The sequence below is a fragment of the Lampetra fluviatilis genome, chromosome 32 (assembly GCF_964198595.1).
Source record: "Lampetra fluviatilis chromosome 32, kcLamFluv1.1, whole genome shotgun sequence".
Classification (NCBI taxonomy): domain Eukaryota; kingdom Metazoa; phylum Chordata; class Hyperoartia; order Petromyzontiformes; family Petromyzontidae; genus Lampetra; species Lampetra fluviatilis.
Genome location: NC_136306.1, coordinates 12357838 through 12429716, shown reverse-complemented (window position 1 = coordinate 12429716; position 71879 = coordinate 12357838). Strand labels below are relative to the sequence as shown.

Here is a 71879-nt window from a genome sequence, read left to right as displayed (position 1 = left end):
ACGAAGCCCGAGCCTGATGATGAAGTGTGTCGACATGCCAGCCACAATCTGCTGCAGCTGTGGACCAATTTGGTTTAACTATAACTATAGATCACAGGGCTTCCGATTGACTTATGCCAGTGATTGGCTGGGTGAGATATGGGGAACCATGTGTGGTACTGGCACATGGGGCACAGTTAAAACTAAACATGAATAATATAAAAAACGGGCACACACACCAACAAAACAATCGACATTCACACCTGTGCATTCGCGTGGGCCCTTAGAGACCACACGGTAGGCATTCCCCCAGTTTAGCATGGACTGGGGAACATTTAGGACAACGCTTAGTGGACCACTCGTGTCGTGGAGGAGGCGTGAAGGTGGCGACGTCGTCAGGGAAGGAACCGTGCTCTCTGGGCGAAAGGTTTCCCTGGAAAAATGGCTGCTGGGTCGAACTTGAAACTGGAACGAGAACAGCAAAACCCACAATCGTTATGAGAATTGTGGCTTACGGTACTTTGGTGGCCTTGTTTTAAGATTGATTTTGACTTATGCCGACGCAATGATCTCTTAATTAATTTAAGACTGGCTGCATTTGAAAACAAAAACACCATAAACGGCCATGTTCTATCCATTGCTAAATGGTCTCCCCTCATCCTTCATAATCCTGCAATGCCAGAATTGCGCTCCTGTGCATGAGATGATCTCAATCGAGCTCCACGGTAATTGCAAAGGAAGTGTTTTCTCCTTTGGGTGCCATTCTATCAATCAGTCTTGTCAAAATGCTATCATCCTATGTCTCCTGGCCAAAGCCCTCTTAGTTTTAAGTCAACAAGATGTCACTAATTTATCCCAAGCCCAGCTAGCTTTATCTTCATCTGTACTGGCTCCATCAACCCAACCAAGACCGGCTCAAAGGCTGTGTGGGAGGCCGACTCCGGTCTGCGGAACGCCGCTCGTCGTTGCGAACTCTCACCCCGGGTCGAGAGCCCCGGGCGAGCGGCAACTGGGGCCGTGGCACGACTGAAGCATGATGAGCCGCTGGTTCATGCGCACGAGCACCGAGGGGTCGACGCTCTTGGCGATGTTGGTCAGCTGATCCGGGTCACTGGTCACGTTGTAGACTTCGACATACTCCTGTGGGGAGGAAGCGAGGAGGTGTAGACTATAGTGCTGGGCGCCGTGTGTGTGTGTGGTGTACGGCGCTTATGAGGAAAAGTTGTGGCTTCACACAGGAAGTGATCACCGAAGAGCCATGACAAAGTGAAAGGGTTTTTTTTTCCTACACGTTTCTCCTGATGTGCAAAACAATCGGTCTATCACAGTCTTTTTATATCTGCCAAGGATAACTGTTTGTTTTGCATCTCAATGTATCCATTCATCGCACCTTGAAGCACCATGTACTTGGTTCATCAATACTCCCCAGGTTTAATCCGTGCCTGGAAAAAAAAAAACTCTTCCTCTTGCTCTGAAATGCAGCTATCCACAGCATACAAAACACTTTCTCCGAAAGATAATTTATTCACTCTGATAACATTGAAGTTACTTTGAAAGTCTAAAAGTGGGCATCCTATGTTGAGCCTGGCCACTGTTATGGAAATGTTTTAATGTCAATTATTTACTCAGGAAAGCATCATCGAGTGTGAAGACTTATCCAAAGGTCCTGCATTGGGATGTTTGCACGGTTCCATTCATGACATTTGGCAAGCGACAGGAAACAAAGCCCAAGTGTAGAACGACACGCAACACTGCCATCTCACCTCGCAGCTCCACCGAGCCCCGGTGGTCACTGACCAGGCCTGACCCTGCACAGCCTCTGAGACGCAATGAGGTCGGGCACATGCAGCGTGACCGTCATAGACCACGGTGTCACAATGGGCCACACATGGAGATGAAGACCGCTCTATTTAGATTCGAGCAGAGACCCCTTGACAAACGTGAACCTATCAGAATAACAGTACAGTCTGTGCAGCTATAACGAGCAACGCAGCCGAACACGAGCACAGCGTCCCGTCACACGGCGGACACGGCTGGCTGTTCGCCTCGTTTGTTAGTCGCTCCAAAGCCTCTCGTGTGATGACAAGGGCCTTGACGAATGCCGAGGCGAGCACTGCAGCACGCTCTTGAGCACCCATCACGTCTGCAATGAGTGGCCAGGTGCTAATTGATCTGTCCGCAGGTGCCGAGTGGCGGTGGAAACAACAGCGGCGTGGTTCAATACGTTCTGCGATGACTCGCAAGAACACAAGCGCACAGAAGCTGAGAAGCAGCCGGAGCTGTGTTTGGGATTACCGCATTGCATTAAGTAGCGAGCTCAAAATCTTTACCCACGAAAGCCTCTTGCTTTATGTACATCTCTGCTTGGGAAGTTGGTGGCAATGTGCCAGCTGTGCCCATGTGGTATTTCATGTCATTGTCAAATACCCACATCATTCAAGTTCCATGTCACCTTCCTCAGACCCAAAGTGTCGTGATGTTATTTTTTAAATAAGGTTCCGCTTACAACATTGGGCCAATTGACATTTTTTATTAATTTGAAAGGAATCCAAAGTGCCTGGAGAAAGATCTAACGTGCAAGGGGAGAATCTTTAATCACTAAACTTGTCAACCTTCCTGCTGTACTGCCTCCAAAGGGCACATCATTTTCCATGTAGTGCATTAGAAACTCGGAGCATAATGACTTTACAAGTTTAATACAATATTTTAATGTATTCAGAGTTGGTGATCTACAATAAAAAGTACTCTTAAAAATCTGTTAAATTACATGGACTGTTAAAAAAGTTGTCATTAATTCCCCATTCAAACCAGCACGGAGCAGCTCTCTGTTTTGGTAAACATTGGAGGTGGAAGTTGCGTATCCTTAAAGAACCAGTCATGCCAGGAAAATTCCACTGCATCATTTTATAACATTGTTTTAATTTCATCAGGCCTGGAAGGGATGATGTTCTAAATCTATTTACAACCTTCTAATTGCGAGTCAAGAGCAAATAACCGCAGCGCTACCCAACAGATGACAGGGGGACATTGCAGACATATTTTGGCAACAGCAATGAAGGCCACTGCCGTGTCACTGTGGCTTTCTCTATTTGCCAATGCCACACAGATCACACTGCCCTTAGACAGCGTGAGGCTGTCTCGTTATGCCTGTGTGTGGGGAGCGGTGGCTCAGCGGTTATCGCACTCTGCTACGAACCCGGCGACCCAAGTTCCATTCCCACTCATGAGCAAAAACCTTGGCGAATATCTGACCGGTCTTGAAGTCTGCCTTAAGTCGACTCAGCCTCAGAGAAGTACCCAGTACAATGTGTAGATATCACCACTGGGGCGTGTTGCTGGCCATCCACCCCCTCATGTGCCATGCCGGCCTTCATTGGGTGCTCGCTAGCACCACTTGCCCCAAACATCTATTATGGCTATATGGGGGATCTTAGTCTTGGATATGTGCCAATGCCTGCCTCAGTTGGGATGGGGGGGGGTGCGTTTCATCACCTCTGTGTCGGCAAACTCGCAGTACTGCAGGTTGGCGGAATTGGAGAGGGTGCGCACGCACGCGTACGTGTTGTTGATCGAGTCCTCGCACACGCAGTCCGGGAAGCAGTGCTGGGAATAGAGCAGTGCAATATTACCGCAAGACAAACGCCTGCACTGGCAAAACATTGCAATACATCTCCCTGCCTTATCGTCTCATCCATTCATTCTCTAAAAAAAGGTTTGATGACCAAATATTTCGAGGTTAAGAGGTACAGCTCCTTACTGTTACTTCCTTGTGCTCGATCTCACAGCTGCTGCACGGTGAGTACATGGTGCACCTCAATAAGGTCGGCCCTTTCCTTGCATTATTTGATTTTGTTCTCAGTTGCCGAGAACAAAGCCTGAAGATCTATAATGCAATTCAAGCAGCAACCGAGACCACTAATGATAGAACACCACACAGGAGCGAACACGTGTGGTGGTGGTGGTGGTGTTTGGAAACGAGACGATGGGGGAGTTCCAAAGTTGGCCAGTACCGTCCTGCGACTACGCTAGTCAAGCACGAGAGTACGGACGAGAACCGTGATGCTGGCGGAGGTAACAAGGCGTGAAGTCCCAGTAAGACGAAATGGTACGCCATCCTATAATCTAACAAAACCAACGCCCGTCTGAATAACCGGCAATTCTCCATCCAGCACATGTTTCCTTCTCATCCCAATCAATGTCCACTTTTTATTGCAATATTTCAGGTTGTTTACCCTTTCCTGCTATATACTCCATTTCCCCACTTCCATCTCATCTTCTTGATGAATGTAATGTTATAAATATTTGATTCATATTTAATATATTTATGAATGATGCACTTTTTTCCCCACCGTTTCAATACAGCATCTGGATAAGCGGTCACACCGAGCGCTCTATAAATCCACATTGTTCTTGGCGTTTATGGTTATTATTACAGGGGTGCGTTTGCTAATGCCTTGGGTGATGAAGTATTTTCAGCCCACGCTTCTCTGTAACACTGCCAATGTTCGCCGGGCACTTACATAGACGCCTGGGCCCAAGTTGGGGCAGTGGGGGTCGCTGTGGGCCCCCTGGCCCTGGTATTCGACGAGCACATCGGTCCTCCACGGTGCCTTGCTCGTCTCGTTCTGTAATCCCACGCAGATTCCCGCAGAGCAGGCAGACGGGGTCGGGTTAGCGCACTCCCATTGACCGCCACCACATTCCACAGCACGTGGCCCATTAGGCCGCATTTGTTGTGCAGCCATCAGGGCTCACGGAGATTTAGGGAGAAACTCGGAAGCACGCTGCTGCTGCTTTACGATCACGTAGTCACTGTGTGTGTGCGCTAATGTATGATGGAAACCATCAACATTCCTTTCTATTCTTCCAAGCGCAGATCCTTCATAGCCACCACTGGTCTCGCACTCCGCCAGTTCGTGACCATGGTGCGCCCCCTCCTGGCTACGATGGGAACGTTATTAATCAGCTTCAACCGTGTGCACAGCCAACACCTGATCATATTTATGAAAATGTAAGCTTATTGCGATCACATTTTCGACAATTTTCTTCCATATCTCTAACAGAACACTGACCGCCGAGTTGTAGCTGGTGAAAGAGCCACTTACAAAGCAAGGTGAACGATATAACATGTAATCCGCGTGAATGTAGATGCATTGCGAGAGGTTCAAATGTAGTTGACGTTCCGTGACGTCTCTGGGCGTCTCACCAGCAGCGGCAGCAGCGACATCCCGTCAATGTCGGTCTTGGACACGTCGAGGCCTGCCAGCTCCAGCAGGGTGGGGGCTATGTCCACGTTCGCCACCAGTTTCTACAACAAGCGACAACGGGCAGTTACTCTCATCCCCTGCGCAGGGGGAAAAGCTGGGAGCAGGAATCAACTGTTGGATGGACGACAACAGGAGGAACAGCCAGAGGTGACAGTCACGTTCCTGATGAGCTGTTGGTAACCGAATGGCACTTGGTTTAGATTTCCCAACCCAAAAAGAATGTTGAGTATTAAAATCCTGCTTGGGGGAGTGGTTGAATCAACTCTTCAGTGGCCTATAGAGTGCTAATATGAGGGAAGTGGACAGTGGTTGTCCAATGGAGAGACCGATCCTCATCAAGGGAATATTGAATTCCCACTGCCAACTCAGATGGGTAGAACATGTTGCGCAGCACTGCATTAGTCACTTTATCTTTTGGAGGCATAACCAGACGTTCAATATCCATAATCTGGCTTCAAATATATAGCGAAGGAAGCAAAAGATGTATAGACAAATGCAATTTACTTCCAATCAGATAGGAGCTCATTGACGGTAGAGGAGTGATGCAGTGGTAAGCACATTGACTCATCAACCAGGTGACCCGAGTTTGATGCCCAGCCAACATCAGTGGAAAGTGGTGTTTTTATGGCCACCCACCTTTGCCAGGCCAAACTTACGAGCAGTGACTTGAAAACAGGCTGTCAACTACCATTTATATTGATAAAGAGCTCATTAAGATCAAAAGTGCTCCGAGGTCAATTCCCACTGAAGCGGTGAAAGTTAAGCGAAAGTCAACGCGTGCCGCGTACGCACTGAGCATTTCTGGTTGGCCGCGACACCGGGCCCTCTGAGCAGCAGCGGAACCCGGATGTCGAACTCGTACAGCTGGGACTTCTCGACGGGTAGCGAGAACTGGCCTGCAAACAACGAGCAGATGTCACGCGCACAAACGTCGTCACAATCCCGCATTAAACTCCGCTGCTCACGTTCACCTCTTGTAGGTCATCTCCCTGGCATGAGGAGCTTTGGGGCAGCGTTTATCTCTGTTTCTGGCCATGAGGAAGTGTTGGAAAATTCCACAAGCTCATCACAGAGACCAGTCTGTCTAAAGGACCACTGTTAACTTCCCATGAAATGACAAGTTCAACTCTGGATTATCCCCATTTTATATCTTTAGGCAGATACAAAGAAAACTTTTAAACTTGCACTCTGGTTAATCATTAGCTACTCCCTCAATTGTGACTCAACGTACACACGTTGGCAAGTAAAACTTACTCCCATTGTACAGGTAAAACAAGAATGATACTGCTTACCTAATTTGTTTGATTTCCTTTACCCTGCTTGTTTTATCCAGGTCACCCCTCCCCACCATTACCCCAGACAATCAGAGTAAACTGTGTTCCATTTATCAACCCTGAAGGGGTGATGGGCCGAGTCAATCCCAGACTAGGATTTGAACCAGGATCCTCGAAATTCAGGACATGAGTGCTGCCCCGTTGCTAGTTTGAACAGGGACACACCGCCTAGACTTTTTGGATTTTTATTCATCAACACCAGGCGGAGAAGCAAAACCACACAAAATGCCCACTTGCGCCACAGAGTGACCTCCGGGAAGCCAAACGGCGGCTAAACATGTGTTCATGAGACCGGATTACCTGCGTGATAACCGTTGTCGGACGTGAACAGAATGTAAGTGTTTTTCAGGTCTCCAGTTTCCTCCAGCTTCTTGACCACTTTCTCCACGAGGTCATCAACAGACAGCAGAGTCTGCCACCTGCCGGCAAGCACAGGCAGGGCACACACCCGAGCAGTGGCGTCATATTAATCATCACCATCCATGACGGATCCATTGCTGGATGGTCTCCCCAAACCGTCGCTATTGCTCACGGTCATGCGATGTAACAATCCATTTTGTTGCCGCACGTGAGCCGCTTTGATCCCTTCGTCTCGGCAGTGGACGACATTTTGGCATCCGCTTCGTCGTTGGTCTTACTCGCTGGGTTCACAGCGGCCATGGAATCGTTCACTCCCACCACAGCACAATGATTCACCAGGATTCAGGGATCGGGACTGGATTCAAGACTATATTATTTAATCAGTCAAATTTTTTATCCTCTAATATATTATTTCTCTATAATTCATCCCATTAGCAAAATTATAGCTTATGCACACACAAGTTATGAATTGTAAACAAATGATCAATACCCACCTTCCAATAACTCCCCTTTCTGCATATTGAATCAGTGACACTCAACTCATTTGCCTCGGAGGTGACAGAGCATCTACTTTGTTGGAAGTCAATTGCAAACAACCTCTGCTGACTTTCAAATAAATGTTCAACGCTCAAGAAAAAAAGGGCACCGCCAAGACTGTTTCAAACGTCGGTGTTGTAACGGCATTCAGCGGCCCCCTCTGACAGTTTAACTGCTATAGTCATCCACCACCTGTCTGGCCTAAATTCTCAGAGGACTCCGCTTAATGTTTATAATGACAGTTACCGCTGTAGCAAAACAAGTGCCACACTTCAAAAGATCCACGTGGGACCTCCGGTGTTGCCTCCAAGGTGTTGCACGTAACATAGGGTACCGCAGCTCTTGCACTATGGCAAGGGGGGCTCTGTTTGATGCTCAGCTTGCGAGTACGAGCCGTGACGTTACCTCTTTCTGAAGATCTTGTCCAGGTACGCGATGGATGTGTTCGCCATTGGAGTGCGCGCCTGACGTATCAACCAATGCTTATTCTGAGAACAGCACACCAACCAGCACGTGTACCACAGCAGTGTTATTGTGAGTATAAAGTTACTGAACCATTTAATTGCAATTGCAAACAACCTGATAAAATAAATCACATGGATTTGGCCACCAATCCAGTCAGCCTGTGCTGTGGTAAAGAGAGCGCCTATCTCGCAATCTGAATTCTGCAAGTTCAAATCCTGGTCGGGGTTGAAATCGGCTCATCATCCTTTGAGGTTACTCGAATGCATCTGTGCAACAGCAAGGTGCACTGATGTCTTCCTGGAGCTCCCCCGTCTATGCAATTCAGCAATGTAGTATATGTAGAGCAGTTGTACCCCAGTCATGTCTCTCAAGGACATTACGATAATGTGCCTGTCACGTTTTCACACCGACATTCCATTAATGAGGCTCAAACAAATTACCACCTGTTTGTTTCTGTGTTGTATATTGCTTTTTTACCTTCCCCTCCCCCCCAATGTCATCCCAATCGCACAGCAGTGCAACCCTTCATGTAGAAAACGGCCACACAAATAAGGGGGCAGCACTGTTCCACCTGCTCTGCCACTGACGATAATATTCGTCACATCACAAATCTCGAGCTTACCAAATTTAAGTGCAAATTTTTTTGACTTAAAGCTTTTGTGACTACAGGAATTCATATTATTTTGGTCTTTTGGTAAAGTCACGTAGATAGGTTCAAAGAAAATAACAAAAACTACGACGTTTCCATCGCAACGCAAACGGTCGTCATCAGGAAAAGGGGGTTATAGCCTCTAAAGGCAAACTGTTTATAAAGGTTTAAAATGGGCGTAGCCCAAGTGTCAGCAGCATGGGCGGAGCAGCTAATGTTAATGTAAGTGATGGGCAGCGACGGCGCTGGTGGTGGGTTTCCACCAAATAAAGGGCAGCCAGGTAAAAATTAGCATGTTAATGTAAGATCGGAGAGCGGTCTCCAAGGCGAGCGAGCTGAGGTGGCTATGTTAATGTGAGAGATTAGCATGTTAATGTGAGAGATTATCATGTTAATGTGAGAGATTAGCGTGTTAATGTGAGAGATTAGCATGTTAATGTGAGAGATTAGCGTGTTAATGTGAGAGATTAGCATGTTAATGTGAAAAATTATCATGTTAATGTGAGAGATTAGCGTGTTAATGTGAGATCGCAGAGCCACCGCCACGTCGAGGTCAGAGCACGGAGGTGGCCGTGTTGGCGTCAGAAATTGAACCTGTTAATGTAAAATCTGAGACAGACGCCATCCAGGCATCCACTCTACGTCCGTCTTTGTGGAAGAGGTACGTAGATGACACGTTCGCCATCTGGCCACATGGCCGACCAGCTCTGAACCAATTCCTCAACCACATCAATTCCATACACCCAGCCATCACATTCACCATGGAGGTGGAAAAGGATGGCAAGCTACCATTCTTGGATGTTTTAATCGAAAAGAGACCAGGTGGCTCAATGGGACACTATCTACAGGAAAGCCACCCATACGGATGCCTACCTAATCCTGACTCCCACCACCATCCATCCCAGAAGAATTCCCTCATCAAAACTCGACACCATAGAGCTCGATGTATTTTCGACCATCATCACCTAGCCAGTGAACTGAAACATGTACACCAAGCTCCCAAGATGAATGGATATTCAGACTACACAATCCGTAAAGCTATCACCCCAACCGTTGGGAAAGAACCATCTGAGGACCCAACCAAAACCATCACCTTGCCATACATAGCAGGGGTCACCAAAAATATTTCCTAAATCATGATCCACGTTCGATTTAACACAGTACATAAAATTCGTGATCCGATCCATCTGTGAAGGATATGATCCCTGACCTGCAATTCCCCGGCATCTACAAACTAAGCTGTGTCTGCGGCAGTAGTTACATTGGGGAAACTAAGCGACATGTCTCGGACCGTGTTCGTGAACATAAGGCAGATCTGAAACACTGTAGGACCAATACCTCGGCCGTTGCTGATCATTGTTTTAATGCGGTGGGCTCACAGGAAATAGATTTCTCTAAGACGAAGGTGCTTTGCAAACCCACTGGCAGCAACAAAGATTAGTTCATGAAGCCATCCATATTTACAGACGGACACAATTTCAACCGAGATGGGTGCAAACTTAAAAATCATTGGAAGGACGTTATCAACGAGTTTAAGTCATAACTGTCTGTGATATTCCCATCCTGCCACCTTCCTATGTTCGTTGTTATTGTTAGCCCTCCGATTTTACATTAACAGGCTCAATTTCTCACACCAACACAGCCACCTGGATTCAAAACCAGGGTCTAAGCGGTGCCAGCTCGGACCTCCGATCCCCCCAGGGTCGCTCAGTGCCATCCTTCAAGGAGGGCGAGCGGACGAGCGTGGGCACACCTTGCCGTGTACGTTGAAGCTTTTGGTGCGCGGTGCCCGCGTGTCGGGGAAGCTGTTGGCGTACTGCGGCGCCACATCCCACGGCTCGTGGGGGGCGGGCGGAGAGATCATCATGAAGAAGGGATTCACGCGCCACCGGTCCTCCAGGAACTCCAGCGACCTGTTCGTCTGCCGCCCCACGCACACGCACAGACCAGCTCGGTGAGCGTTGGCATCATCAGATTACCCAGCGATGCTTTACGACAGTTTTGGTTCGCAGCGCATCCTTCTGGGCCCCGTGTGTCGTACGTGTGCCTTTCGAGAAATTCTGAAATGCAATGGCTGCTCATTAGATAATTTTTACATTAAATATGTTAAGATTTATATTAGAATCATCTCTGTGTAACCGCCTATGTTTCTTCGTAGAGAAGGGAGTGACCACAGACTTGGTGTAAACTGCCACTGTAACCATATATTACAATCATAATACCTTTAGGAGGATCCTTAAGAGGAGAGATGACAAGCCACAAGTACATGCTCATAGTGATGAAGAGAAATGAGTGGATGGATTATTCTTTGCAAGGCAATGAAGTGAGGGTGATATTTGTTTGAATAGAATAATATAACTCCAAAATACAGAGGTATTTTTTGGCACAGTAAAACGTTTTTTTCTTAGGTACTCGTTGTTGTAATGTTTGTCCAGCAAGCATACTTTAATACTTGGGATGAGAATACACCAATAGATTAATGTACAATTCTATACAATTACACAACTGTGAATGGTATTATGTAAGCGGGCAATGTGCTAAATAATTGTCTAATGCAACAGATGGGTTATTTCGAAATACAGCGAAGCTGAAGCTGCAACTCCGCGCATTATGCAAATGCATAAAACTTAGAATGGAGGCTGTGTGTGAGGAAAGTGAACCACTCACTATTAAGTCCGTTAAATAGTCCATCGTGTAGTTCTGCCCATGGAATTCTTCCTTGCCATTGTTAGACACGGTGTAGTTATAGTACTTGGAATTCTTCACCTGTGCAACCGAAAGAAAATGCGTACAGAACATGACTCTTACTCGATTTCAGTGAGACAAGACATCAATCCCTAAACACCGACTCCATCCCAACTATGTTCCCACACTCCTCCTCTTGAAGTCTTGAGCAGTGGTGCAGAGTTTGATTCCAGACTCGGAGGGCCTTTCCGTGTGGAGTTGGTATGTTCTCTCCGTTCGGCATGGGTTTGCTCCAGGTTTTCTGGTTTCTTCCCATTGCAAAAAAGAAACTTTATGCAATATTATCAGTATTGGCCAAAATATCAAAATGCTTAAAAAATTAGCACTTCATGTGATATGGCAAGGGCAATGCGGATGCATGCACGGTGCTTGCCTTACCACTACCCTTGTAATGCCATGCAACCGTTAAGAGATGTTCATTAACAGCCCTTATCTCATTTTTCTATGCGACTACACTGGACCCATGATACACTGGACAGTTTAGAGTTTGTGTGTGTAATGTCTATTTGCAAGTATAGCAAAAACAAAGCCATCAATTTACTTCTCAAATCAATACTGGATAGACACATATCAGTTAATGTACCTGATGGAGGTAAAGAATTCCCCATTCCCATGACCGGGGCCAGTATATCCATAAGAACAGGGGTCAGCAAACTGTGGCTCTTTAAATACTGCTTTGTGACGTTCTTGTATTCACATTGCGGCTTTTGAAAGAGTTTTTTTTACCGAATTCGAAAAAAATGTCTCTTCCTGTTATTTTGGTTGCCGACCCCTGCCCTAGGCGTTTCATAGATTAGCTGTGGTACAAACTACAACAAAGGGAGATTAATCTGATAGCAGAGACATTGGGCAACCAGACCTGCAGTGGCCCCGCCTCGTGATTCCCATTGTGTTGACACTCACCAAGCCCAGCCAATCATCCCAGCCTGGGGGCACGTACGAGGGGCCACCCACTTCAGCAGATCCATACTGCGCACGTACGCACAGGGGCAGAGAGCAGAGTCACCTTCTGTAACTTAGTTTCTGAGAAATATTTCACTGGTTACACATTTGTAATTAAAATATATCACCAACCTTAATCCAATAAAAAAATATTGATGGGCGGGAGGGTGACAGGCAGAAAGGAAGGCAGACATTCAGAAAGGCAGACTGACAGACCAACAGATGTGCAGACCAAAAGAGCCATAGACTAAAGACAGAGGCAGACCGCCATGCAGCCAATCAATTCACCGACCAGCCAGAGAGACCAACAGGCAGCCCTACCTGGTTCAGGTACTTCCCAGCGAAGAAAGTCTGGTAACCAGCGGTGCGCAGGCGCATGGGCAGGGCGTGCGGCTCCTCGCGCTTCTGCCACGTTGCTCCGCTGCAGTTGCCCTGCAGGGAGTTGTTGGTGACGCCGTGGTTGTGCGGGTACTTGCCCGTCAGCAGGCTGCTGCGGCTGGGGCAGCACAGTGGGCTCGACACAAACTGGCGCAGCATACAACCACAATTAGTTATCATCCCCCATGCACAGAGAATACGGATCAGCCACAGTCTGTCTCACCGAGCAAGTGATACATACAAGTTCTAATTAAGTGGATGTTCGAGAAGATGTTTTATAATTCTGGCAGTTGAGCCTACGCTTAGAATTATAGAAACTCAAATACTCAAGTTTTAAGTTGAGCCATCAACAATGATGGCTCAGGGGTTGATAGCTTTCACTCATATGGCACGGTCAGTTTAAAGTTCTAAATTATCATATGTAAGTAATGAATAGATAATAATACAAATAAGATATCCATTATCAGTCATTTATCTCCTGTGGCACTAAAGTTGATGAAAAGAAAACTGTTGTGCACTCAACCACATCGTCTTTTCCACTTAAAGTGAATTTTCTCACTGGCTGATTTGGAAGGGATGATGTTTGATTATTGATTATGCAAGATTTTAGATGTAACATTGTCCAATGGTAACCCCCCACCCCCTCTTTAGTAATGCAACCTTACTGCTTGATTTTGAGAGTACTTTGTTCAAGTTTTGCACATTATTTACATTTAAAATTGGAAAGAACAGCATTGATTCAACAGTGTGACAATCCAACAATGGGCTCTGTAATTAAGTACATCAGGCAGCATGTTATTATTGGTACTGTACCATGCATCAGAAAACATGAATAACGAAAACTGAGACGAGAAGGGACTTTCCTGAGTAAGGGACGACAATGCGAGTGTTGTAAAGTTTGCTTTTTAATGAAAAACACTTTTCATTTTGCCACGGAGAAAGAATAGAAGTAATTTGACCCATGCATATGCCTCAAAGGGTCACTGAGCAAGACACTTACCTTCATAGTTTCAACCATACACAGAGTGACTACATTACGCATAGACGTTCTTGTGTTAGAAGTATGATGAACAATATTACAGCCACCAGACTTGCTTTCGTATATTTACTTCAGAGTGTAACACTGCAGTGTCCTGTTTTTTATTAAACAAGTAATGCAAGCCACCAATTCTGCTGTCTGCTGCATCACTGTGTTGTGCAGTCTTCTCTCACACTCATTCAGCTGTTTTAGAGGAAGTGATACATTTAAATGGATTGCCTTAAATGTTTTACATCACTGTTTTGGGAGAATGTTTGCTTGACATCTGGTGAGTGTTAATTAAAAAAATAAACTTGCATGAACCCCTTTGTTCAACTGTGGCTTGCAGGTGAGGTATACGTTCTCCAAAGGCACTTAAACAAAAGGAATTCCTGTGGGGGGGGGGGGCATTGCATAAGCTCAAGCATGTGAGTCATCAGGCAATGCCCATTGGGTGAGTCATCAACTACGCTGGTCTATACAGTTACTTGCCAGTGAGGAATCCAACATCACAGATTGTTTTCACTGATAATAAAACTGTTTGTGACTGCCATCCACTTTACAACATATCTGTCCTAAACATTAATTTAATTTCCGCTGTCTGGGTATCGTTATTTTATAGGACTGCCATCACTTCCCAGTTTAAAGTTCCACTGTGTTTTGGGAAAGCTAAGACAAGCAGCTGGTACAGTGAGGGCAGGCAATGATCTCATTTCATCACATGTCTTGTCAACCATCTCTCGTGTGTTGTTGTTCAAGGCGATTTCGAAACACCTCACCAAGACAAGCTCTGCCCAAGCATTTTTTCCCTTAATGAACGTGGTAATATCTTGGATTCATATTTATCTCCAATCCCAATATTTTCCTTATAATATGGGCACCAAGCAAAGATTCTTTGAAAACACATGTGTAGGCATGTACGGTCTATATTATATTGGAAGTGATATCACAATTTGTTCCAGTAGTGACCTAAAGTTGATAGGTGCTCACTAACATTACAAGCCTACGTAGAATTGGGCATCTACATCAGGGATATTTTAAAATGTGTACCACGTGATGATGTATACATCTATCATACCTGGTCCGCAAGGGGAATGACGATTGATCTGACCTTGGGGTATGAAGAAGGGCTATTGGCCAAAACGTCACCAATTATATATTTTTTTAAGGCCATGTTGTTTAAGGGGGGAGGTAAGGGTAACTCCAGACCAGTATATTTTTCAACTTGAGGGCGCCTATTACTGTTTAGTAAAGCAGTAGTATAGTGAAGGATATAACAGTGTATTTAAGACACCCCCCCCACCCCAACTGCATTATGGAACCAAGGTAGAGGTCCTCCCCCCATGGCCTAACCTTTCATTTATCGAGGTTGAAAACTCTTTTCTTTGGAACTGATTTTTGTGTTTAGTTTGTTGTCCTTCCCCCGCACCTCTGATGAGCAAGGTGGGATACGTACGGTGCGAAATAAGTTATATACACTGTACATGTCTTTGCAAGCCCCTTGTTGATTACCAGTAACTTCCTATGGGTCTGCAGAGCCCTGTTCTAACACATCAGCTCTAGAATGCCGGTCTATAAAGACTACAAGCTTGGCAGCACAGCACATACTCGCAACAGATGGGGGGTAGGTGGCACATTTACTATTTATGACTCTATGGGAGACAAACAGAGGAAGAGCTTATGGGTCTACTTCAAAAGGCAACACAACATGTTTAACAAACATGACAATGGAACTACATGTTGACACGTTTACAAATCATACCCATTGCTGTGAATATACAAATTTTCCTTCCAAACTTGGCCCAGATATTTGGAGACAAAAATAAAGTATACACCAAGTCCTGAAACACGACTTTTTCTTTACTACAAGTGCTCAGGCTGACAGATATAGGTTGTGTGAGAGTGAGTATTGCGATAGAAGGAAATGGTGCTAAATTTCACAATAAAAACAAATGGAAACTAGTCATATCGTATTACTCTTGGCAGTTCAATTAAATATTCATTTCAACAGGGTTTATACACAAATATCATATCTGAAAGTACATTGAAGCTCATAACCATTGCTATACCTCTTAAGAGTGAATTCAAACTGAACAATACCCTTAAACTTCACTCCTCTGGAAATACATTTGCTGAAACATGTTCCATTGGGAATCATTATTTTTAACATAACAAACCGCACCTACGTATTGTACATACATTTTCCTGGATTACATTACTTCATTTAAAGACAAAACTACAGTACTGTACTTTTTTACTGGAATTCTATACTTGGGTATATTAACATACAATTAACTTACGTTTATTTATCCAAGAAAGCATCATTGAGTCTCAAATCGTTGTGCATTACTTTAATGTGAAATTCTGAGCAAAGGCTCTCGGATGCCAATCAACACCAGTGCCACAAAATACTCCTCTAGGAACACAAACACAGGCTGTGGAAAAAAAAATTCAGACTGGACAGAGTTGGCAGCATAGATGACTGGGGAAAGGAGGTCCAGAAATATCCTGCACGAGTTTACCATGTTGGTGAATGTGAAGCCTGCATCTCCAATAAGCTTCTGTGTCTTGCTTAGCGGTGTCTGTAAAAGAAACACAACAGTTAAGCTGCACTCTCAATTCACAGCACAGGCGGAAACCAAATACAGTATGCAGTTTGGTGCTTTGCGGTTCCAACTAAAATGGTGCGCAGGGCTCAAGTCGAGACCAATCGATAACCATAATAAGCATCTCATCCAAACATTGTTACACATTTACATTTCATATAATACTATGGATGGGACACAATCTGATTTTCTGTAAAGAAATCGTATGGGGCAGCCAGGGACAACCTCGGTGTTTTCAGACGTAATTGTCATCTAGGTTATGTGCAACCGACTTACACCTCACTGTGTGTATGGAGTTATAGGTGCAGGGTTATAGGTGCGGAGCGATGGCGCAGTGGTTAACGCACTGCGCAATGAACCCTACGACCTGCGCTAGATTTCCAGCCACGTCTAACGGCGAACAGGTACTGCCCACAACACGAGCCCACCGCTTCGCCACCCCGCAATGACCAGCGTGGTGAAGTATGGTCGAACCCACATAACACACATAGCGTGGGAGGGCTTAATCCAGGAGCAAACGGACAAAGGGCCGCACGCAATAACATCGCGATCTACGACCTTACAAACAGCATCGGTTACATTCTACGTCTGGCAATGCCCAACATATTAAAAGCTTGGATGATCATTAAATCAAGTATATCGCAGTGTCCGTGCTAACGCATTCTCGACACCGACCCCCTGCAGGCCTACATATACCAACGGAGTGAGCGCCCGCTCCCGCAGCAGGGGAACTAGTCCAGACGGGGTCCCTTTAAACGCGTGGAGCGTCAACAAACAGTGCCGTACCATTCCGCCCAGCGAGACATCCTGGTCGTCGGTGAGGATCAGCACGAGGTTCGGTCTGGCCTCGCAGCGCTCCGCGTTTTGAAATGCGGCGGCCGCGACGAGGAGGAGGAGGATAGACCGCGTCGACGACGAGGGCGACATCTTCACGGCGCGCGCAGCGACGACGTTGGATCTCGTCTTTACCGGAAGTGGGCAAGGAAGGTGGGGCGGGTCTTGTGGGACAAGGGGAGGGGCTTGTAGGTATGTGGGCGGGGCTTTGCGGCGTGGAGATCTGTCGTGTGGGCGGGGCTTGTGTGGAGGTGGGCGGAGCTGTAAGTGAGTGGGCGGGGCACGCGGACAGCCGTGTCTGTCTGTGGGGCTGATGATGATGGCTCCCTTGGGGTGGTGGTGGTTCGCGCGCTGGATTTGAAATGTAGAACATCGTTGTTGGTCCGCGCAGCAGTGTACATGAAAAACGCAACACATTCGTGAATAACATTGTGGCCTTAAAATTACAAATATATAATAGGCCACGTTTCGGCTAACAGTCCCTATCCATAGCAGCAGTATAATAATACTACATGGGTAGACCACAGTCAGTCGATCTGCGGGCAGGTGGGGGTGGTGGTGGTGGAGAGCGCCCTCTCATGCACAGCCCTGTTTCTCGATTTAAAGCTTTCGTGACTGCAGGGATTCATCTTCTTGGCTCTTTCGGTATATTATAATATTTTATTATATTATGTTATTTTATTTTTATTATTTTATTACCTCCCTTCTACGTGACTTTACCGAAAGAACCAAGAAGATGAAGCCCTGTCTCTCTTCACTGCGATCTGTCACCGTATGACGCGCTCGGTGGCCCAGGTCACTTGCAAATGGCACGAGCCTGGCCTTGAGTTCCCACCTGATAAAACTCCGTATAAAAATTTACCTACTAAATAAGTAAGTTATGCGTGAGGTCCCAGACACCAGATTATCTACATAATGTGGCGACATGGTCAGGAGTGATACATTCTTAATTTTAGAACTTTCGTGACTGCAGGAATTATTATTTGGTGTGATACATGAATACATGATTTGGAGTGATACATGATTGATCGTGATTTCAAAGTCCCCCCCCCCTCCATTGACGAAGCTACAAACTCCTTTCGGACAGTCCGGAACACAGCCCAAGGCGTCTTACAAGACAACAATGATAATGTGTAATTACTATCTTACGTTCGGGCGCGATTCAATATGTATTTATTTTAAAACCAAGCTATGTCCATAGTATAGGTTTTTGGGTTAGATCGCGTAAATATATACATGTGTCGTTAAACCCGCCACCACCCGACACAGCCAATTAGCAAAGCTTGCCACGTAAACAGAACGTGCCAATTCGTTACGAGTACAGCACACCGGTGGGTTGGAGAGCAAATCCACAACATTTGCAATCTGAGTACGAATTTCGCCACTAATTACAGCAAGCTGTGTCGGGTGGTGGTGGCGGATTTAACGACACATTCATATTCACGCGATCTAACCCAAAACAACATATATTATGGATGATATTGGTCGCGAAAGCCTACTACGTGTTGAACAAACAGCGTCGTATTTGCTCCTTCACAATGATTATATGATCACAGAGCTTAGGCAATTGTTGGCGCCGGTTCTGGCTACCGACCCGCTTCCCTGTGGTATCCTTGTGTTCTCAGACCCAACTTTGCAAGAGCAACGCAAAACACACACACACAACATCTCACAGCTTATAACAGCAGCCCATGTGCACTCTCACGTGGAACGAACTCGTCACTCTCCCACGTGCTTCACAATCGGCCATTGTCAGGCGGTAAATGACGCATTCACAGAGCTCGCCGAGCAGGTTTAAAAACCCGAACAACAGCAATTGGTCGAGAGGGCCCTGCATTGGTATGTCGTGGCTGTGTGTGGGAGGAATCCAGAGTCCCCGGAGAAAACGCACGCATACGAGGGGGGTAGCCCTTGCACGTATGCAGGGACAAGTTCACAACCCACTTGCTGTACTGCCATCCTGGCCTCCTCGCAGCCCAGCAGGTTGGGGAGTTTCACGAACGTACGTGATCCACCAACCCTTGCCTGCAAAGTGCCGGACTGCAGGTGTGTTGCTGAGATGGCGTTATTCCCTGTGACTGCTAAACTATGTTTGTCGTGGGATAAATGTGCATACGCCGGGGAGTGGTGGTGCAATGGTTAGCGTATTGCGCCCTGAGTTTGAGTGCAGCTAATCCGTGCCGAATATCAGAACTGATGCCGGTCCTTGGGCTCCCCGAGGTCTATTCGGCCTTACGTCATGGTCTGGGCGAGGTTTAAACATCGCTATTGGGGAGACAAAGGCGGCCGGGCGTGGTTCTGGCCACACCATCCCGTCGTGCGCTCACACCTACTTTAATACTTTCGGTCGGACTTGGCTCTTACTCGACCATGAGGTACACGCAGTTGGTAGTTGGATACATCTCTCTTGGGGGCGGTATAGCCTCGTCAATGGGTACCACATCCACCCACTATACCGTGACGACGCCTCTTGGACTATTCAAAGCTTACCCGTGTTGAAGCGAGCGTGAGTTAACTCTCATGGGCGACCGAGCCATTGGTGGAAATTACACATTACTGTGACGGTGCCAGGTCGTCCCTTGAACACGCAAGTGTTAATTGTTCGATGTAACAATGTGTGTACTGTATGCATATTTCAGGAAACGTGGTGGGATATATCTTAGTGCAACGAGTCCTACAATCTTAATTTTAGAACTTTCGTGACTGCAGGAATTATTATTTGGTTCTTTCGGTTAAGTCACGTCTAAAGATAAAATAATAAATTAAATTAAATAATAGAATACGACGTTTCGATTGCAACACAAGCAATCATCATCAGGTATAATGAAATAGCGACATAATATCTAACCAGAAAACTATAGACAGACATATTAGCAGACAGATATCACAAGATACATACATAGCGAGAGCAACACAGGTGACAGAGAGGGGTGATCGTCTCTGTGGGGTGGCCTTAAATAGACAGAGGGGGGGCGGAGGCAGAGAGAGGGAGGGGGGTTAGAAAAAATTAGCATATCAATGAGTGGTCCAAAAGAAAACGTGGTGCTGCGAGTACGATGGCACAGCAAGCAAGCCTGAAAATCAGGAGAAAGACACACTAAAATTAAATAACCTAGTAAAATATCGAAATGTAATGTAATACAACACAGAGGGTCGGTCAACACACAATTAACGCATAGCCTGGTTGATTACGTATTTCAAAGATTGCTAAGTTAGAATTTAAGTGTGAACATTCTAAAGAGGACACAGGCAGAGAAAACAAGTCGCCAGAGAAAGAGAAAAAAGATAAGCTTAAAACTTCCCCGTAGAAGTGGTTCAATCTTAATTTTAGAACTTTCGTGACTGCAGGAATTATTATTTGATGTGATACATGAATACATGATTTGGAGTGATACATGATTGATCGTGATTTCAAAGTCCCCCCCCCCCTCCATTGACGAAGCTACAAACTCCTTTCGGACAGTCCGGAACACAGCCCAAGGCGTCTTACAAGACAACAATGATAATGTGTAATTACTATCTTACGTTCGGGCGCGATTCAATATGTATTTATTTTAAAACCAAGCTATGTCCATAGTATAGGTTTTTGGGTTAGATCGCGTAAATATATACATGTGTCGTTAAACCCGCCACCACCCGACACAGCCAATTAGCAAAGCTTGCCACGTAAACAGAACGTGCCAATTCGTTACGAGTACAGCACACCGGTGGGTTGGAGAGCAAATCCACAACATTTGCAATCTGAGTACGAATTTCGCCACTAATTACAGCAAGCTGTGTCGGGTGGTGGTGGCGGATTTAACGACACATTCATATTCACGCGATCTAACCCAAAACAACATATATTATGGATGATATTGGTCGCGAAAGCCTACTACGTGTTGAACAAACAGCGTCGTATTTGCTCCTTCACAATGATTATATGATCACAGAGCTTAGGCAATTGTTGGCGCCGGTTCTGGCTACCGACCCGCTTCCCTGTGGTATCCTTGTGTTCTCAGACCCAACTTTGCAAGAGCAACGCAAAACACACACACACAACATCTCACAGCTTATAACAGCAGCCCATGTGCACTCTCACGTGGAACGAACTCGTCACTCTCCCACGTGCTTCACAATCGGCCATTGTCAGGCGGTAAATGACGCATTCACAGAGCTCGCCGAGCAGGTTTAAAAACCCGAACAACAGCAATTGGTCGAGAGGGCCCTGCATTGGTATGTCGTGGCTGTGTGTGGGAGGAATCCAGAGTCCCCGGAGAAAACGCACGCATACGAGGGGGGTAGCCCTTGCACGTATGCAGGGACAAGTTCACAACCCACTTGCTGTACTGCCATCCTGGCCTCCTCGCAGCCCAGCAGGTTGGGGAGTTTCACGAACGTACGTGATCCACCAACCCTTGCCTGCAAAGTGCCGGACTGCAGGTGTGTTGCTGAGATGGCGTTATTCCCTGTGACTGCTAAACTATGTTTGTCGTGGGATAAATGTGCATACGCCGGGGAGTGGTGGTGCAATGGTTAGCGTATTGCGCCCTGAGTTTGAGTGCAGCTAATCCGTGCCGAATATCAGAACTGATGCCGGTCCTTGGGCTCCCCGAGGTCTATTCGGCCTTACGTCATGGTCTGGGCGAGGTTTAAACATCGCTATTGGGGAGACAAAGGCGGCCGGGCGTGGTTCTGGCCACACCATCCCGTCGTGCGCTCACACCTACTTTAATACTTTCGGTCGGACTTGGCTCTTACTCGACCATGAGGTACACGCAGTTGGTAGTTGGATACATCTCTCTTGGGGGCGGTATAGCCTCGTCAATGGGTACCACATCCACCCACTATACCGTGACGACGCCTCTTGGACTATTCAAAGCTTACCCGTGTTGAAGCGAGCGTGAGTTAACTCTCATGGGCGACCGAGCCATTGGTGGAAATTACACATTACTGTGACGGTGCCAGGTCGTCCCTTGAACACGCAAGTGTTAATTGTTCGATGTAACAATGTGTGTACTGTATGCATATTTCAGGAAACGTGGTGGGATATATCTTAGTGCAACGAGTCCTACAATCTTAATTTTAGAACTTTCGTGACTGCAGTAATTATTATTTGGTTCTTTCGGTTAAGTCACGTCTAAAGATAAAATAATAAATTAAATTAAATAATAGAATACGACGTTTCGATTGCAACACAAGCAATCATCATCAGGTATAATGAAATAGCGACATAATATCTAACCAGAAAACTATAGACAGACATATTAGCAGACAGATATCACAAGATACATACATAGCGAGAGCAACACAGGTGACAGAGAGGGGTGATCGTCTCTGTGGGGTGGCCTTAAATAGACAGAGGGGGGGCGGAGGCAGAGAGAGGGAGGGGGGTTAGAAAAAATTAGCATATCAATGAGTGGTCCAAAAGAAAACGTGGTGCTGCGAGTACGATGGCACAGCAAGCAAGCCTGAAAATCAGGAGAAAGACACACTAAAATTAAATAACCTAGTAAAATATCGAAATGTAATGTAATACAACACAGAGGGTCGGTCAACACACAATTAACGCATAGCCTGGTTGATTACGTATTTCAAAGATTGCTAAGTTAGAATTTAAGTGTGAACATTCTAAAGAGGACACAGGCAGAGAAAACAAGTCGCCAGAGAGAGAGAAAAAAGATAAGCTTAAAACTTCCCCGTAGAAGTGGTTCAATCTTAATTTTAGAACTTTCGTGACTGCAGGAATTATTATTTGGTTCTTTCGGTTAAGTCACGTCTAAAGATAAAATAATAAATTAAATTAAATAATAGAATACGACGTTTCGATTGCAACACAAGCAATCATCATCAGGTATAATGAAATAGCGACATAATATCTAACCAGAAAACTATAGACAGACATATTAGCAGACAGATATCACAAGATACATACATAGCGAGAGCAACACAGGTGACAGAGAGGGGTGATCGTCTCTGTGGGGTGGCCTTAAATAGACAGAGGGGGGGCGGAGGCAGAGAGAGGGAGGGGGGTTAAAAAAAATTAGCATATCAATGAGTGGTCCAAAAGAAAACGTGGTGCTGCGAGTACGATGGCACAGCAAGCAAGCCTGAAAATCAGGATAAAGACACACTAAAATTAAATAACCTAGTAAAATATCGAAATGTAATGTAATACAACACAGAGGGTCGGTCAACACACAATTAACGCATAGCCTGGTTGATTACGTATTTCAAAGATTGCTAAGTTAGAATTTAAGTGTGAACATTCTAAAGAGGACACAGGCAGAGAAAACAAGTCGCCAGAGAAAGAGAAAAAAGATAAGCTTAAAACTTCCCCGTAGAAGTGGTTCAATCTTAATTTTAGAACTTTCGTGACTGCAGGAATTATTATTTGGTTCTTTCGGTTAAGTCACGTCTAAAGATAAAATAATAAATTAAATTAAATAATAGAATACGACGTTTCGATTGCAACACAAGCAATCATCATCAGGTATAATGAAATAGCGACATAATATCTAACCAGAAAACTATAGACAGACATATTAGCAGACAGATATCACAAGATACATACATAGCGAGAGCAACACAGGTGACAGAGAGGGGTGATCGTCTCTGTGGGGTGGCCTTAAATAGACAGAGGGGGGGCGGAGGCAGAGAGAGGGAGGGGGGTTAGAAAAAATTAGCATATCAATGAGTGGTCCAAAAGAAAACGTGGTGCTGCGAGTACGATGGCACAGCAAGCAAGCCTGAAAATCAGGAGAAAGACACACTAAAATTAAATAACCTAGTTATTTAATTTTTTTGGACCACTCATTGATATGCTAATTTTTTTCTAACCCCCCTCCCTCTCTCTGCCTCCGCCCCCCCTCTGTCTATTTAAGGCCACCCCACAGAGACGATCACCCCTCTCTGTCACCTGTGTTGCTCTCGCTATGTATGTATCTTGTGATATCTGTCTGCTAATATGTCTGTCTATAGTTTTCTGGTTAGATATTATGTCGCTATTTCATTATACCTGATGATGATTGCTTGTGTTGCAATCGAAACGTCGTATTCTATTATTTAATTTAATTTATTATTTTATCTTTAGACGTGACTTAACCGAAAGAACCAAATAATGAGTCCTACAATATATGAGTTAGGTTATGCAATTATGGCACATATTCGAAGACCTTGTAATTCTACAGGTGAATATTTGAAATGATTGTTTTCAGTTTTATAGTACCACTGTGGCAAAAATAAATAAATGTATCTCCTTTATTTCAACGAGGTGTGAGAACCCATTGAGTATACGCGCCTTGTTGTAAAGGGCACGCTGTGTTTCCCAGATAAAGACGTGGAGAACAACAAGCTATTGAGAGCCCTTGAATGAGAGAAGTAGGCGGTGCAGTGGTTGGCACACTGCGCTATGAACCTGGCCAACCTGAGTTCAGTGCCCGGCCACGTCTTGCAGAACGTTCCCCCCACGTTACTCTTTGCCGACCCTTGGCCAGCCCACATCTCGCCAACATAAAGTATGGTGATCCCCCCCCACCCACCACGATACCATCATCCAGCAGTGGATTAACAAAGGGGTTGCGAATTTATAGTACAGTACTGCACCGTATTATGAATTATACAAAACAGGACTGCATGAATATTCTACGCCAGCTATTTTGTCGCCATGAGGAGTGTTCAATTGCTAATCGCGCAGCCGGTGTTGCCCAATGCGAACAAGACGCACACGGTATTGACATGACACACGATGGGGCTGATCACACACCTCCAAGAATGCACACTGTAGCGGCGTCCAGAATAGCCTCGCAAGACCACCACGGCCACTCATTGTCGCAGCTTTGTGTGTTAAACTATTGTTCTTGTGCGCGTGTGTGTTAAATTACTGTTCTTGCGTGTGTGTGTTAAATTACTGTTCTTATGTGTGTGTGTTAAATTACTGTTCTTGTGTGTGTGTGTTAAACTATTGTTCTTGTGCGCGTGTGTGTTAAACTATTGTTCTTGTGTGTGTTAAACTATTGTTCTTGTGTGTGTTAAGCTATTGTTCTTGTGTGTGTGTTAAACGATTGTTCTTGTGTGTGCGCGCGTGTGTGTTAAACTATTGTTCTTGTGCGTGTGTGTTAAACGATTGTTCTTGTGCGTGTGTGTGTGTTAAACGATTGTTCTTGTGCGTGTGTGTGTGTTAAACTATTGTTCTTGTGCGCGTGTGTGTGTTAAACTATTGTTCTTGTGCGTGTGTGTGTGTTAAACTACTGCTCTTGTGCGTGTGTGTGTTAAACTACTGCTCTTGTGCGTGTTAAACTATTGTTCTTGTGTGTGTGTTAAACTATTGTTCTTGTGCGTGTGCGTGTTAAACTATTGTTCTTGTGTGTGTGTTAAACTATTGTTCTTGTGCGTGTGCGTGTTAAACTATTGTTCTTGTGTGTGTGTGTTAAACTATTGTTATTGTGCGTGTGTGTGTGTTAAACTACTGTTCTTGTGCGTGTGTGTTAAATTACTGTTCGATAGAGTATAGTGGTGTTGGATGTGCTGTTACTGTGTAGGAAGTACATTATTCGTATTTTGTATATATTTAGTTAGCATGAACAACACAAACACGTGTATATGCACACACCACGTATGCAATCTTAACGAACAACTAGCTTTTAAAAAGGAGCTACTGTATTGCTAAATAAACACTTAAGCACAGAGCCAAAAATAACTTAACGTGGACATTACATCATTTCCCAACTTCACCAGCAACATCCTTGTTACGTTTAAGTGTGTACTGCACATGTATATGTACATGTAACCATTAATCTACGTCTAAGCAATTTTCATAAACTTGTAGCTGCAAAATACACCGCGTTGCCAACACGTATGGACACCGCCACTGTCATAATGATAATCCTGACGATGTTGCAATGGCTCATATTGTTTGGAAGTTACGTGGCGGAGTAGCCTCAATGAGAACGCGAGTTGATTATTTATTTATTTACATGTCGAGAGGTCCCGCCCAGGAGGCTGTGGCCGGAGGAGACCGCGGAGCGAGTCGGGTCCCGGTGTCAACCCGGAACCCGCGCGCTCCCTCTCACCTACCTGCTGCTGCTATCCACGTCAACACTGGGCAGCACACACCTACAGCGTTGTTTAACTTCTCTCTCTCTCGCCTGAGTGGCCGTGTCTATGTGTTTGTCTCGAGCCGAGCCCGTGTGTCTCTCGCTGTCTCTGTCTGTCTCCCTGTCGAGCATTTCTTTGTCGGCGTGTGTAGCAGCTGTCTCTGGGTCTGTGTGTCAGTCGGCGTGCGTGTCTCTCGTTAGTACTGTATATCTATTTGTCTCTGCGTGAGATACCTGTGTGTTAACACGCTGCGTTCTCTAAACTGGTGTAACTTCAATAGTGCCGCTGCCAACTTGTCTACAGTCATTAGACCACCCCTGCCTCGAGAGGAGCAGCACACCTGCCTCTGTGACATTACTACTCTCAGACTCGAGGGAGTTGACTGTCAGTCTACGACGCGTCTGTGGGCGCAAGGATGCCGCCACCTGCATAGCCATGGCCAGTCACTCGTCCGCTCCGGCTCTGAGCCTCAAGTCTGATGTTTCTGCTACCACCGCCGCCGTGTTGAGCCAAGATCTCGAGCTGACTCTCATTCACCTCGACGACGGCGACCATCAACATTCAGACGCCGACTCGCTCGAGGAGTGTTCTCTCGACTCGTTCGTCAACTCCGTGTCCCCGAGCCAGGACCCTGTGGGGGGGGGAGTTGGCGGTGGAGTCGCTGCTGCTGCTGCTGCTGCTGTTGGTGTTGGCGGAGGAGTCGGAGGCTCCACCTTGACCCCCCCGTGGGGTCGCCACGGCCAGCGAAGCGATGTCGCTGCTGCCCAGGGAAGCCGAGAAGAGAAGACGATGTCAGGACGACCCAGAGCTGCCATCAACGGCACGAGTGACTGTGGAGGTGGTGGTGGCTCACATTCCCCCAGACCCGCTGCCGCTGCTGCTGCTCCAGTGACGCTGCGGGAGCTGGCGATGCAGTTCACGGACGGGAGCGGCGTGTGCGGAGCGGTCACCCCTCCATGGGGCGATCCTCAGTACGACTCTGAGCAGTGGCACCACCACCAAGCCCGGCACCACCACCACCTCCTGCTCATGCACCAGCGCAATCAGCAACACCACCATGAAGCAGCTGCTGCTGCTGCTGCTGCTGATCCACCTCACCATCAGACGAAGAGGCAAGCTTCATTCGGGTCCAGGCGTGAACATTCCAGATCATCTATCTCAGGAGGACCACCACCATCATCAGGAGCAGCAGCGGGAGGAGACCAACACGGGGTGTCCTCAACCTCCCCTGGGTCAGGACGTGGAGACATGGGGCCTGGCTCCATGCAGTTGGTGGAGTGTCTCCTGACGGAACTCTACGACTCGGGACAACTCCTGCAGCGAGGAGAGAGCTTTGACAGCTCCACAGAGGCGTCGGGCACCGACCGCCCAGGGCCAGACTCCAACTACTTCCAGGAGCTGAGCGCACGACGCACAGTGAAGCTGCAGCAGCAGTACCTGGCCAGCAAAGGTGAGAGTGGCAGTGGAGGAGTCAGCCAAGTCGTGGAGCGCCTGGGTTCGTTATTTGTCTCTTACGTTTGTTAGCCGACTGGTTCGGGAGGTCTCGTACAGAGGCCCTCATGGAATCTTACGTCTCGAGTGTCAAGACTCGATTACCTGCGCGTTATGGAAAAGGTGCCTCGAATGCAGTGATGTCGATGTGGGTTGGTGGATCACCTAAAGATGGGACCGCCATGTCTGTGTAGGATTTGATCAAATGTTTGGAATAAGAATGTTTGCTTCATCTGCACCATATGCAGGCTTTCTCCATCCCACTCGAAATGATCGACCTTCTGCAAATATAAAAAAATGATTGGTCAAACATTCGAAATTGATTGGCCAACCATTCCAAATCATGACCCTCTTGAAAATTATTCTTAAGACTTGGACATTTTTCTTGAAGAATTGGCATTGAACTACACTCCAGTTTATTATTTAGCATTATTGTTTTTTAAGTCTTGCTATTGGGGGTGTATGGCTCATTCCATTGAATGAAGGGAGGCATTTTGGCGTTGTCAATATACTGGTCAGCCACTCTCCGTGGGATACAACAACAAGTCCCACGTTGTGGCAAGATAAACAGTGGTTGTCCCGAGTGCCTCAGAGACACTAATTTATGTGAGCTCCGCGTCCCACATTGACTCGAGCATTGACATAATTTGTCTTGATGAATATATACATGCAATGATGACATGACAGTTTGTGGCACCTTCCACAACAATGAATAAACATGCCTTTTACATCTACAGTCTTAAAAAATGTCCATGTACATAATTATCTCAGAATAAATCTATTTGCATATGGTCTGCAAATGTGCTTTGTGCTGGATCACTGCCCACTGTTGAGTGGTTAAAATAAACTGACATCGCTTGCTGGTGCCAAAGTCATGTTCTGGGCAAGTGGCTATTGAACGTCTCTTGAGTCCCACTGGATACGTTGGAGCATTGCGTGGCGAACACTGCAATAGGGGCACAACCTAGGCTGGATTGACCTCGTGCATGTCCTGTTGTTGTAACGCTCTTAACCGCCCCTACTCGGCATCTGTGAAAAAGAGCGTTATAGCCCATCGGATTCCTCCAGCATAAATCTATATTTTGATTCTGCCATGGTCGGGTTAATATTGTCACTTGCGTCGTGCGCGTGGCTTGGGAATCTGACGAGGTAGAGTCGGAGAGTATTCGGCATTGTAGCGAGGTGTGTTCACCGCCACGCCACCATTGCCCATAGGCTGAATATGCAGACACAATACTGCACGTGCAGCACAGTGTCGTGTATGCATACGCACCCACGTGTCGTTTTGTGCATGTGTTTAGAGTTTGCGTTGGGTGTAGATATATACATGATGTGCTTATGACCAATTCAACCACCATCCAGAAAGACGCCGGTGCTATACACTCATGCGGGGCTGCGGAGTGTGCAGGAGAGAGCTGTGCCGCAACATGAATTGTACTAAACACCATGTTGAGATATAACCCCCACGACATTGACGTTGGGAGGCATCTCATCGAGCAGTGGATTGACCACATGGGCTGCTCTACATGTATTTTTTGCAAGTGTTTAAATTGTAAACAGTGACCAAACACTTGTTAGAGATGTGCCCGGAGTCTCTTTGAATCCAGTAGCTGCAAAGGTTATTATTACCGTATATTTTGGGCACCACGGTGGCTAGGAGATGTTAACGACCTCTCAGAGTATACAGGAGGTCGTGGGTTCGATCCCGACCCTGATGCCTGTATATTTGGAGTTTGCGTGTCTCTCCCCGTCGTCGTGTGGATTTTTCTCCGGTCCTCCAGTTTTTCTCTCCACATTTAGAAAAATGCGTTTAAAGTATTTGGCCGGTATACATTTCAACATGATAAGCCACTTCGTTGCGCTATATCGTCTGTGGCCAGGTCGCTTCTGAACAAGAGCTGTATATCTAAGTGGGCCTTACCTGGTGAAATAAATATAGTTGTCGGTTTTTTTTACATGCACAGTACAATACAGTAGTTGGTTTTAGTTGTGTGCATGCGGTGATCGATTGCATTGAGTGTGGTCCCACCCTTGGAGTCTAGGGTTCAGTCGATCTCACCTGTGTAGTAGACTGGGTGAGCGACCATTATGTCCCTGCATTTCCAGTCTACCGTCCTTGTTGGGATAAGTACCAATATCCTGTGCAATGCTGCATGTTAGCTTTGTGGTGGTATTGGGATAAGTACCAATATCCTGTGCAATGCTGCATGTTAGCTTTGTGGTGGTATTGGGATAAGTACCAATATCCTATGCAATGCTACATGTTGGCTTTGTGGTGGTATTGGGATAAGTACCAATATCCTGTGCAATGCTGCATGTTGGCTTTGTGGTGGTTTTGGGATGAGTACCGATATCCTGTGCAATGCTGCATGTTGGCTTTGTGGTGGCTTTGGGATGAGTACCGATATCCTGTGCAATGCTGCATGTTAGTTTTGTGGTGGTATTGGGATAAGTACCAATATCCTGTGCAATGCTACATGTTGGCTTCGTGGTGGTTTTGGGAAAACCTCCGAAGGGTGCTGGGCAACCGCTCGGTGGCACCATGCCACGTCTCCACGAGACGTGTGTGTGTGGTTCTGCCTCTTCTTGTAAGGGACCCCAGAATGCAGGGTGCACCCATTATTCAACCATGTGCGATCGGGCTGTAATTAGCAAAGGTCATATCGGACAATGTAGCGATAACAGCCATGGTCATGGACCTATTATCGCGTTTAAACATTTGCACAGTGAACACTTGTCAACGCTGCACACCGACTCGCACCACGAATAAGAGCGGCAGTTTTACACACCGTGCTTACTGCTTACCCAGCAGTAGCTGCAGGATGTGCATGTGGGCTTTTGGCGATCTGTATAAACATTGCCACTGTTGCTTTCATGTGAAGCTAACGTGCCCGCCGACAACAATAGGCTTGTGTTGTTAGTGTAAATCCTCACCCCCCCTCCCCAGCGCATGTCCACCCACCCATCGGTGTCAATGGGTAGACCGCGCTCCGTCTATGGGCATGGCGCGAGAGGTGGGGTAAAATGTGAGTACTCCCACCTTTCATCTCGTGGAGGCCCTTCTGTCAGCAGTGACTTGAGCAGGCAATTGCAGGCCTGCACCTTTCCCCCGTTTTACTGAACAGTACTTACATTACAGTCAAAAACATCCAAGACAGGAATACATTACAGCACGTCGCTTCTAAAGACTCGAGGACAACGCAGGAACTCGTCTTTGGACTGACTGCAGGACCGGAGCTCTCATCCTTGACCCTATTAGCCACCACTCCTATTTTCCGCAAATGTTCCTAACCACGGATAATAGGATATGCGAAATTGATCCCCCGCATTGCAATGGATAAGAGGCCTTCTGTACGCTGCAAATGGTTACCCGACACTTGCTCTCGTGCACCTGTGTTTAGCCACCACTGATGGTTGGAAACCATTCTCTTCTATTGCCTTAAATGACATTGTCTTTGTAACTCAATCGGCGTCTTAAGCACCGGCCACGCTGCTTGTGTAATACACGAGTGCTGTTCAACGCACGTCTCTCTGCGGTGCGCTGCAGTGCCACGATGCATGCGAAATGAGCACCTGCCGTTATGACGCCATGCGTCGCGAATACAATGTTGTGTCTGCACTGAACTATGCACCTCCTGAGTTGAATTCCCAGTCATGGAATGGCCAGTGGTGAATGACATCTGAACTGGTCTCGGGGAGCGGTGCAGCATAGTTCTTCGTGCACCGCTCAGAACCTGGCTACTGGAGTTGAATTTACGGTCGCAGCTAAGAACAGTAGCGAGCGATAGCTGAACCGGTCCTGAGCGCCTCACTTCACGAACCTGCACTGACCAGTGTGGTGAAGTATGGTCCAACAAACCCCTATGACGGATATGGCCAGGGGGACGCCTTCGTCCAGCAGTATATTGACAAAGGTATCGCCACTAGTATTACTGTCCTGTATTAAGATCCCTTGAGATCGCAGGAAAAGAAGACGAGCTTGAGCGTATGCCTGTTAAAACGACCTTTTGACTGTGCTCCTCTCAATTGGAGGCTCTGAGCCACTGGTAGAAATTTCACATTTCCATGGTCTATCTAGGATGTCAACTGCTGACTTTAAGCAAAATCATATTCGTTCACTTTGCATTTCCTAGGTGGTTGATGGGCTTAGTTGACACATGAGCGTCATTTGTATTCATGACCTTCCACTTGAAATACAGAAAGTCAACTTTTTTTCAAGGTTTCTGCTTGCTCAAATTAGCATTAAGACGCCGCTTATCATTGTAGACGCCGAAAGGGCGATGCTAATAAGATGGAAAGTGAGCTGCAAAGCGGTAAAGGAATAACATTGATTTAAAATGCTTTGCCTTGCAGCTACACTGCTAGACTCACAATCGGAAGGCTGCGAAATCAAATCCTGGTTGGGCATCGACTCGGCTCATCATTGCACTCGGGCTGATAAGGGAAGGGACCACTTTGCGATGAAACAACAGTGGAGATACGGGACCCGCTGGCTTGACTCTCATAACGACGGTGTCAACAACAATACAAGTTATGAAACAGCTTGTTTACCACTGGCGGATGCCACTCTCGTTGAGTGCACTTGCCTCAAGCTCCGTGGTCGAGAGGATGTTTTTTGGAACGACAAGTGTCGCCACCTTTTGTTCATCCAACTAGCGGGGCCCCTTCACGCGCCGCTGTGCACTGTTCAGCTCTGCTCGAGCCGCTCCTCGGGGTGTTTGCGATCATCTGAGCAAACCCTGTTATTGACCTGAAATCCATTTTGATGTGGTAGATGTGGCAGGCCCTGATACTTCATAGGGTGCGCACACTTTTGTCCATGACCCATTGCAACTAAATTCATGGGACGCGTGCCAAACGTTTGACTCGCAATCCGAACGTCGGCAATTATAATCTCGGTCTGGAGTTTAACACAGCTCATCGTCCCTCCTGGAGTCAATAAAATAAGTTCCACTCCTAGAGAAGGTAATGCATTTGTTCGTTGTAAAAATGTGAACTGTATATGCTGTCAATTCTCGTTGCACTCCAGCCAGAGCCAAGTGAGACTCAACCAGGCATTGAAACGTCTCTGCTGGCACCACTTCGGCACAGGATGTCGCCGATGTTGAGCTATGACTACGGGTCCCGTGTTTAGTCGTCGCGGTGTGCTGACTAAAGAGTTCTCTCCTCTTTGTTATGGCCACGCAAGTCGGGGTTGTGAGGTAGTGGGAGTATAGCGCACTCATTATAAACGTGCCATGCTGTATTGTTTATTTGTCAAGATTAGTTCTGCTCTTACAATGAACAATTCAACTCGGCGTACAAAGTCTGATAATGTTGATGCAAAATAGCGGCTTGGGCAGCTGAACAAAACCGGAATTTCCGCTTGCTTTGCATACCAAGATGTGACTTCACACTTCTTGGCTCGGTGCACACCGCCTGGTGAATGCCATCAGCTGGGATAGCTGAGATTGTGACAATTAATGTAGGCACCGTCACGACAAGGCAATTGTAGACCCAGCCTTATTAGGACTTGTCGGTACTGTATGACTTTCATCGCCAACTGCTGCTCTCACTTGTGCCCGAGGGGCTTCTGGTGAGCAGCCCGATCCTTGCATTTTTGGGACAACTTCTGGATGCTGTGATTCAAGTCAAACCACCAGACAGCTTCCAAAAACAAACTCGTTTTTATCGCAGCTGTTAAACATGACTGCCACCACACAGTGAGTAGCGCTTTGGTCAATGTGTAAGCGGCGATGGAACCCGTCGGTCTAAACGGTTTTAACAATGGGGGTAGACTAACAAGAGCGTGGTAGCCAGAAGAAAGAGTTTGTCCGAGAGCACGACCAGCAAAGAGATGGAGCTATGAGATCGGCCCGTACACAGGAACAAAAGGACTTGGGGATGGGGGCGGGGGTGAGCAAGTGACTGCAGAGACAACGTTGCGCGTCAAGTGTAACACGAGCCTCGTGCTTGCCCCTTGTGAAGCCAGACGAGCGTTGTTTTACAGCTGTTACACCTGGCAGGCGGATTATTATATCGCAGAATCGTGATAGATGGCGATGGCTTGGGAAGGCGTTCATACAGCAATGGATTGATCTGGCTGATGGTGATAGCTGTAGTTGGGAATTGAATGATGATGATAGAATCTGGCAGCCACACAGGAGCCCTTGAATGATACAATCGCGTTTTCTCAGCGTTTGCAAGGAAAGGACTGCTGGCTGAATCCGAGTAAGACATGGTTCACAACGTCCTGCCCCCACCGAGTGGCATTGTGGGGTGGTTTTCAGCTCCAAAATAAAGCAGGTCGCGGTCTGTTGGTCCAAAAAAGAAACCTCACAAACCAACCGGATTCATCTCCCCTTCCACATGGCGGCGTGCATTGAGGCGGCATGCCCAGCCGCACCGCATCGCGCCACGTGAAATCGGACTCTGATCCGAGAAGCTGAATCCCGCGTGGTCTGTGAATGGCCGCGTTGTGATCGGCAGCGATGGATGATGCTGAGCGCAGGATTTCTCAGGGTGCTCTCATGTCCACCGGGGCCACGATCACAGAACTGGGCACAATGTTGCCCTAATGGGCTTGACAGCTCGGCAGAGAAGGCGCCTGTGTGAATGTCGGCAGTGTGCAGCATGCATGTGTCGGGTTACTGTCGACGTGGGCGCCCTGCGAGGCTGCGTGTGTGTGTCTGAACAAGCCGGGTCAAAGTGTCCGTGTACTCCCACACGAGCCACTCTGTGGTCTTCGTTGGCGGCCCTGAGGCTGTGCTGGAGATTCCACACTCCTCTGACGGGGCCAATCTACAAAGAGCAACCACTGTTGACGTTGCACATTGGCACCTGGCTAGATTTATGGTGTGTGTGTGTGTATTCTTGCATGCGTGTATTTGTGTATTGTGTACATAATTACGTGTTACATATTGAGTGGTGGAACGGTACATAGCGCACTTCACTATGAACCCGTAGACCTGGGTTCAATTTCCAGCCACGATTTACATTAGTGGTGCGTGATAACTGGACTGATCTTGGTTTCGAATGAGTTTCTGGGGATACAAAGGCAGTAGTAGCATGGCTGCGGCCAAACCACCTTTTGTTTTGTTGGCCATGCTGGTCTTTAAGGGTGGAACGAGTTGCCCTCCGGGGATCCTGTGACTCGTCTGCTTCAGAATAAATATTTAACATAAATAATGGATGGGGAATTCCACTTAATAATATATTTTACAGAAGTTGAAGGTGCGTCGTAAAATCCAACATGCGGCCTGAAACGTGGCACCTTGACATGAGCGTTATCATTGTGCACAGCGTGCAACCCATGTGCCGCTCAATCTCCGTGCCACTCGCTCCGATATGCCCTCAGTCCGCCGGATGGATGTTAGCAAAGTGCTCTGAGAGAAAATGTTTCCCAGTACTTTACACAGTTGTTAAAATATGTATTATTCTTTTGTACATCTGGAAACCCAGAGCAGAGTTCTGCATATACGCTGCTGTTACTGGTATTGAGTAGCTTTGAGATGAGTGGTATTGTCTTACAAGAAGCACCATTTGTAAGACAATACAATTTTAGCACTCCAATCAGTTCTGGCCACCGTTATTCTAGTGGGGTCCGTGTTATGTTGCTCTGCATTTTCCCGCGTCGTATTTACCGGTCTAAATGTACTGTGAAGAAGGGCTATTGCCGGAAAGTCTCTAGAATGCTTTAATCAAAGGCAGCAGTGTCATTGAATGAGAGTATTTTTTTGTCATAAATGTTGATTTTTGGAAACGGCCAAAAATGTTGTGTGTCTTTCTGATGTCTTTTAATCCGGACAATATAATAACATTTGTACACTCAAAACACTTCCCCCTCTCGTCCATAAAGCTAAATCGTGGATCTTTGTATTCTGTCTGTCGCTACGACCGTCATCTATGTACTGTAGTGTGCACAGTTATTGCACAGTATCACCACAAGGCGATACTGTGTAACACGATACAGTACTGCAGTGTGTGGAGTAGTATTGCCTCGAGGGACAGTCGGGTGTGATATCGCTTCTGTGGGAGGTTACCCGAAAGGAACAATTTACCAAACCTGTGAATATTCTCTGCAAATGTGGTGATGACAGCAAATTACGTGCGGGACCTTTTACAGCCGAACAAATTAGCACGCCCGTGCGATAATTGTTCCCACGGTGCAGCGTTCAGAGAGCCGAGATTATTGGCTTGAAGCTCAGATTATCTTGCAGCCCATGAACCATGGCCCCAAAGTCCAGCGTGCAAACTATGATGACCCAGCGTTATATATGCAATCTTTGAATGCGTTTTACCTTACGAAATTCACCTGTGTGGGATGTTTCTGTTATGGCCTCCTGTGTTGGTTTTGTCTGGGCATTGTTGACTCTCCCACGCCCACACATGCGAGGTAAACACTTTGCAACGGCACTGGTGAACTCTTCCAGTGCACAACCTTCAGAAACTCTGTCAGACATTTCTGGCAAAACAAATAAATGATAAAACTTGATAAAATATGTAATTAACTATGGCCTACGACCAAATCGCATGGAATGTGCGTGCAAATCTCGTCACATCACGGAAAACGGTGAGGGCTTGGATGGGTGACAACTATGGCGGTGTAATTCGGCTGCAGGGTTATACTGTCGTCTGTCGGCCAAAGGGCAGTGCAGAAACATCCATTAATGTGCTGTACTTTGCTCCAACATGTATGCTCCCCACCCTCGCCAATCTGACGTGACGAGCGTAGTGGAGTGTGGTGAGATTTAACCCCTCGACTGATAGTGTGGAGAAGGATGCCCTCACACAGCAGTGGGTTGTACATTTGCAACCTGTTCAGATTCAATATCTCTTGCAAGGGGAAACGTGGACGTCTATATTGAAATTGTATTTTTAAACAATACAGTACTGTAATTAATTTATAAAATGCAACATAAACGTAACTAGGCGAACAAGGGGGCTCGTGGAAGATATGGAGACACGCGGCAGCTCTGTGATTGTCTGGTGATGACGTCCCCCACGTTACTTCATGTCCGCCAGTCGCAGCTGCCACTTGTCAATGTATCTTGGAAATCTGGTCCACAACAAGCAGCTGATGATGAAATCCGGGGCCTTCATTTGGAATACAAGTTGTGTCTTCATCACACACATTCTTTTTTATTTATCTATTGTGTCTTTATGTCGTCGTAAGATGTATTTATCTATTTCCCCACAACACGCCGTCTCGCCTACTTGCCCTACCCAGTGTGTGAGGTGACCTTTCCGGCTTGGCAACCAAGGGAAGACGGTGGAGGGGGAGGTGTGGAGCTCTCAGGCCGCATGTCGTGAAGGTGGCTTGTCCATGAGAGTCCCTCTGGAGGTGTTTGTCCTTCCCCGTCCATGCTGGCCACACGCGACACACACCGACACCACGACCTGCCGGTGGACCTGCGGTGTCCGCCGCTGGCTGTCGGAGGCGAGAGAGATTTAAAGAAACCGGCACCATTGTTTCAACTGCCTCTCGGGGAGATCAAAATGAAACACGAACCTCTGAATTGCAAGTCCAGCACGCAAGCCGTGAACCCCACGACGGCACCCCCTGCGTATTGGAGAACAATTCCTCTTCATAAGAATAAAGTCCTGCCAATGACTCTCCCTTTACTCCACCTGGCAGGAGATGTTTCAACTGTGAAGTTTGGAAATGTCTCGACAACGCTTCGTGAAGGCTGCAATGGTTTACAGCGGTCACAAAACCGTGTCAAGGTTACGTCTCTCCTGGCTCTCAGAAGGAAGCCGTGTACAGTACTGTACAGCACATGTGGTATAATCATGACTGTACGTGCATACTATGGTTTGCTGGCTCAGCTGTGGGTGGTGTTCACCGGTGTTCGTCATCATCTGGCAGGGGGAGAGGTGTCTCCGTCAAGAGAATGAATTCCTCGCGTGCCTCTCTCTAATTTAGCAAACGCGACCAACAGTAGTCGGAGTCGGGACGTTGGTGGAACGGGCCGGGTCACCCTCGGGGTGTCCCACCCCAACATTCCGTCACGGGAGCTTGACTCAGGTGAAACCTGTTTGGCTGATTGACGTAATTAATGAATTAATGAATTACATTTTTGAAACAACTCGCGCAGCAGTTCATAAACAAACCTGCCTTGTGAAGTCACGAGCTATTACTAGTGCACTGCGCCCATCTCATTTACATAACCCCGCCCACTCTGTCACTAGCCCCGCCCAGTCTGTCACTAGCCCCCCCACTCCGAGTGGCCGCCTCCTCGCCCCCTCCCCCACCTCCTCCTGCTCTCCTGCCAATGCGTTGAGCGTGAGAGGTCGGCAATGTTTCAACCGGCAGAGCAAAAGCATGTGAAGAAGTTGGCTTGGCACCCCAGCCACAGCCCTTCTGAAACGGGGCTGTGTCCTTGCCAAACGGGAATGTTCGGCAGCAGAGGCGGCGCTGTGGATTGACCTCTCGGCGGCTAGGCAGCGCTGTGGATTGACCTCTCGGGGCGGCTAGGCGGCGCTGTGGTTTGACCTCTCGGCGGCGAGGCGGCGCTGTGGATTGACCTCTCGGTGGCTAGGCGGCGCTGTGGATTGACCTCTCGGTGGCTAGGCGGCGCTGTGGATTGACCTCTCGGTGGCTAGGCGGCGCTGTGGATTGACCCCTCGGTGGCTAGGCGGCACTGTGGATTGACCTATCGGTGGCTAGGCGGCGCTGTGGATTGACCTCTCGGTGGCTAGGCGGCGCTGTGGATTGACCTCTCGGTGGCTAGGCGGCGCTGTGGATTGACCTCTCGGTGGCTAGGCGGCGCTGTGGATTGACCTCTCGGTGGCTAGGCGGCGCTGTGGATTGACCTCTCGGTGGCTAGGCGGCGCTGTGGATTGACCCCTCGGTGGCTAGGTGGCGCTGTGGATTGACCTCTCGGGGCGGCGAGGCGGCGCTGTGGATTGACCTCTCGGTGGCTAGGCGGCGCTGTGGATTGCCTTCTCGGGGCGGCAAGGCGGCGCTGTGGATTGACCCCTCGGTGGCTAGGCGGCGCTGTGGATTGACCTCTCGGTGGCTAGGCGGCGCTGTGGATTGACCTCTCGGGGCGGCTAGGCGGCGCTGTGGATTGACCTCTCGGTGGCTAGGCGGCGCTGTGGATTGACCTCTCGGTGGCTAGGTGGCGCTGTGGTTCGAGTGGCTGCGTCAGGAGGCTACTGTCCTCACACAATCCCAGTTTCGGGCTTGAGCAAAACAAATAATCCCCAATGTATTTCAATTGTGTTACTGGGATCCTTTAATGAGACAAAGAATCCATTTAGAAATGTCTCTTAGCAGTGCGCATGTTATATCAGAAACTGTCTCTGGAAGAGGTTCATTCCAGGACATTTCCCCAAAAAACGATTCCACTATTTTTTTTATCCTTCACACAGGAGAATGCACAGTTCCTGATCGTTACTTCATATTTATTAACCTGACAATCTTTACCCGCGTAAATAATCCCATCTTTATGTGCACGTGTCTGTATCGGCGTGTATGCATTTCAGCGTAGTGCTTAGTGCACTGCGCTATGAACCCGGTGACCCGATTTTCGATCCCCGCTCACGAATCCTGAACTGGTCCTGGGCCTCCCCTAGGTCGACTCGGCAATGGGGAGAGAAAGGTGGCCTGTGCGTGGTGCTGTCCAATATGTGCTCGCTAACAGCACTTGCCCCAGCAGTCTGATAAAGGCGACATGGGGAAACTCTGTATCTACCTTTGTGTATCATGCAAAACGTACCTCTACGGTCTATAAGGTTCAATGGTGGATCTGTACCTGCATGTATGTGCATGTGACTTTATCTCTGTGTATATCTCTATGGATGTGTGGATATCTCTATGGATGTGTGCATATATGTGTGTTTCTATACAGGGGAGCTGTGGTGCAGTGGTTAATGCGTTGAGCTATGAACCCAGAGGCCCGAGTTCAATTCCTGCTCACGGTTAACACCAGTGACGATTATCTGAACTGGTCATAGACCTCCCCTAGGTCAACTCGGGTAAAATGAGGACCTGGTTCGGTGTGTAAATATCGCCGCCTGGGAGACAAAGGTGGCGAGGCGTGGTACTGGCCACGCGCCCGCCGCGCGCGCCGTGCCGGTCTCCACGGGCGCCGCTCGCTGACGGCACTCGACCCAACGGCGTGTTGAAGGCTACGGGGGCCTCTCTGTCTCTGTCTCTCTGCAGACGTGGAGGAGCTGCTGCGCGTGCGAGCCGAGCTGCAGGAGCGGGCCGCGCTGCGCTCCACGCAGCTCGTGCGGCAGCTGCGGCTGCGCGACCGCCGCGCCGAGCGCCTCCAGCGGCACTGCGACGTGCTGACCGCGTGCCTGCAGGCCGCCTCGCAGAAACGCCGTGAGTGGCCGTGGGGCGCGCACACTCGCACGCGTCCGTGCCGTCGTCTGCCATCCATCATCGAGGGTCGCCACGAAGAGTCGTCGTCGTCACGACAATGACCGTTTAGTTGTCTGTTTCATCCTCGTCATTTTAGTTGACAACATTGAGATGAGTATCTACATCATCAATGGCATCCTCATTATCACAAACACATCGTCAACTTAATGACCATACGAGCATCTTGCGTTTAGTTTCATCACCCTAACCATCACATTCTTAATGACTGTCATTTATCAGTATAATCATCATCAATATCCCCATTATTAGTGGCATCATAATTATGATTATTACTGTCCATCAATCACTAGGTTGACGTGCATATCTATCATTGAACAGGGCTAAATTTCAGCCAGGCCTGTCCAGAATGGGTGTTTAAGAAAATACTTCCGCAGGCACACATCACATCCAGTAAAAACTCTCGCTGTGGTTGTGGCTAACAACCGCATGCCACTACTGTCCTGCCTCCAGGACCACGCGAATCCTGCAGCATCACAGAAAATATTCCTTGAGAAACCAAGCCCTGCCAATGACCATGCATTTTGCTGTCAGCTTCAGCATCATCAGCATATCTCACATTTTTATGGTAACCTACATCTTCATAACAGCGCTCAATGATCATCATCATTCAGCAGCAGCAGCAACTGTCTTCATCATGAAAATTGTATTCACAATGACTAATTTTCATTATTAATTCGGCTAAAAGAACCATCATGACTGAGATGAATTAGTATTGTTATCATCATCGTGACCTTTATCAACATCATAATCATGGCATTCACCTTCTTGTTGAGGATTATCATTTTCACAATAACACAGGGTCATCGTCATGACCATGAATCGATGGTACAATCAATGTGGTCGTCGTGCGTAGAGGGGGGCCAGTACCTTAAGGGAATGTGGAATTCCCACCACCTGGCTCTGAGCCAGCAATGGAGGTGAGTGTCGCCACACTTGCGTTTGAGGCGGTTTGACTCGACTGGAACGTCTGTAGATGCCTGTCGGTCATTTTGTGAACACATGACTGTCGCGTATGCCCATGAAACGTGCTCTCTTTGTATCGGCATGCATCTGGGCTTCCAAAGATGAAGGTGGCGATGGCTTTATGAATCCTGCTTCTAAGCCGTTATCTGCGGCTTTATACTCCAAGATTCATGCTGCATGCTTCACGAATGTGCAATCTGTGCTCTACGCTTCCCACTACGAGCTGGGTATGCTGCTCTGTGCGTCTTCGTGCTTCACGACGATAATTCACGAATTGTGCTTCTTGCTTCACGTTCCCTGATCTGTGACCTATTTTCTCCGCGTTATGCTTCACGGCTCATTGTCCACGATGCGTGTGCCCTGATTTATGCCTCGCCCTTCCTAATCTGTGGTCCTCGCTTCATGATTTGTTTCCTATTTAAACGCTGAGCGCCACGCTTTGTGCGTTACGCTTCTTCAGGATGCGCGGCACGCTGCGGCCCTGTTGATTCATGGCTCGTGATCTATGCTTCGTGCGCCATGCGTTTTGTGTAATTAGGATTCAAAATCTTTATGTGTCTTGCGTTTAATGATCACCGTCTGTTCTGCTTGATTCGCACTCCCATTGTCACAATTCAGAGTGAGTGATCCACCGTTACCATGTGTGTGTTGAGTTGCTTCGGACATGCCCTTCATAAGTGCTCGCTAACAGCACTTGCCCCAAAAGTCTGTTCAGGCTATACGGGGGATCTTTGTCTTAGTTTTTTGGTACTAAGATTGTGTACACTTTACAAATGGTGGGTTGCAGTCGACGATAAAACCAGAGGTGGAGTTTGACTTCTATATTTGGGGGAGGGGGGGGCATGGGTTCACTTTGTCCTTCACATTAGGAATCACGGGTGCATAATTTGTTTATTTTTAATCCTTATTGTAAACTACTGAAGATAAATTAATAAAGGTGTCCAGTTTGGGGGGGTATTGCCCCCTCGTGCCCCCCCCCCCCCGCAAACTCTGTCCACTCAAAAGGTTCTCATGAGTGGAGGTCCCAGGAATACGAAAGATAGAAGTCAGCCATTGTGCATAGCATTAAAACACTTTTAATACATTGGGGTTCATTTAATGTTCCTGAAGGACGCAGGTCCTGTGTCTTAGTCGACTGGATTCAACTGGATGTTCGTTTGGTTCTAAAATCTGCCAGGGCACTGGGGCCACGTCTGTCCTCCCTTCCTGATTGAGCAGTGATGGAGGAGTACCTCTGGTATCGGTGCCGCTCTCACAGCGCAGGGCAACGGTGAGGGCGCCGTGTCGCACAGGGACCACAGTCTCGCCTGCGCTAGATGCACAGTGGGGGGCAGGCACTGCTACGAGGCTTCACCCAATTAGGTGATTAATCAGCAATGTTCTTGTTTGTAAAATGTTAAACATGACTCGAGCACATGTGGCTCACTTTCAAAATGTTCATATTTTATAGAGCCAGAAATACCCCTTTTATTGGGATTTATCGAAGCAATCATTAATAATAATTACTTATTTACTCAGGAAATATCAGGGATGATGGTCGATACTGAGCACAGAGTGGCAAGTAAGGGAGGGGACAACCACCGCTGCACAGATCAAGCCACGAGTTCGACTCGTGTGCAGAACTGGATGGATTGTTGCATCACGAGGCCGGGAGTGATGGTGACTACTTGGGCAGATCGTCCAACGATGGTTAGATCATGGCTGATGATGTGACTACATAGATTCTTACTATTCCATGGGCCACGAGGTCAATTCATGACAATGAATTGTGACAATTCATTGACGTATTGGGAGCTCCATCTGCCATGAAAAATGCCATTCACATTCCCACTCATATCCTTCCATGTTATTGTGGGTTGTGTTTTACCATCAAACTGGTGCTCACATTTTTCATATAACTTTGCATCATGCAGCCTGATAGCACTAGCAGAGGGCTCAACTCCCAATTGTTAGGTTTCAACTTCGAACCTAGGTCAGTGGTTCACATTGCCCAAAAAAAACAATACGACTTTGCGGTAAGTCGCTAGGCCTTGTCCTATGGGGAGAGGTACTGGCCCCCACCATCGCTTCCGTTCCTCCCTTGAAACAACTCCCATCTCTTCTCCCAAGCCCATCATCCTGCTACTGCTACTCCCTAACCCCCCCCCCCCCCCCCAGCTACGACCAGGCCTACCTAAACTCCTATCACTACCCCAACCCCGATCACTACCTCTACCCCTCCTTAACCTCTCCCAACTGTTCTCCTGTCACCATAACTACGCCGCTACTTTTAATGATATTCGTGGGTCTTTCGGTAAAATCACGTAGATAGGTTCAAAGAAAATAACAAAAAACTACGACGTTTCGATCGCAACACAAGCGGTCTTTATTTTAACCACTGTAATATCTTGCCTTGGACTAACACACGATATAAATCTATTTAAGATAAGAATGCAACGTTTCTTCACTCGATCATAACTGCCAATCGAGTCAAGATCATCTGAGCATAGATCTGCTCTGACTTGCCTGGGCATTGCACGAGCGGTGTGAGCTTGACTTCGTGTCTCCCTGTGTGTTTCATAAAACTATAAAGGGGCAGCCCCTCAATGTCTTGCTCATGCCACTACTGTTGGAAGGGCCTCCACTCGAGAGCTTTGGAGAGCTCCTCTCGAGGGTATTTGGCCTACTCTTCCATGCTGGCCAGATGCCTTGGAAGAGGTGGGCGATTCCCACACTTTAGCCCATGGCCTGGGATCTGCTGATGGACGAGCTGTGGCGTTGCACCCATTTAGGTGGCCGAGTGGCCACAGGCAACGACCACGTTCAGTGACCCACACTCTGCGGTGTGGCACCGCCCACTGCACCTTCGTAGCTGCCTGCAGCCATCGCACAGCAGAGTCTGCATTCATTATGTCTCAGGAATTACAAAAGTCGGACAATGTGCTGCGGTCAATGGCATTACAAGCATTCTGTGTGGGGGACAGCACGTGCTCGCGTTAAACTGATGCTGCAGCACAACGATAGGGCAGCCGGTGCCATGAGAACGGTCATTCTTCTTCTGCTCGACGTAGCATGCCCCACAAAGGTGTTGTCAGCCTTGGGGGGCTTGACGAGATGCAGTTGAATTCTTTGATAGTAAAAAACCGAAGGTTATTTTAACACTAGTGTGACGATAGAGTGATATATAATTGTTTCATGTCATTGTAATGTGTTTACTGATTAGGTTAGTTCCATGGAATTGTTTGTTTAAATTTAGACGAGGTGATTGTGTGGGGATTTACGGGGATTAATGCCCATGACACAGAACTAAGCCTTGCACAGCTGTTGGGGAGAAGTCTGCTCCAGACAATGTGGGCCTGTCGTCTCGTTACCAACTGCAGGCACCCAAATCCCATAAGTGTACTCCATGTTCAGTTTGTAATGAAATTACTGATACTTGGAACACCCTGGTGGATTGCCGTTTATTATTATGATGTACTATATAGGAATGATAATAATGGCACACAACAACGATGACGACGTCGATGATAATGATGATTATGGTGACGACAACTTTCAGGTTTACGAGCAATTAAAAGCGTTCCCGACGCGTGACGACATCGCCATGTCAGGGCTGGGTAGGGAGACCGCGAGCCACAATGCGTGGCTCGGTGGGCCCGGCCCTACTCTGACGTCACAGTCCGTGGCTCCACCCACCGCACCCCCGTACACCCCGACCGCTTCCATCTCGTCGAGAACGCATTCTCCACGACGACGGCGGCCGGTGGTCACTGCTGGCATGAAGATCCCGCAGGGTGAGTGTGCGCTCGCTGTGCCCGGCGCGTCCGATCGCGTGCGCTTCCTCGTGGCCGGTCAGCCGTACGATCGGTCAACCTGTTGGGTGCATCGGTCGTAGCGGGGCACGCAAACGAAACAATTAATCACGATTAGAATGATTGTGCTTGGGCATTGCTGTTCCTTTTATTGTTGTTATTTGTTTTATGGTTATTGTTGCCGTAAATATAAATCTTAATATTACGTCTTGTGATTTTACTCGTTGTCTTTTTAAAGGTAATTTTAAATGGTGCGTAATTACATGTTACATTTCATAGTGTGTTATTTTTATGATGCTATGATGAGGTCATGTGGTGTTGTGGCAATGTTATTCACATTGTGTACAAACGCTGCTCGTCCCACGACTGCTGTCTTGCGTGGTAGTTTTGGTGTAATCGTTACGTCCTGAATAACGAGCGAATCTCTCCGCTGGGTGTCACGGCCGATGGACGCGGCTGGTGGTCAGACACTCGCGAGTTCAAATCCCGGTCAGAGGGTAACTCGGCCTCGAATCGTTATGGTCCGTTCGATCAAATGTGAAATGTCAACAATGGTTGTCTTACGGAGAGACTGGCCCCTTCCATGGGAATGTGGAATGTCCACCCCTGGTCCAGGGCTGATTACAGAAATGAGTGCTGCCCATTGCTCATTTGAGCAGGGAGACACTTTGACTGAGTCTCGTAATTATTATATTATTGTGATTGTATAATTGTCACACTATCAGTGTCTTTCTTGCTGTTTCATGAGAGTTGGCTTGGTCATCTAATTTTACACTTCTGTACTTGTAAATAGCGTAGTGTATGTTCATATTGTTACATATTCGTACGGTATTTCTCAACTAGATGCTGTCTTATTAACTAGATGCAAATCTTTTGAGATTGCAGTCACTTAATAATTTGTGCGAGAGGCGTTCATGTTTCTCGGATTTCCCACCACGTTCAAAAATAATCTCTGGAATTGCCCAAACATCCTATGCAGGACCCTCCTGGACAAGAGTCTGGTGTACTCAATGAAAATTACCTGGATAAACAATTCTGATACCACATTCCAGTATTATTAATCCCAGGACGCTCTTGAGCTGAGTAGTGCACGCAAACATCAATTAATCTAACTTACCACGCATTCCTCTTCATTTCTGTGCATTCTATACCCTTCGGGTGAATAGCAGATTGCAAATGCAATTGACATCCGTTCCACTGCATCTTGCTCAACCCGTGTGTGAGCTGCAAGGCAAATGCATTTGTATGTTTTGTGCCTGTGTCTTTGTGTATTGCCTGCACAAGGTTGTAATAGTACACCGTGTTTTCTCACTAATTGTAATTCAATTGAATATGGTTTAATATTGAGATTTGAATATAATTTGTCTGGACGATTGTAGAAAATCTGACATTGATGGCGTTTTCATCTCAGAGGCTCCCTCCCCTCCACGTGAGCAAAATGAGACTTTCCACCGCTTTGTAGTCTTCTGACTCGATAAAGTGCACGACAAATGCCATTTACTCTTTGTTGAGTTGCCCAAGGCCAGGAAAAATGTTCAAACTCGATTTATTTTTTAACATCGAGTCTTCAAAAAACCTTGAAAGTTTTCCAGTGAGGCTTTGTAGTCGGCATAATTGTTTTAGATTATTATTTTATTACAGTAATCTGTCATAATGCTCATCTCAAACCATGACCATATCTGCGGTTAATTATTGGCCAGTACAATACAATTTTTCAGGGAAGTCTATAAGCAGGCACTTTGGCTATAACCAAATCGCCCTGTGGTGGCATCTGCTCTGTGAAGCCAAGCATGGTTGAGCCTGGCTAGTTAGTTGGATTGGTAACTGCCTGTAAATACCTTGGGCTACGAGATTGTGAAGAAATTACAGTGCAAACATGTATTTTAGAATCCATCTGTGTGGAGCTTTTAGTGGATTTTCTCTGGGTATTGTGTTTTTCTCCCACATACCAAACACTCACAAATGGAATTGGCCAAACATCCTAGTTCAGGATCACATATCGAACGATCAAACGTTATTGGGTAAATAAAGGGCATTGTTAGAAGTAAAGTGATTGTTCTATGGAGAGACTGGCACCCCTCGTGTTAATGTGGAATCTCCACCATTGGCTCATGGCTGCCAACAGTAATAAGCGTTACCCCAATGCGTGTTTGAGCATTGGGAGGCACCGATTATAACCATGAAAATGGCTATACAAGTCCATAATGGCATCAGATAGTATGTGGTTTCTCGGCATGATGCACTTCTGGGATTTACAAATATACCTTGTGAGTGTATTAGTACAATCTTGTTTGTTTAATACAATAATCAGCAAAGGGTCTGTTTCATTAGGCCAAGTTCATGCTCGGTTTCAATTACCTGAGTCTCATCAGCAAAGTGTGGCCTGTTGCACAAACTGCTGGGTTGCCTGCTGTTATCAGCAACAACACTGGCTGAACACAAGGGGAGCAATTTGGATCAGTGATCGTAAATGTGTACAAAATTGATGGACATAGGCCAATAGACTATGAAAATTTGTTTTTATTTCGACATGGTGAAATAGAGCCATGTCTTTATTAGTTTAACACCCACATGTCACCACAATGCAACGACGCCCATGTATGTAAACACAAGTAGTCACAAGGAGGGAAGAGTGGTGCAGTGGTTAGCACAATGCACTGCGAATCCACGACCCGATTTTGAATCTCGGTCTTGTCTCCCATCACTGGAGAGTGGTGGTACGTGAACTGGGTTGGGGACCCCCCCCTCGCCTTCACCAACATGCACTGACCAGCGTGGTGAAGTATGGTGAAATCACCCCATGACCGACCAGGCGTGGGGGAGGCCTTTATCCAGCAGTGGGTTGACAAAGAGCTGCATGCATTTGTTGCTAAGTGTACGGGACTTGTTGTTGTTAGCGATTGTCAGGGGGGTGGCCTATGGATGTGCAGCGCTTCAAAGCTCACCTTCGGTGGCTTGATCTGCTGTAACATTTCAATTATAAAACGCTTTGTGAAGTGTGGGAGTAAGTTCAGCACAGAATGTTATTAGCCAAAGGAGATGTTTTAACTTTTTATGCCCTTTATATAATGATGCATCGATCGTGCGACTAAAATAGATTTTTACATTCGCAATACATGTCTCGAATCATGCGTGTGAGAAATGGGTATTTACGATTTTAGAAAATGCTTTAAAATGCCTATGTTATATGTAGGCTAATGGAGCGAACAAACCTATAGAGTTATACAACAGAGGGAATAATCAATATAAATGAAATGGTGAAAAGGAGGCAAAATTATAACTGCTTTAATTGAATCGTCACTCCCAATCATGAGAATTTAATCAATTGGTGTGGGGCTGAGTTGTTGTACAAGTTTGTGCCCTACGAGACACTAACTCAGTCATCTTTTTTTAAATATGGATGTATGTACAAGATTATTTACGGGTTTTTATTATCAACACTATGGTGTCACTTGGTTTATTAGAGCTCATTAATATGTATTAACTCACGTCGACGTAACACCTCTTGTTATGATTACATACTTTTGCAGATAATAGAAAAATATGTAATTTATATAGAAACGTTACCGTTGATTTCTGCTCAAATTAAGATGCAGTGGCACCGTCTGTTGACTGCTCTCCACCGGTGGTGCAAAGTCAGAAGAAGATGATGGAGGTCAACTGCTATTGGCGTGCAATAAAAGGGGACTCGATTTTACTCCCCTTGGGAGATGATGGGCCAAGTGCCATCTCTGAACAGTATTTGAATGAAATAAGTGACCTTCTGATTGTGAGGTTAGAGCTCGGCGGTGGATATTTTGGACATTAATTTCATGTAATTTTATTTTTTTAAATGTGGCTGGTGAATGGCTCACGATGCAGTGTATACACAGTATTTCACTCTTTAGACTCACGATGCAGATACACAGAATTGAACTCTTTAGACTCACGATGCAGATACACAGTATTTAACTCTTTAGACTCACGATGCAGATACACAGTATTTCACTCTTTAGACTCACGATGCAGATACACAGTATTTAACTCTTTAGACTCACGATGCAGATACACACTATTTCACTCTTTAGACTCACGATGCATGCAGTCTTCTCGTGTCCACCTCTCATCAGAATGTACGCATCGATAATTTACTGCCGACATTTATATTCCAAATTACTACACGCCTGTCCTTAAGATCGATCGATCAATATCGGCCCGCTCTTCCGAACTGAATCGGGTCGCGTCGGGCAGCGCCTCCACCAAAGCCTTCCATCCTGCCCTTAAAATACAAGAAGATATATCGACATGAGGTTCTTCCTCTTGTAGAGAACTCTCACGACGCACCACGTCCTGCGGCGTGTCCTCGAGACGCGAGGTCGCAGGAAGGTCGCAGAGCGCGACGCGCAGCAGCAGCTCGTGGGCAGTGACTCGGGCGGCAGGCGAGTTCTACCGGCAGAACTCTCGTGCTGCTGCTGCTCTGGGCACTCGTGCTGCTGCTGCTGCTGCTGCTCTGGGCACTCGTGCTGCTGCTGCTGCTGCTCTGGGCACTCGTGCTGCTGCTGCTGCTCTGGGCACTCGTGCTGCTGCTCTGGACACTCGTGCTGCTGCTGCTCTGGGCACTCGTGCTGCTGCTGCTGCTGCTCTGGGCACTCGTACTGCACGAGCTGCATCTCATTTAGAGCCTGAAAGTGCAGCCACGACCGTCCCTGCCCTGCCTCTGTGCTGCTGGCGAGGGCTGCCGTGGGCAGGGGGTGGTGAGTGCGTGTGGAGCACTTGGGGGTGGTGAGTGCGTGTGGAGCACTTGGGGGTGGTGAGTGCGTGTGGAGCACTTGGGGGTGGTCAGTGTGTGTGTGTGGGTGGTGTGTGTGTGTGGATGTGTGTGTGTGTGGATGTGTGTGTGTGTGTGTGGATGTGTGTGTGTGTGTGGATGTGTGTGTGTGGGTGGTGTGTGTGTGTGGGTGGTGTGTGGGTGGTGTGTGTGTGTGTGGATGTGTGGGTGGGTGGTGTGTGTGTGTGTGTGTGGATGTGTGGGTGGGTGGTGTGTGTGTGTGTGGGTGTGTGGAACACTTGGGGGGTGGTGTGTGGAACACTTGGGGGTGGTGAGTGTGTGGGTGGTGTGTGTGTGGGTGGATGTGTGTGGGTGTGTGGAGCACTTGGGGGTGGTCAGTGTGTGTGGGTGTTTGTGGATGTGTGTGTGGATGTGTGTGTGTGTGTGGATGTGTGTGAGTGTGTGAGTGTGTGGGTGTGTGAGTGTGAATGTGTGAGTGTGTGGATGTGGGTGGTGTGTGGGTGGGTGGTGTGTGGGTGTGTGTGGGTGTGTGAGTGTGTGGGTGTGTGAGTGTGTGTGGGTGTGTGAGTGTGTGGATGTGGGTGGTGTGTGGGTGTGGGTGGTGTGTGGGTGTGTGTGGGTGTGTGAGTGTGTGGGTGTGTGAGTGTGTGGGTGGGTGGTGTGTGGGTGTGGGTGGTGTGTGTGAGTGTGTGAGTGTGTGAGTGTGTGTGAATGTGTGAGTGTGTGGATGTGGGTGGTGTGTGGGTGTGTGGACAGTCGCCCGTCCACCTCGTGTCCCCTGGCGGCCTTCACCGGTTGCTCCTCGCTCACAGCACGTGCCCCCCCCCCCCCAACAGTCTGTTCAGACTTGACGCGAGATCTCTGTCTTGTGTGAGTCTCTATTTATGGTCGTGATAAAGTATATGGATGGCTGGTTTTTGCATGCGAATGGAAGGTTGTCTGGGTGGGTGTTTTATACGTGTGTGTGGCATGTGTGTGTGTATCTTGTTGCGTAGTTGTGGGTGTGGTTGTGTGCGTGGCTGGGTATCTGTGTGTGATGTATTATTTAATAATTTACAACCTTTTGTCAATGACGCTGCTGGATGATGGTCTGCTCATTCCACGTGCGTCATTGGGGTTGATCGTCATGGCACGATCTGTGGTGGATATCTGACGGCCATTCGCCAAGATTGACTCAGCCTTAAACGAGTACTTGGTGCGGTGTGTAAACATCGCCACTAGGGAGACAAAAGCGGCCGGTCTTCATAGGTTGTGACTCGCTAACAGCACTTGCCCCAACAGTCTGTGCAGGCTATCCGGAGGATCTTTGTCTTGATGTTGTGTGTGTGGTGAGGTGCTGCTGTGCCAGAGCCCGACTGAAGTGTTGAAGCCACTGACACGCGGCCACTGCTGATGTCATCTGCAAGCCAGTCGCCAGGGCGACGGGCGCGTGTGTGCTGTGTGTGTGGTGTGTGTGTGCTGCGGGTGTGTGTGGTGTGTGGTGTGTGTGTGGCGTGTTTGGTGGGGATGCGTGTGTATGTTGGGTGTGTGTGCTGTGTGCTAGGGATGGGTGTGTGTGCTGTGTGTGTGTGTGCGTGCTAGGGATGGGGGTGTGTGTGCTGTGTGTGCTGTGTGTGTGTTGTGTGTGCTGTGTGTGTGCTGGGGATGGGTGTGGGCTGGGTGTGTGTGTGCTGCGTGTGTGTGTGTGCTGTGTGTGCTGGGGATGCACCACCACCATCTGCTGCTGCTGCACCCTCGGGTGCGGCGCTGCCAAGTGGCCTTCAAAATAAAGGCCTCCCTCATCACGCCCTTCCACACTGCTTAGCTTTAGTAGAGCACGTTTTGGGGATGGATTAGGACAATTTAAAGTGGCATTTCATCGTCGTGAAAACTTAATGTAATGCGCCCTGTTGGGCCTTTTGCAGAAGATAAACAGCAGCTTTAAATCACAATTACATACGTTTGTGTGCAATTTTACGCGCGCACAATGTACTGTAAATATACATTCCTGCTTCGGCAAAGGGAAAATAAAATACCGTAAAATTATACAATATTTGTTTTAAAATCGGAAAGCATTGTAGTTTGACATTCAAAATGAAAATGTACATTGCGGTGTTTAGATTTTTTTTCGCTTAATCCAAATATATCTGTATCCTTGCGTGACAATTATTGTCTATTTAAATTAATACTGTACAAGGGGATACTACAACTAGCCTTTTAGAAACCTACTTGCTGTACTGTCTCAATGAGGCATCCTGTTACCCAACAGCTGGATTGACATCCAAGACGCTGACACTGAATATAGCTGCGGCTAAACATGCATACGGATGAAGGTTGCATCTTGACCGCAGGGTCATGGGTCAAATCCCAGTCGCACAGAGGGCCGGGCACAATGCTCACAACCTACTGTGTTGTGGGCACTAAAGATCCCGTGACAACATTTACAAGAGCACGTCTTGCATTCCCAATGTGTACATGAATCACAGTTGTTTTACCGGTTCTTTGATTGGTGCGCTTTACAAATCTAGGAATCGCTTTCCGCTATCACTTTACTGCTGTATCTTCGTCGTCATGGGAGGAAATGTTGCAAGTCGTTACACTCGTGCTAGGCCACTATGCCGCGGAATGATCATGCTGCTGCTGCTGCCTTGGTAGTGGTGAACAATTAACAAATCAGTTTTGAAATTGAACCGTGGCCCCCGAATTTCGGCGGGTGGGGAGCCACCGTTGCGTATGTCGTCTTAATGACATTATAAAGGAGAGGTAACAAGAACGGGAGAGTAAAAAAGCAATGCGTGGAAGCGCATTGCAGCTGCTGGTGTGCTTTTTTTCCGTGGACGGCACCTGCATTGCTGAGCCAGGAACGGTGGGAGGGAGGCTCTTACGCAGCAAAGGGCTTGCGATTCCAGCGGTGTCCATAGGAGCAGCCCCTCCCTCCCCGTTCTCACGCTGTGAATTATTAAAAGAGAAGACACCCCGTCACCTCCTGCACCACCCAGCCACCACCATTCCCTGGGAAACCGAGCCGGCGATCCACGCCTTCGTTTCACGCCATCGTCGCCACCGCGTTCCCTGCGAGCGGTGGATAAATGGACGGCGTTCTTCTTTTTTCACGGAGGAGACTTCCGCGCTGATTTTTTATTTATTCCACTGCTCGTCCATCGCACGCCAGCCCGGCGGAGGGGAATGCCGCCGCCGTGGGCTCCGCTGCGGATTTGCGGGGAGGCGTCGCCGTTGTTTGGCGGTCCTCGCCGTCGAAAATGTATCATCAATTTTGCAGCTGCTCCGGTTGGGCTGGAAACCCGTTTGTGCTTTTGGGGTTTAATTATTAGGGATCGTCTGAGCCTGAACCTTCGCGAGCGTCCGGCGACGATCGCCAGGCTGCACGACTGACGGTGTGAATCGGCTGCCGCGGCTCATCCGTCACGTCTTCTTGGCGCACCATGGAAGCCGATGGAGCGTTCCGAGGCAGACGGACCTCGCGTTTGGGGCGGTGGTTTTTGCGTCTTCCGTGCGGCCGATGAAGGACTCCGCGTTTCTGGAAATGTCGGCACGTCCATTGCCGCATCTGCGACGATCAATAAAGAAGAGCGAGTGGGCTCTGCAGCATCGTGATTTGGTTGATGTCCTGTTACGGACATTGAAGTCTTAGAATTTTAAATTATAATAATTATAGCCTGCATGTGGTGGTGCTTGTAAACAAAACTAAAAAAAGGCCACAAATACTGAATAGTATTTTTTTGTTGTTAATCCGCTAATCGACGTGACTTGTCGTGGAATTGGCAAATCAACAACAGCAGCGGCAACAACATCAACATCCTGGCAACGAGATCAATTTAAAGGGGCGACTAAATCTGTCGGCCACATGGTGCTGGGACGCTCGCTCTTCAGCATGGCCGTCGGGGCCCACGACGCCAGGGACGTGCAGGAGAGGGGGGCATCTCCGCTGGCTCTGGGGGGGGCTCGCAGGGAAAGCGCCGTGGGGGGCGGCGTCCTGGGCAGGGTGCTTCGTACCCGGCACGGCATTTCCCGCAGCGCACCGCGTCTGCTGTGTATGCTCGAACCAGGTGCGTGGTGGTCTCGCTCATTCACCCTCGGGATCGCTCCCGATCCACTGTGAATCATGACACGCGTGCAATGATAGGTAATAATACATCTAAAATACATGGCAGTAATTATCATCCTTTTGTTAACATGCTGCTGGATGAACGCCTGTCCAATGCCTATCAGTCTACTCCTTCCAGTCGTGTGACCATAGCTCACTACGCAGTGCAGATTGATGAAGGCAGAGGACCCAACATCAGTTCTAATCCCTTGCCACTGATGTTAGCCGTGACCAGGAATCACATTTAGGTTGCTGGACTCACAGCGCATTGCGCTACCTCCTGCGCCACCGCCTCGACATCGTAAGTCGCATACTGTACGATATTTCCCATTCCCCCTCCCCCTTATCTAAACAAGTACATTTCAAATTCAGATTCTCAGAAAATAAGTTGAATTAACATTTTATTTCTTAGAAAATAAGTCGTAGACAGTCGTGCTTCACCTCGTGCATGCGGTGTGCGGCTGTGACACGTGTCGGGACAGACGGAGCGGCACTGCCGAGTGATGAGTTCAAATCTAGGTGGTAACCACCCTTGATTGATTCCGATGTTCAAGTGGAATGTGCTGGTCTCAATCCAGTTATACGTGATCGCTTAAACATAAATTCACGTTCGGTTGTCACTCAATCCAGTTGATTATATTCGGGAGAATAAAACCCTCGATTTGATTGACGTGCAATGAACGGATTTTTTTGATGGTATAAAAGTTGTGACTGTGTGGATACGCAGAAGTCTATTGCAGTGAATTGAGAATGAGTTTTTCTCCAGCCATTCTTTGATGCAAGGTGGTGCACTGCTCACGGTGTGAAAACCAAATGTGTTGTTCATCATCATCACGGGACACGGATAGAACAAATTGGAGTGTCTATTGGAGAAAACTAAAACTAGATTGTTGGAGCATATTTGAATGAACTCTTTGTAACTTGTGATTGAATAATGAGGCAAACAGATGGTGCCTGTGGCTGAATTGAGATAGAGTTTCATCCGTTGAGCAATGGTCCTTCCAGAGCAATATATTTACAAAGTCTCCGATGAGCATGGTTGGCTACGTACGGTGTGAAAGAAGTTCAACATAATACATACAGTACACCCAAGGTAACCCAGCAACAATTATGACCATGCTGATTCCCACCACCAGCAGCAGCAGGCTGAGGCCTGTTTGACGCCTCTGCTTGGTGCCCTCGTGACCTGATTAGGGGCCCGGTTTAGCAGAATACAGAAAAAAGTTCTCAATACTTGCGCAGATAATTAGTTAAAATGGCAAAAATAATTGTCAATTATCAAAATATGTATTTACACGTTCTAGAATGTAAAATAAGTAATCCTTTGGTACATTATTTATGAGAAAAGTTAATTGTAAAATTTGAATGACCTTTTGTTAACGTTTATCTTAAGTGAATATTATTCAATGGCCACTGACATTCAGTAAACATGCAGTTTGAATTCATACAGTACTTTGTTATACTGGATTGACACCCAGACCTTGGTATGGTCTGAGTGCTCGACTCACGATTGGAAGGGTCTAAGTTGAATTCTCAGGTTGTGGATCAACTCGGCCTATCGACCTTGTGGGGTAAAGAAAAACGACTGCCACTTTCTGGGAAGTCAACAGTGGACCTCTTGTTAAGACAAAAACCAACCTGGTCCCTCCATGAGAATGTGGAATTCTCACCACTGGCTCAGGGACACGGTAGAGATGAGCATCGCTCCATCGGCAATCAAGCAGGCAGAGTGAACCGTACACATCTCTTGGTGTGATGTATTTCCTCAACTCTTCAGACATTCTCTTGTTCTGTGGCCACAGTCGGGCAGTCTCATCCACCCAGCCTTATGCACACATTTAAGATGATGTTAAAGAGAAACCACTTTGTTTTTAAATAGCATTTGCTTTCTTTCAATTAAATCGAAATTGTGTGTCATTGACGTCACGGCAATGAGACCGTGTTGACCCAGGAGGAACTGATGGGGGGGGGCGTTATCTCGACTCCGCGTCTGTTCAGTGTCCATAGTGACGCAGCAGTGTATGCCTGCAGCTCGGCTACACTGCGCTTTGCGATCACATTCGTGCCCTGCACAGGCAGTGAGGGGTGAACGGTGGGTAGCAGTACAGCAAATAGGTCACCGGCTTGTCTTTGTGGAATTATTTTCTTCCACCCCACTTATGTTAGCCGTGGCCAAGAATAAAACCCAGGTCATCGGGTCCATCACACAGTGTGGCATCTGTGACAACTCAGCAGTGTTGCTATAACAATGCAGCACAGCGATATTCTGTTGTGGATATTTCAACACGCTGTATGTTCACTTGACGACGAGCCGCTACCCCATCGACTGTGTGGGGTCCGCGGCCGGGATGTCCGGCTCCCTGACGTGTCTCCGGGTGCTGCCGCGTGCTGCTCGGCGCGGTGTTGTCCGTCGTTTCGCTCCCTGTGCCGGGAGCTTCTTCAGTTCCTCCACTTGCGTGGCCATCGTCGTAAGCAGGGAAGTGGCCATCGCAATAAAAACGTGGAATGTCCTCCACTGGCCCTGGACTGCCAACAAGAGATGGACACCACCTCGCTGCCCTACTGAGCAGGGAGACGCTAACTTCACCATTCACGATCCACAACCCCATCGGTCGAGAGCAACTCACCCAACCGCTCGCTCACATTTACACACGAATTCACTTAGATCATCTATCGGCGGTGAGAGGCGTACCGAGTGATGGCTCTGACCACTGCGTATGAATGGGGACAGCTGTACCAAGTGGTGGAGCAGTCCATCTGATCCACCCTTTCAGGGGGCGGGGCAGGGGTGCACGAGGCTGACCTCCCCAAGCCATAGCAGATGGTGCAGGCCGTGTGGCTCTCAGGACTCGGCTTTAGAGACGACGCTAATCTCCCGGGCACAGTGCGAGCATGCGGTGCTCGGGTGACCTGATGCGATAGTACAGCCGAGCGTCCAGCATGGATGAGCAAGGTCGGTGAACGCACATCTCAGAAGTGCCGAGTCAAACCACTCAGGCTCTGGGCGGTGCTCCGTAGTGATGGGTGAATTGAGATGTCGCTGATGATTGTGATTATTCAGGTTATGAATTTAATCATGATCGTGGTGGTTGAATGTGATGTCGGTCATCGTCATAATGACGCTGGTGGTAGTGATATTGAGTGGTGGATTTGATGATTATGATGATCACCGTGGGGCTTCGTTACTGAAAATCCCCGTATATATTTTCTGTCTAAATGCTAACACTAATATGTTTAAAAATGAGGCATTTTTCGGTATTATTATTTGTGATGATAGAATTTAAATGCATTCATGTGTGGTTTGCTTCTTCCATGATCCGGCAGGAAGAACAAGGCGCTGGTAACCTGCTGCCGTTGGTCGCATTTGTCAATGTCCAACTTTACTCCTCGAAAGCCACGACTCTAGCAAGTAGCCAAGCGTCGTCCCCCAGCTCACGTGAGCGTGCGGTGGGCTTCCTCTCCATTGGTGGCCCCGAACCAGTGGGGGAACCGTCCCCACATTTCTACGGCGTGACCGGTATCTCCGTAGGACATCCACAAAGTGGTCCTCATTATCCCTTGATCCCAGAGAGATGGTGGCTGAGTCGACCCCTGAAATGGGATTTGAGCCGAGTGCTTCACTGAGAGTACCACGGTCGGATGAAGTTTAGAAGTATGCTGCTCTAAATTAAATACTAATCTCTTTAGAACTGCTTTTTGTGTTTAGTTTGGTGTCCTTCCCACGCACCTTCGATTAGCACGGTTGGCTACGTATGGTGCGAAAGAAGTTCAAAATACTGTATATACATACATATTGGTGCCGTGTATGCAGAACCTTCAATATACTGTGGTGTGCTCCATTAATGCATGTGCTGTGTGTGGTGTGTCTGTCTGGGTGTGTGTGTGTGATTCTGTACCACACAGGCATCGACACTCGACTCAAGTTCACTGTGGCGCCATCACCGGGAGCTGATGGCTTTCAGCAGGTGAGACGAAGGCAGCCGTGCTTCGTGCTTCTGGAGAAGGATGTCCACTTGGCTTTAAGAAGCTGCCATTCTAAGACGCCCAGCGATCTGTCGGCATCTGTTGCGCAGAGCGCCTGCGAAATAGCAGACTAATTCGTTGGTGGGCTGCCCTGGTATATCCATAATATCGATACAATTATATATAAATATTATATATGAAAAATGTCATGTAAAAGACGGGGGATAAGATATGCTACTGAAGCCACTGAGAATCGCAGTCAACTTGTGGGATGCACAATCCAGTGGTACAGTAGTCTACTGTAGAGTACCAGACTGTCACTGCATGGCGTTTCGGCGCAGCGGGGAGATGCAGACGACGACCGCTTACCTCGCTTGTTTTGAATTCCAGGAATGTGGTTTCGAAGCAAAATTATAAATTTGTTTGCTCAATTTGTCTGCGTCTCCTCAAGAAGTAACGGCTCTGTGTGGGACGAGGTATATCCACCTCCCTTCTTTCGAGGACACGCCAAGTTGGGCCTGAGTGGCCGCAATGTGGCTTAGGGAGCTGCATTGTAATGCAGGAATTCAAACCGGCACCCGGGCATTAGCCATGAGGCAGCACTAATGTGCATTGCATACCTTGAGGCAGTGGTGGAAATTCCACATTCCCAATGGAAGGGGGCGGTCTTATCTTTTGAATAACCTCCTCAAACTTCCACAAAGTGGTACTTGTTTTTATAAAACCTGGATGATTGGCTGAGTTGACCCTCGGCCAGGGTGTGAACTCGTTAAGCTTCTGATCGTACATTGCAGTACCCTGTCTCGCTCATGCCACCGCTGACGGAAAGGCCTCCTCCGCTTGAGGAAGCTCTGTAAGCCCCACAAGAGAATATTTAGCCTCCTGTTCCACGCTGGCCACACATCTTTGAAGAGGGGGGAGCACCCACAGTTTACCCCACCACACCATCTGCCGATCCATTCGCTGTGCTGCGCTGATTGGTGGACAGAGGCTGGGAGCATTAAACAAAAAATCCGCTGGCAGATCCAACCAGCCACTTCTAGATCGCAAGTCCCGTGTGCTAACCATGACACTGCGACAGCATTGATTTCATATTTATTTTATGCAATTAACTTGACGATTAATGGCCAACCATATTGCACTTGATTGGCATTTTCAATTAATTCAGTTTTACCCAATCTTGATTTAAAACGAGCATTGGGCAGACAAACACAGTCAAACGACGGGCAGCGGCCGTCACGGTTAAACTCTATTGGGAGATGAGGGAATGCAATTAAATGTGACGGTGCGGTAAGTCCCGTAGAGCCTCATCTCGATGCTGTTGGCAGCCCGGATGTGTTGCTGTGCTGTTTGACCGTTGCTGTGGTCATGGACCAGGGATTTGCTTTGTAAGTGCTGGGAGTGACAGGTCGGTGTTCTGTTGTGTCCCGTTGGAACGTTTGTTTGTCCACTTGGGAAATACTGCCGTCCGTTGCTGGGGCCAACTAACATATGTTTATGTAAACTGCAGGTGCTTCTTAATTACAGCACTTTCCACTCTAAACGTGACAGCCAACGATGACGAATTAGATCTAATGAGCCTCCAATCGGTGCATAACAATAATTATTATTATAATAATAAGCGTGTGGTGATGCACCATGCCACCCTCCCCCACCAGACCTTGAGGGGATAGTGATGGCACGGGAAGGCTTGCAACCAGCAGATGATGATGATAATGATTACGTTGACAGCGATGATTATGACAGTGACGATGTTACTGTTAATCACCTTGATATTGATGATGATGATATCTATAATGTTGATGTTGAAAATGATGCTCATGATGAGGACGGTGGTGATGATTATGTTGATGTTATGATGATAGTGACGCCGGCGATGATGATTCAATGGAACGTTGTCCCGTGTCCCACAGTGGTACGATGCCCTCAAGGCAGTGGCCCGTCTGCCCACCGGCATTTGCAAGGACTGGCGCAGGAGGGTGAGGCACTCCCACACGTCTGGGCTCTGGGACCACGTTTGCTATTCGCGACCATCATGCCGGTGCTGTGATTCTGACGCGGTTTGCGGCGGTTTCACAGCGGGGCTATTTGCCTGCCGTGTGAGCCCAATGGAATCATTTGCAGGTGTTTTTTTGAAATGTGGAAAATTTAGACCTTGATTTCGATGGACTCAACACATACGTTTGTTTAAATGTGGAAACACGGAACGGAGATCTGCTGGTGTAGTTCTCGAGTGTTTGTTGTTGTCTCGGCTGACTGCTAGTGGGTGAGATGCGGTGGTTCTGATCGGAAAGCTCCGTTACAGGTGTCTCACTCTGGCCCTGTTCTACAGGTGTGGCTCACTCTGGCTGACCAGTATCTGGAGAGCAACGCCATCGACTGGGAGAAGACGCTACGTTTCGCCTTCAACGATCGCAGCAACCCCGACGATGAATCGATGGGCGCGCAGATTGTAAAGGTCCGGAACTCGCTGTCTGTTCAAGAAACAAGCGCTCACCCTCAACCCTCCTCCTCCCGGACCTATTGGGAGCACCCATTTTCTATTTGTTTTAACTCCTAGCGAGAGGACAGAAGAGATATAGACCAAATATACAGATGTAGGGAGGTGAGAAAATGTAGACAAAAGATTGAGCTGGAGGTAGATGAGATAAGATAGATGTAGATGAGACAGAAGTAGTGAAATGAGAGCAACGTAGACAAGAGACACAGATGGAGTTTAATGAGATGAGCTATACAGACGGGATGGGGATAGACGAATTCGTATTTCATGTTTATTAGATTGTAATGTCCATCAGCTTTTTAACTCGAGCTAGCGTTTCATCCAACCTTGTATGTTCATGAATCTGGGAACCCCCCCCCCCCCATCCCAAACGGAGCTGTTTGAGGCCCTGGGCATTTCCTTAGTTTGCTCATGCCCAGCACGGCCACCCCGCTGCTCCTGCTGCTGCCACTCCTGCTGCGTCTGCCGCTGCAGGACCTGCATCGCACGGGCTGCAGCGCGTACTGCGGGCGCGAGGCCGAGGGTGACCGTGTGGTGCTGAAGCGTGTGCTGCTCGCGTACGCTCGCTGGAACAAGGCCGTGGGCTACTGCCAGGGCTTCAACGTGCTGGCCGCACTCGTGCTGGAGGTCACCGAGGGGGACGAGGGCGAGGCGCTCAAGGTGCCCCCCCTCCTACCACCACCACCACGGGCCTGAGCCTCCCTCGTCGTTACCGTGTCGCAGGTTTCACCCCGAGGGCTGGAGATGGGAGTTGGAGGAGGACCCGTGACGTGACTCGCTCTCGTGGTGTTGTACAGGGATCTTGGTTCGCTTTGTTACGCACTGTCAGCACAGTACTGCTGGGGAACAGTGCTACCTACAGAAGGCCGCTAGGCTGAATAAAGTGTTTCCATAATCTGTAGAGGTATTATTGCTCACATGTCTATATAGACTTTATCCAAATCCGGGAATATAGCCCTGGGCCAAGATAGGAATATGGAGCTGGCATGGGCCCCTCCCCTCTCGAGCCGTAGTCTCCTCGACAGGCGCCGTCAGTTAGCGAACAATCAGCCTTTTGCCAATTATATCCAGAAAAAGAGGTAATTAAATCCCATGTTTATTTTGGCTCCAGTCATTGGAATGTGGAATTTCGACTGCTGGACTTGAAATTAGACGCCAGTGATCTCAGCCAGTCAATCCATAGCACCTGGGTCTGTGCTGTGACCTCCTGTGAGTGAGCCTTCATCACGTTACGTTGCCTCAAGGTGCACCTAGCCTGGCACAAGCGCCTTGGTGACATCACCGCCACTTGGTGGCGAATGTCGGTGGTTGTGGAGGTGTGTCCGCGTGTAACGTGTGTGACGTGTCCCTGCTGAGCGGATGTCTCTCGGCTTCCTGCTTCCTGGCTGTGTTATCCTTCGGAGCTGATCTTAATGGAACTTTTGGCTTAGTGAGTTTCCACCATCTCCCACTGTACTGCCATGCCTACAGACAACGTGGGACCCGACTTGTATAATGTATGGATTGTAAGATCGCAATAAGGCAGCGACTTGGAATTTTATCGTTCAAATCTGCGACAGGTGAATCTAAAGTTTTTTTTCCCTGCAAAATAAATAACAAATATATTTGCCTGGTGATTGCCTTCTCAAGCACTTGGCAACACAATTTGCCCTTTAATATTTTTCTTTCCACACCTTTCTGTTTATTCCATTTTACCCAATTATAATTATCGGACTTTTCCCAATTGCTACATTATACCTGCACCTTCCTGCCTTTGTCACTCTCTCCATTGCTTCCCCTTTCACTACCACCCCCTTCTTTACCACCCCATTGTCATGCCACCCTCTTCACCACCACCTCCTTTGTTGATTTCGCTACCACCCCCTTTCAGTGCTGCCACCTCCTTCATCCCCCCCCCCCCTTGTTCATCGCAGCCTTCCTTGCTTCCTCACTGCTGCCCCCTGTAGTTCCCGCCCCAATTGTGTTTCCACCACGGCTCCTGTGCTCACTCGGCGTGGCGTGTGCTGCCCCCTGGCTGCTGCCCCGCTGGTCAGGTGATGATTTACTTGATCGACAAGGTGCTGCCCGACAGCTACTTCGCCAACAACCTGCGCTCGTTGTCCGTGGAGATGGCCGTCTTCCGAGACCTGCTGCGTCTGCGTCTGCCCGACCTCTCGCTGCACCTGGACGGCCTGCAGCGTGCCGCCAACCGCGACACCGGAGGGACAGGTGGGGGTCACGTGGGGTGGTCATGTGGGAGTATGTGGGGGCATCGGTAATTAATATCTAAACCGGTAGTTAAATTGGATGTAGTAAGTGACTGAACATCTTAATATATAGAGGACCGTAGAGATTGGCTGCTGCCATCCCACTTGTCTGCTTCCTCGCACCTCTGAGTTGTTCTATCTCTTCAAGATTGAGCGAATATTGTGCACGTTAAAAGTTGAAATCATTATTAATATTACAAGAGCTTAGGGAAAAGAGACAATGGGAGGGAATGCCGATGTGGAGGAGCTTCAGGAAATAACTAGAAAGCGACGCGTTTGGCTTGCAGTCAGGTGGCGGAGCACAGGACGGATGGGACAACACCGTGAGCTGTTAGACTAAGTCTGAGTGTACGCTACTTGGGGGATGTTTAGAAAGTAAAAGTCTATTTTACATAGCGCCATTCACTCAAGGCCTCAGTGCTTTACAACACAATCCCAGTAAAAACCCTTCACACTCAAACCAGATGGATACTCAAGAGAAACCTCGACTGACGGAGCTTCCCTGACGGTCTTTGTGTGTGCGTGCTTGCAGGCAGCTACGAACCGCCGCTCACCAACGTGTTCACCATGCAGTGGTTCCTCACGCTGTTTGCCACGTGCCTGCCCAAGGCAGCCGTGCTGCGCATCTGGGACTCTCTCTTCTTCGAGGGTTCCGAGGTCATCCTGCGCGTGGCCCTCGCCATCTGGGCCAAGCTTGGAGAGTAAGCGATGGCCGGGCGAGGGGTCGCGGGGTCGTGGGGTCATCCGGGGATCCGGTGCCTCGCTGTGTTCAAGCCGCTACGGTACATGGAGGGCTCACATCGTCGCGTCTTGACAGAGACCTTTACAAAAAGTGGGTTTGGAACCTACGCCTTGTGGACTGGATATGGGCCCACATGAGGCTTCCCACTCGGAGCATCTTAGCTACACCGATTGGGCACTAGAGGGGAATATTTCTGACTTTGCAACCTTGTTTTCAAATTTTGTGTAAGCCCTAACCATTGCCCACATTATTATTGGATTACGCTGAGGTATGTGTGGCCCACCACCAAACATATTTGGAAGCCGTGTTTGGGCCTCGGTAAGGAAGAGGTTCCCCCACCCCCTGCGCGCGTGGTGCCCAGGCGGATCGAGCACTGCCGCAGTGCGGACGAGTTCTACAGCGCCATGGGCCAGCTCACGCAGGAGATGCTCGAGAAGAACCTCGTCGACTGCAAAGAGCTCATGCAGGTGGGGACGACGCTCGCACCGGTGACAGGGCGCGCCCGCCTCGACACGCGGGGCCCGGAGCACTCCGCACTCGACAAAGCGGGTCGCATCGGGACTCAAACGCGGGATTTAAAAGGGCGCCCCCGGTGGCAGCCGTCCTTATGTGGCACAATACGACTGCATCCGGTCTTGCAAGGGGGCAAGATTTCTCGAGTCGTGGGGCGATGACGTTTATAATTCTGAACGGATTCATTGTGTCGTTGGTGGGTTTTTGTTGAGAATGACCCACAAAGAGTCGATCTCTCAAAACTCATTCTCAGATCTCGTTCCGTGATCCTTTGAAGCGATCCACACTATTGGGGGCGGTGCACTTTCCGTGCATAGCAGTCAAAACAATTAGTTTATTTATCTCTTCCGAATATAAGCCAAATTCCTATGTCACCGACATTAACTTTTATGTGGCGGTTGACCAAGCGGTGCCATTGTCTCATAGGTGTCTCTGTATTGCTTCGCTCGATGTGAGGGAGGTGGTTCTGACGTTGCTCCCGGTTGAACACCTGGCCCTGTCTCCGTTGTACGCAGACGGTGTACTCCATGGCTCCGTTCCCGTTCCCCCAGCTGGTGGAGCTTCGAGAGAAGTACACCTACAACATCACGCCCTTCCAGGCCCACGTGAAGCCTCACGGCGCGCACGGGTACGCTGCTACAACACCACGTGTCCGCGTGTCTGTGCACACGTGTGTGTGTGTGCAGTTGGAGCCACTACACGCTGCTTGTAATGATCGGTAATTACAGAACGCCGTACCATGGGGGCTCGCGGGGAATGGAGCTGGTCGATAACATTTAATTGTTTTTTTTACCTTTGTGTGATGCGTGCATGCCTGTGCATGGCTTCTTGTGTTTAGTTCTGTGCGTGTGTGTGTGTGGGCGTGGGTTGCTCCTTTGCTGCCCCCCCTACCCCATAGTCTTGAACTTCCTTCCCTCGGCCATCGGTGCTGTTGGCTTCCCGCCTCTATTCAAGTCTATGCTCATGGCCTTCTCGTTCACCTGGGCCTTTGCCGGAGTGCCTCTACAAAATAAACACGCCCATCGTTTCTGGAGAGTCTTGAGATGCTGTCACATTTAGTTCATGGGCCAGAGCGGAAATTGCTCCCACCTAAGGTAGCAAATTCTTAAGTAGTATCGATGTGGCTAATAATAGTACATCATTTGTAAAATAAATAAATAAAAATAATAATACAATGAAAATAACAAAATTAAATCACGACATTTCGGAGGCAACACAAGCTTCCTTGCAGTCACGAAAACTTCAAATCTAGAATAATTTGTTAACTTTACTAATTTCAAATGGCTACCACATCGTTCACAAGCGGTGATTGTGTCTGGTTCCCGTGGCCTCATGAAGTCCCTCTATCGATACACTTTGCGCGTGCGTTCTGGTGAGTGAAGCGTGCGTTGCTGTGCGTGCGTTGCGTGCAGCGTGCCGGTGCTGGGGAGCCGGGACCGCGACAGCGACGACGACCTGGAGCTGGAGGACGACGACACCGCCGCCATCCCGGTCACCTGCCTGGGCCCCTTGGGGGGCCTCTGGCAGGTGGGGACACAGCGGCCGCACGTCCCGAGCCTCCGAGGTAGGGGCGATACCGCTCGAGCTGACGACTGAGACGACGGTGACGATGGGGAGGGAGGTGGCCGAGAGGCTGGCGGTGAGAGCCACTGCTGAGTGGCTCGGGAGGCGAGGTGCAGGTCAGGAGTAAAATACTCCATTTCAGGTCGAATCCAGTCAGCGTCTTGCTGTGGACTCGAGTGAGGCGGCTGCGAGTGTGAACACACTCGCCGTGACAAATTTGGGCACACCGGCTTGCATTTAAATAGCAGAGCTGTTTTGATTATGGTACAGGGATCGTAGTCTTCACATGGGCCAAAAGCATCCCACGGTCGCGATTGGTTTAAGTGTACGAGAGGCCGCACTTCACGGGAAAGGCATGCAAACAACCAGGGATGCAGTGCATTCCAGCAGCATCCATTAAAGAGCTGTTGTCTACGGATGTGACTGTGTGGTGTCTCCACTCACACGACCAGTGGGGTGGTGGTGCTCGTCTGTGAGCGATCCTGAGCCAGAAGTGGTGTTCACAGTCCTTTGCTTGGTGGCAATATTTTTAGAGAACACCCACTGTTGACTTCCTAAAAAGCGGGAATGATTTTGTCGACCCAGGAAGGAGGAGCTGACTCAACCTCTGACCTCTTGAACTCGTGCTTCCCGATCATGAGTTGAGCCAATGCTCTAACCCACACTGACATCCAAACACCAAGATCCTCGGTTTGAATGAGGAGTGAGTTGATGGGCAACATCTGGGCACTTGACTATGAAAAATCTGACTGTAGATCTCATTATGATATTTAATCATTCTGACCAGCATACAATTACACTGGTGATGTGATGACGAGGTCGCTGATGAATATCACAGTGATGTGTATGTTGGTCTTCAAGATCGTGAGCTATTTTTTATTGAATTAGTTACAGTGATGAACATTGTTATGTAAATGATGATATTCATGAAATTATGCTCGTTATATTTATACTAAGATGAACCTGATAATTAATGATTAAATATCATGTTGTATATGAGCCTGATGATGAAACTTTATAACAATTAACGATGATCATATGCATGACGTCACTGATGCAGATTAAAAAGATGATACTGACACTCGGTGATGGTGCCGACAATGGGAACGAATTACAATGCTGAGAGCGGAGATCACCTCAATGTTGACAATAACAGCGATGCTGACGATGACTGTCGTGATGCTGACGACGACGATATTGACGACGATATTGACGATGATTTTGACAATGACAGTGATGACGACGATTCTGACGATGATGGTAGTGATGACGATAATCCTGGTGGTGATGACGACAACGATACTGACAATGACGGTGGTGGTGACGATGACGGGTAGCGATGACGACGACGTCGATGCTGGCGACGCTGTAACGGCTTCCCCCTCCCTGTGCCGTAGACCACGCCGGGGAGGAGGGCGGCGGTGGCGGTGGGGGCGGCCGTGGCCGCAGCGTAGCCGAGGCGAGCCCGGGGGCCGTGGGCTCGGGCCGCACGGCCGCACACGAGCACCAGGCAGCGCTCAACAGCATGATGATGGAGCGCATGAGCACCGACATCCAGGCTCTGACGCGCCAGTACGGGCGCATCCGTCACCGGCAGAGGCTGCAGACGCACCTGGTGTGCCCCCGTACAGGTGCCTCCTCCTCTACGTTGTCCCTCAGGTCGATCGTTTGTCTCTTGGTCTGCCTGTCAACCTGGCCACCTGTCGGCATCTGTGTGCGTGCATGTGCAGAGCCTAGTGGGGAGCGGTTAGCATGCCGCGCTACAAACCTGCCACCCGAGTTCGATTCCTGCTCAAGGCCAACACCAGTGACGATTACCTGAACCGGTCCTAGGCCTCCCCTAGATCGACTCGACCTCAAAAGAGTACCTGGTGTGGTGTGTAAACATCGCCACTAGGGAGAGAAAGGCAGCCGGGCATGGTGCTGGCAACCCACCCCCTCATGTGCTGTGCCGGCCTTCATAGGCGCTCGCTAACAGCACTTGACCCAAAAGTTTGTTCAGGCTATAGGAGGGATCTTTGTCTTTGCAGAGCCTAGGCCCATGCTACTGTCGGGGCCCAGCATGGAGCCCCCACCTGTGCTCAACCACCTGATGCTGAGCAAGCAGCTGCAGCGCACGGCCTGCGAGAGGAACTGCACGGTGGTGCGCGACGGGGTGGTGGAGGGCGCCACCGCCAAGCGCAGCGCGGGCGCACGCAGCCGCCGGAGCAGCAGCGACAGCGCCCCAGGTGACGATGCCCTCGCGTGTCACGGGACTTTGCTAGGGCTCGTAATAGCCATGTTCGCTGCAGGTGCCGGGGTCCCGAGCTCAAATCCTGGTCAATGTTGTTGCTATGCTGGTCGTGTAGAGGTAAAAATATTCTATCCGTGTGCACAGTCACGTGTGTGTGCATTTTTGTACGTGGCCGTGTACGGATAGACCGGCCTCCACCATAGCAATATCGAATTCCCGCCGGGTGGCGAGATGTTAACTACCTCGCCTGGTAATGCAGGAGGCCGTGGGTTCGATCCCGGCCCTGACGCCTGCGGTATATTTTGAGTTTGCGTATCTCTCTCCCCGTGGGTGCATGGATTTTTCTCCGGGTCTTCCGGTTTTTCCCTCCACATTTAGAATCAACATCACGTGTTTAAAGTATTTGGCTGAAATTGTTTTCCACTTGATAAGCCAGTTTGTTGAGCTATCATTTGTGGCCAGGTTGCTTCTGAAAAAGAGCTGTATAGCTCAGTGATCCTTACCTGGTAAAATAAAACATTTTTTAGAATTCTGCTACACCCTTGTTTTATCAGAGAGGCAATTTGATGTTTGACTTATATACAGAACACTTCAGCAAGAGTGGAGACTAGATCCATTGGCAGAAATTCCACACTGTCCTGGGTGCGAGGGGTGATGAGTGATGGGCGGGGGTGTGAGCAGTCTCTGCTTGGTCATCCATTGTTGACGATGCTCAAACTGGTACCAGCTTTTTATGTACCCCGGAGCAATGATAGGCCGAGTCAACCCCTGGCCAGGATTGGAACTCGCGACCTTCCTAAACCAAGTCGGGCACCCTCATCTCCTTCACGTGCAGGGGGGAGTTGTTGGCCAGGTGCTCGCTCGTGCTTTGGCGGCAAAGCCAAACGAACGGCACGTCTCCCCCCGTGCCGGCGCAGGCTCCCGCTGCAAGCCGGACAGCCCTGACGGAGCAGGCGTGACGGGAGACGAGCACGAACCCGCACCGCACGGTCGCGAGCCGCGCGGCGACGCCCGCCCCGACGTCGGCTCCGGCTCCGACGCCGGCTCCACCAGCACTTTGGGGAGCGCTGGGGACGAGGGGCCCCACCGCTCCGACGGAGTGACCGAGGAGCCCGCCGAGGGCGGCTCCGCCAGCACCGTCTCGCCGTCGTCCGGTTGCTGCGGCGGCTACGGCATCGACGCTTCGGAGAAGCCGGCGAACCCGGACATTGCCCGGCCCAAAGAGCTCGCGTCGCAGCCGCGTGGACGCGGGGAGACCGCTTCGGACGGCTCAGGTGCGGCGAGTGCGGCGGGCGCAAAGGATGCTCGGTCTTCGGACAACAGCTCTGCGGCGGCGGCGGTCCCGGACGAGCGCCCCGTGGCGGAAGGAGGCGTCTCGCGGCCCGTGTTCGGGGACGGGGACGAGAGGCGGCCCAAGTCCCGCACGAGTTCGACGTCGTCGGCCGCGAGCGCCCGCTCGGTGGAGTCGCGCGGCAGCTCGGACGCGAGCGAGGGGCGGCCCGGCTCGTCGGCGGGGCCACGGGCGCCGGCGTTCAACCCGTTCCCCAGCGCCAAGACGCCACGCAAGTCGGCGGCGGCAAAGAATCTGGGGCTGTACGGTTCGGGCGGGCGAACTGCCGTGCCGCCGATGTCTCGGCACAACGGACGAGCCAGCGGCAAGGCCGGCAGCTAGGACTTGATCAGAAACATAGAAATATAGAATATTGAACGGCAAGAGAAATGGTGACGTTGTTTCCACACTCCAAACGAGCGGTTGGTGGTGACGTTCCCTTGTTTGGCAGTTTTGAGCCAACGATGGAAGTTCTTCACTCCTCCCGCGAAGGCCAGTCCCCATAGCGTCGCCACCGTTGGTTCCCGTGAAATGGTACTCTATCTACCCAGAAAGGATGATGGGATGATTTGACTCTTGACCAGGGTTGTAACTGGCATCCTTTCGACGGCGAGTCACGGGTGCGTGTCTGTGTGAAAATTGAGAGCAAGGTTCGATTGATATACACTTCAATTGATCTATTGTCACACAATGTTTTCTCATGCTGCAATGTATATATACACATCTATCATGGTAATGATAATGATTAATATATTGAGTAATAATGAAGCAGTGTCATTTCTAAATAATAGTTTATTATAATAGTTAAATAATATTTTAAAAGTCCGTGCCTCCCATCTCCAAAGAAGATTGGGGAATACCCGTCTTCATTGGCGGTCCAAAGCCAGTGGTGGAAATTCCACATTTCTTTGGCGGAGGTCACCCTCTCCATATCATAACCACTGTTGGCTTCCTCCAAAATGGTGAAAAAGTGTGCATATTTATGTAATCCAACTATCGTGTGAATTTAACGCGAAGAAGACTTGGATGGGTTATTTACAGTGCTTATGGTAAAGTTATGGTGTGGTGGTGTTCGGCACCATAGAACATCTATGACATTTGTCGCATTAAATCATGACAGCCCTATCACATCTCCCAGTGTTGGCAAAACAAAAAAATAGGGTTCCTAAAGCAAACCCATAGGGTTTACCCACATTCCTGTACAGGCCCATACGGCGTACAGCCGTTTCAATACGGGAATTTGTTTTTAATTTTGTCTATTTAGTTTTATTTTCTCCCTTGTGATGGGACTTTGTAGGATGAACCTTGAGATTTATAAGGGCACGGGGTGACCAATAAGGTCTGAATTGTTATTTAATAAGGTAGGGCACTGATAAGGGGTTGACAGGTTTGCTAAAGTCGGGTCCCAGTAATCCCATAATACCGCTGCCTCCAGCGTGTGAGCGTCAAGAAGAGGACTATTGTTTATCATGGACTCATGGATCATGTCTTAGGATTACATTTTCCAAAAAAGTAATTCCTAAATTATTTAAAAAAGGAAAGTCGTGGACAGTTTGTGTTATTATGAAGATAGTAGCAACTAATTCAAATAGATGATGCTTTAATAGTCATAGGGTAAATCAGCCTATGATAATATGAAGAAAGTATGCATGGGATTAATAGAGAGTACTGTGCTCGACCGTGTTTTGGAAAGGCCAAATACAGGATTAGGTGACACCGAGTCCTCGAATCTCTGGTCATCTGTAACTAGAAACCATCAAGTAAAACTATCCCAACACTTCGTGTCTTTCTACCTTGCCTACTCCTCAAGTCGAGGCTGCCGTGTTTTGTCCAAGTTCGAGAGGAAATAAAAATGTCACATTACAAGACATCTTGTTCATAACAGAAGCAAAGCCTTCAACGAAAATATTCGCATATCGTGGGATTTGTCGTAATAAAGACAATAAAAACATTTGACTTCGTCCCATAGGTAATTGTAAACACGAGATCAACATCCAAAATGGCGCAACTCTCATTTCTGCTCGCGGTTGTGATATTTTTCACATTTCAATGTCGTCATTCCAGTCATGGCCTAGTTAACGAGACATGGTCCTAGGCCCAGATGTAGAACAGAGGTTAATGCAACAATACCAAGCTGTGCATGTGAATTGAAACTTGCTGCTGTTAAGTTTATGTATATAAAAATACAATTCAAAGATGTTCTTTGTTTTTTGTTGTTGCGTTAAACCTGTCCATAGGTGCGTGTATTAGCTCTCAGAGGCTGATTTTAGAGACCTGTTTTGTTGCTGCAATTTGACTGGCATTTTGTACAACATTGTACTATCGTATGGCACTCGTACGACGAGAGGGACATGGATTGCATGATGCAGCGAACATCTTTCTCTTCGGCTCCTCTGCTTGATCCACACGCTTGTGTAGTTGTGCTGTGTTTAGCTTTCCTTGAGCAAGTCGGTGAAAGGACAAGTCAAATAATACCTTCTCCAGCTCTGTCATTGGCACTGCCGTACAACTAGTGGTGGACATAATCACACGACTTACTATTCATTAGAATATCACATGCATCATTTAGGCATTCAGCAAAATTTGAAGACGAACTCTATTTTTTTACGTTTGTATTCAGTAGACTGGCATCCCTGTCACCATCTTATCATTTCAGTCTCTATCGCTCTAAACATGCCAAGCAGGGCTCCTGAAATTCCGTCTCCAGGTGGGTTGAGACCTTTCTGGACAGGGGGATCTATTGTTATGATCGCAAATGGTCCCAGTAGCATGTGTGTGGGTGCTTAATAAATGGGATGGGCCTGGAACAGGTCCCATGCTGCTAAGCTGTGTAATTTCACTAAGTCACATTATCGTTCAAAGTAACACAACTTGAATTAAATCTTGACTTAAAGCTTTCGTGACTGCAGGAATTCATATTCCTGTTTTGTTTTTTGTTATTTTTTTTAACCTATCTACGTGACTTTGCCGAAAGACCCAAATAATACAACTTTAATTGTAAATAATGAAGCACATTGAGTTTAATGTTAACATAACCAAAACAATCAAGCACGAAATTACTGCACAGTATTGTAACCTTTATTACTGGGACGTGTTCCTATTACGATTCTGCTAAATGGTAACCGCTAAA

General features: G+C 48.2%; 2 protein-coding genes across 4 annotated transcripts in view; one reads left to right on the top strand and one right to left on the bottom strand.

Moving 5' to 3' along the window:
* Nucleotides 1-17255, bottom strand: part of GNS (glucosamine (N-acetyl)-6-sulfatase) — a 21377-nt gene extending 4122 nt beyond the window's left edge. Inside the window, exons 1-14 of the mRNA XM_078871617.1 lie at nt 17067-17255; nt 16197-16256; nt 12600-12803; nt 12240-12305; nt 11259-11357; nt 10345-10512; nt 7883-7965; nt 6881-6999; nt 6039-6142; nt 5186-5287; nt 4500-4604; nt 3472-3582; nt 959-1119; nt 1-444 (exon numbers count right to left, since the gene is read on the bottom strand). The exon at nt 1-444 is cut by the window's left edge and continues 4122 nt beyond it. Of these exons, the coding sequence (XP_078727743.1) occupies nt 375-444; nt 959-1119; nt 3472-3582; nt 4500-4604; nt 5186-5287; nt 6039-6142; nt 6881-6999; nt 7883-7965; nt 10345-10512; nt 11259-11357; nt 12240-12305; nt 12600-12803; nt 16197-16256; nt 17067-17207 (1593 nt within the window). The 5' untranslated portion in view covers nt 17208-17255 and the 3' untranslated portion in view covers nt 1-374. The remainder of the gene's footprint in view (nt 445-958; nt 1120-3471; nt 3583-4499; nt 4605-5185; nt 5288-6038; nt 6143-6880; nt 7000-7882; nt 7966-10344; nt 10513-11258; nt 11358-12239; nt 12306-12599; nt 12804-16196; nt 16257-17066) is intronic.
* A 27479-nt stretch (nt 17256-44734) lies between these two features.
* On the top strand, nt 44735-70917 carry TBC1D30 (TBC1 domain family member 30). Of its 3 annotated transcripts, none has more exons than XM_078871616.1 (13): nt 44735-44789; nt 57563-57624; nt 59536-59601; nt 59955-60080; nt 60597-60782; nt 62156-62330; nt 62901-63069; nt 63472-63577; nt 64139-64251; nt 65036-65187; nt 66584-66817; nt 67217-67414; nt 68337-70917. In XM_078871616.1, exons 1-13 carry the CDS (start codon nt 44774-44776, stop codon nt 69089-69091), a joined length of 2358 nt encoding a protein of 785 aa, XP_078727742.1. In that variant the 5' UTR covers nt 44735-44773; the 3' UTR covers nt 69092-70917. The 3 variants fall into 3 exon arrangements, with proteins under 3 accessions (XP_078727742.1, XP_078727741.1, XP_078727739.1); XM_078871613.1 differs by lacking the exon at nt 44735-44789 and adding an exon at nt 52489-53621; XM_078871615.1 differs by lacking the exons at nt 44735-44789; nt 59536-59601 and adding an exon at nt 52488-53621.
* The last annotated feature ends 962 nt before the right edge of the window (nt 70918-71879 follow it).

What these genes read in the sequence shown, in the direction of transcription:
- TBC1D30 (XM_078871613.1), top strand. Translation starts at nt 53,420, where the DNA reads ATGGTGCTGGGACGCTCGCTCTTCAGCATGGCCGTCGGGGCCCACGAC. An exon ending in ATCTGGGCCAAGCTTGGAGA is followed by an intron (nt 63,070 to 63,471) that starts GTAAGCGATGGC and finishes CGTGGTGCCCAG; the next exon opens with GCGGATCGAGCACTGCCGCA. An exon ending in CAGCAGCGACAGCGCCCCAG is followed by an intron (nt 67,415 to 68,336) that starts GTGACGATGCCC and finishes GTGCCGGCGCAG; the next exon opens with GCTCCCGCTGCAAGCCGGAC.